A 58,971-nucleotide genomic window follows, 5' to 3' on the forward strand; every position below is an offset into this window, starting at 1 on the left:
ATTGAAAGATGAACATTAAATTGCAGCAAAAATTATATGTACAACTATGAAGAATAAGATGAATAGTACATGGATTCTTAGAACACAACTTAATGGAAGTTGACATGAAGATTGCTCTGCAATAAACTCCACGACATATTATACAGTTATCAACAGTTCAATCTAGGCCTGTAAATTTTGAAATTGCATGTTCACAAATAAAAGATGATATTTCATAAATCATTTTTGGCTACTTTTTCTGGACTGTGCCCTCCCCCCCCCCCACCTTTTGAGAGGCAAAATTAAAATTTGTGATGTTAAAATGTTGTCAAAATAGAAGTGTGCCCTCCACCCCCTTTTGAAAGTGAAGACCTTACATTTTTTTTGCTTTTTTTTTTTTTTTTTAGATCCGCCCCTGGGAACTGTATGAGGAATGTGCTAAGATCGAGTTGACAAAACTCGACATTGCTACATGTACACAATAAACTTCCCACTGTATACATTAACACCCACTGTTTTTATGCAGGGATCAATAAATGGCACTAAAGAATTCATAAGAAAAATTAAAGCTTGGTTAAGATTTCCTTTTCTACGTGGATATTAAAAAATAACCAAGTATCGTCTATCAACCAAATGAAACAACAGAATATGTTTTGGCATGAGTCTATAGGTCTACAGTCTTGGCACCAGTATTTGATTGTCAAATGTGCACCACAATACCAACATTCATATTTGGCGATTTCTAATCAAGAGGCTTTAAACTTAACATAAGTAATAGCATGTTTACAATAATTCCACGACATTTGTTCCAGCGACAATTGCTCCGGCATATTCCTCATAGCGTATGGAATGACCAACTTCAAACGAGATTTAACACTGTACCATATCCGAAACCCATCATAAAACCCTACTGCAATCCTTAAACCTTCATCTTGCCTGAAATAAAGCCTGTTGCCAATGTCGCAGGAGCAAACTCCGTGTCACCGTATCCTAAAGATCAAACGTACATGTACCAGGCCATAAATCATACTGGTTTCAAGAGAAAAGCTCTGGTGACAATTGCTCTAATGGGAAACCTGCATGTTATGCCAAACATACATGTAAAACTTAACCTAAAAAATTAAATAGACCCTAATCCTTTTATATTATTATTATTACTTATTATTTGTACTGCGCTTTTCCCATTATGCCCAAAGCGCTTACAATGAATTAATTAAATGTAATATTAAAAACTACAAAGTACGAAAGAGATGAGTTTTTAATGACTTTTTGAAAATTGCTGTTGGAGACTGTCTAATTATTAGTGGCAGGTCCTTCCAGGATTTTGAAGCCGACACCATAAAAGTTCTGTCACCAACTAATGTACGAGTTAATGAATATGTGAGGCGAAGGTGATCACTGGCCGACCTAAGTGCTCTAGTTGGTGTATACAGATTCAAGCAGTTACTTAAATACTGTGGAGCCTGTTTATTCAGTGTTTTATAGACAATCAAGAGCAATTTGGACGTAATTCTCTGTTTAAAAGGAAGCCAGTGAAGAGAATTAAAGAGTGATTGGGAAAGATGATCTCGGGAAACCTGTAAAATTAATCGTGCTGCCCAATTTTGTAGTCGTTGAATACGGATTAATTGATTAGAGGGAATTGTAGAAGGAAGCCCAATGCAATAATCAATACGAGATAGAACCAATGAACGAACAGCATTGTGACAGGCAGACTGGTCAATGAACCTTCTGATTCTAGAAATATTCCTTAAATAAAAAGTGACTGTGCTACAGATATGAGAGATATGGTACGACATTGATATGCAGGAATCAAATATGACACCAAGGTTTCGTATTTTTTCTGATGGTCTAATGAGTGTACCATCAACATCAACATTTGGAAGATTGTGCAAGTTATAAGTAGAGGCCGCAACAAAAAATTCAGTTTTTTGTCATTTAGTTTTAGCTTATTCACTATCATCCACTGTCTTATATCTGATATACAATTCTGAAGTTTAACCAGAGCATTATTAAGAGCTCCAGGAGTCTTTGGATCAAAAGAAACATATAATTGTATTTCTTTACTTTAATCTGAACCAAAAACTCCATTATGATCCTAATCATAACCCTATGAGATATTAAGACTGGAGCAAATGTCGCAGGAGCATATGTCGTGTCACCATCTTGAATATACATTCAGCTACTTGGTCTTCTTGTCTGTTGATGGCATGATCATTCTTTCCAGGTTTCCAAACGGGAACTCGATTGCTACTGCCATCAAGATAGCAGCCATGTAGCCAAGGGCTATGAAGGCAGCAACCTCAAATGCCTGCAGCAAAATGAACAAAATAATACAGAAAACTTTCAATCAGGTCAGTGGGGATGGTAAGCTATACAGTGAGTCCCAGAAAAAGGAAATTAGGCCCCCATCTTACAAAGAGGTGTGATTGATCCGATCAATCACAACTATGGACGGCCAGCCATGTCAACATCTATTATGCAAGATTGTTCAAAATATTTTCTAACTAGGATGTATATTCCTGGATTCATTGTTTTCTTGAAAGTTCACTGTGTTTCTCTGTTTACAAAGGACATTGTGCAAATTTCTATTAAAAAAAATTATGACATTGATGGATTTCCATAGAGTTACGATTGATTGGATCACGTGTAACTCTTTGAAAGACAGGCCTCAGGATTCCCATGTCTTTTTTTCCTCAAAGGCAAATGAATTATGATATATCATTTACATTAACATATAATTCAATTATACCTCTTTAATTTGATACCTAATATAAGCAGAACACTTTATGCATTAATGATATATCATTTACATAAACACATAATTCAATTATACCTCTTTAATTTGATACCTAATATGTGACGAACACTTTATGCATTAATGAGCAAGACTAGTGTAAAATTTTAATGCCAAAACCAGGTTGCGCAAAAAAATTGGACAAGATTGGTTCGTGATACAACCACCCTGCTTACTCGACGATTGGCTCATTAGCATTTCTTGTGTATTCTATGTTAAGTTTCTCTCACTGATCCCTGAAATGAGAGTGGATTCAGATTCTGCGCAAATCTTTTGTGATATCTCAATATTCATTGTTTATCATCTACCGTTCGTGAACGATTTGCTAAGCTGTTGGATTCAAATCAGTGATGAGATTCCACTCTTGCCATGAGTATCAAATTAATAGTGAAAACATTTATTAATTGTGACATCTATCCCTGAAAAGGGGTTTCCTTTTTTGTGTGACACACTATGGCGAGCTTTCGTCCACTCCTGTGAAGTTTCTCAAGCCAAGTACCATCTTGAGCCAAGTGCCATTACTTGGTTTGAGAAAGTCAGTAGGAGGAGACAAGTTCGCCACAAATAATTGTTCAGGTTGGCAGAAGTTTAACATTATACAATAAAATAAGTGACAATAATAATAATAATAATATAATAGTAATAAATGATTTCCCCAACTCATTGCTCTGTCACCTATCACACAAGCGATGCGACAAAACCTCAAAGTCTACAAAATTCTGTTTAAAAAATATCTTCACATTATCTTTACTAATGCATCGTTCAGTTTATGCTCTCTCCCATACATATTCTGCACAGCTCTATCTCAACATATTACCCATTTAACACCTGGGTGCAGAGTGACAAAGTGTGGAGTGACGTCTTGCCTAAGAATGCTAGGCAGCGGTGAAATTCGAACATGTCACCCTCTGTTTACAAGGTGAGCGTCGGAACCACTACACCAGGACGCTTCCATCATGAGTTTTACTATCACTACCCTAACTATCAATAGTAATAACAATAAAAATAATTATGCAAATAATTATAACGAATTGTCCTCCCCCCGTCTGAGCCTGAGAGATTGTGAGCAAAGAGCTCAATGGGTGTAGTAGCTAAATAGAGCCTTACCAGAGTATAGATGGAGTAGAAGTAGGTGTTGGTCAAGTTGTAGCCGTAGATTATGATGACGATAGGATGAAGAAGATAGGCCGAATATGTCAGGCGACTCATCGGTATCCACAACTCCCAACTCAGAAAGTCGTTGATCCAACCTAGATATTACAATAGTAACAGTATGAACATAAATGTAAAAATAATAATAATAATATGATATAGATATAACATAGATTTATTAGGTGCTGTGTGCAACACAATGTGTTTTTTTGTTTAAGGAAAACACACCATGGCTGGGATTCGAACTCATGTCCCCCTGATTAAAAGACGAGAGGTGTAACAACTAGACCATGACACCCCCACAAGTAGTCACAATTGTGTTTTTCTTGTTGGGTTGGCAATTCCCCGGGACATTTAGGTACCCGCCCAGGTGGAATGTTCTAGGAAAAACCTGTTGATTGCTGAAAAGTACTAAGGACGTACAGGGAGGGGGAAATGCTGGAATATATGCTTGAGGAACACCAAGGCAATACCTGAAATATTCAAGAAGCATGATAAAGTATTGCCCCGTATTTCCAACTACATGTATTTCCCATTTTTCCTCAAAAATTATCGAGGTGGTATTTACCACCAGTACTTCCCACTCCGGCCAATCCTGTTTTCTTATGTCCTCACTGTCTTGAGGACATAAGAAAACAGGAAATCAATTGCTTTTAATAAAAGTTTAAAAAAAATAATGATACGTTTGTGAATTTTGGCTACACACAGAGTTTGCATTGGATTTGTACATGGAATCATGTCTCTGAGCAATTTTGCGTCTGACATGCGCAAGCGAAATGTTGCATAACCTCGAAAAAGGTGTACCCCTGCATTGTGTATTTCATCTTAAAAGTTGCACAAGACTTGAAGAAAAAAGTAAAGAATAGTCGCAGTGTGATATCTTTCGTGTTACAGATTTATTGCGAAAAATTTTAAAGGGGGAACTAAAAGAACTCCCCTGAGTTCTTGAAGAGGGAGCTCCATGTAACATTGCCCTTGCTTTGTTTTAGATAATTATTTATTTAATTCTAAATTTAATATAAAAAACAAGAGTAAATCTGAGTAAACCTCCTCGGTGAATTCGGGCCATGTTGTAAGAAGTACTCAAGGCATTTCCCATTTTGTGATGGGGGTGTTTCTCAAACATTTAACCCTAAAAATATTGGGGGGGGGGGCTGATTCAGCCCCCCCTTGACATTTTTCGCGATAAATCTGTAACGCGAAAAGCTGGCGCCGCGCCGTTCCATGACTTTTTTTTTAAAAGTCTTGCGCAACTTTTGAGACCAAATTTGCGACGCCCGGGTACGTGGTTCCGAAATTACGCAACAAATTGTTCAAAAACGTGAATTTGTGTACAAATCCAATGCAAATTGTGTATTTAGCCAAAATTCATAAATGTATCATTATTTTCAATTTTACTAATCAAACTCAATTAATTTCATCTTGTTTATGGTCAAAATAAAGTAGCGGACGATTTCCATTGAAAAAACAATAAAAAACAAAAAATCAAAAAACAAAGAAATACATAAGAAAGTTTAAAAACAATAAAATACATAAGAAAAGAATTGTGATATTGAATTTTTTTTAAAAGTACAATTGATCAGAATCCTTCAAAGAGTCTGTGAATAAAACATTAGCAGTTTAGAGGCCTTATTTAGTTAATTAGAGCAAATCTTTGATTTTACGCATAAATTAGCATAATTAATGAATTATGAGATTTTTCGGAAAATTTGATCCCACAGTCTTAGAGATTATGCCATGGGTAATGCACGTGCCAATTTTCATCGCGATCGCGCGGTCGACGGCCGAGATCATAGGGGGGGGGGGGCTGAATCAGCCCCCCCAGTCTTCTTAGGCATCAAAATAGCCCAGTCTATTTAGGGTTAAGTGTCACGCGTAGTGCTGACGCACACATGATATAAATCTCACAATCTCAATGATCAATACACAGAAGAGCGCATCCTCTGAGCATGACTCAGCCAATGCAGTGATGATTAATACCACACGCAAACTGGGAATTTAGGTGTGACTCTAAGGGGCTGTTGCAACTTGCAAGAAAATATTTGCAATCAATTGCAAATTTCAGATGCAAAGTCACAAGTGATATATCAAGTTTAACTCAAGCAAATCAATTTGCATTCGTTGATGCAAGAAGCACACCATCAATCAGTTGCAAATGCAGGACTTTTAATTCATTTGGGGACCCGAAATTGACTTGCGATCGATTGCAAGTTCAAAAGTCGCACTTAAATCTTTGTGAAACACCCTCCCCCCCTCCTCCCTTGAATGGCTCGTAACTCACCTCCGTATCCATAGTGACAGGCAAACACAACCCAGGAGAGGCTGACCGCCCAAGCAAACCGACATAGTGCCATGTAGACGGCGTTCTCCGTCGTACTAAGGGGATGACTGTTGTAACCTCCGTACAGCCCGTATACCACCGCCATTCCTACGGCTGTAGCAACACCCCATCCTACCACCACTACAGACTATTTTTTGAAAGAGAAACATAAAACAGTGATATGATTAAATCTTCTAGGACCCAGTGGGTGTTTCAAAGCTGTCTGTAAGTTAAAAGGGACTTTAAGAACGACTGGTGAACCTTTATTATGCTCTCAATAATCACCAATAATCATTTAATGGTTAATATCATTTACCACAAGAAAGGATCACCAGTTGTTCTTAAAGTCGCTCTTAATGTACAACCAGCTTTAAGAAACCGGCCCCCATTTCATAAAACTTGTTGTAATAACAAATATGCAACAACAATTAAAAGCTACTGATATCCTTCTGTCCGATAGTAAATTTATTATAGAAATTCTGCATGTTACTATAACAAGTCTTTGTTGCAGTAAAACACTGATTTCTTGAGAAAGTCTGTTTAACCAAGGTTAGGTATTACTATATCATCGTGGATCTAGATCTGGTACAGTTACATAAACTGAACTTTGTGAAATCATAAAATCTAAGCTGAAAAACGATCACACTGAAGATCGCCAACACAGATACGCACACGTGGGACAGTGTATTATTATTGCTGGAATAAAGACCCGACGGAAGTGACAGAATCCGCGCTGATTTTGCTTATTTCTCAGCAATTACACTATTTCTTCCAGAATCATTTGGCACATATATTTCATTCATACAAACAGACACTTGTGTGGTCATTATATTAGATTCTGTAAAAAGTCATTTTGAGATCGTTACCACAACTGGCATTTATCTTTAATGGGACCCTGATCTGGCGTCATGCCACTCTTTTACATATTCCTTATTGACATCTGATTTTTAAGACTATATCAGATTTTTTACCTATAACCACACCCTGAATGGCTGGCAAAAAAATATCACGTATTTTGAAGCATCACAAACTGATTACCGTACATCATTGGAAAGCATGTTCGCACATTTCGCACATGAAATGCTGAATGCCCTTCATTTGTGCGTGTCGCATAATGATGAAAATGCACAATGTCTTGGGAATATTATGGACTTGGATCAAATGAAAGTCTGAATAAAAAGCTATAAATTTTTTAAAAAAATTATTGTCATTATTTCTTGTAATTATTATTTCATTATTTCATCTGTAAAGCGCACAGATATCCTAATATGTGCTATATAAATACTATATTATTTTCTATTACTATCATTAAAGTAGGCACTTAATACTGGACTAAATTATTAGCGTATGTGATAACATAGGGGTAATCATGTACCCAAAGTCTGCATTGTTTTTGTATCATGGCACAATTGAAACCACGCATTCCTTTGAAACAACAGTTTCTAAAGTTTTTCCATTGTTATATACTACGGGTTGCATTTACATGTAGGTGGTCTCTCGAGGTGCAGTTCACCCTGATAAAGAGTTTTTTTTAAATAGCAGGAAAATTAGAAAAGATATAGAAAAGTCTTCAATTAGATGGGCTGATAGTAAACTTGTTATAGAAATTGTGCATTCGTCATTATTACAAGTCAGGGCTATTTACGTTTATGTGCTTCTTTCACAAATCGATGTGAATGATGACAACACAAAGTGAGAAATTAATTGATCTTACCGGATGCAGTTTGACATTGTCTTTCTTGATTTTATGTAGAAGGTATCCCATCGCCATGCCGACCATATAAGGTGCAATGCGGCAGTAAGGTTTATCGTAGATCACCTCTGTAAAGGATTGGCTTTGATCCGTTGGGGGATTTGGATTTGATGCATCGCTGTGAAGAGAAGAGGACACAGAATGTACAAGTTACACAGAGAGGCCTGTATATAATGGCCATTTATGCGCAGGTGGCCCTTATGTATAAGTTCTTGTAATAAAGTGATCCTGGAAGTAGTGATTTCCCGAAAGAGCCAGTCGATATTTTTATCCACATCAGACATCTAGAGCAAAATATATTTAGATATATTTCTTTCAATAATATGGTTTAACTTTGTCATGTTTATATCAGGGGTCAGGCTCTGCATTTTACCCTTACAACATATTTTAATTATATTAATTATAAGATCGCCTGTATATAAAGGCCATACACGGGAGATGAGAAATGCAGCCTTTATGCGCAGGTGGCCTTTAAATATGTATTAGTTCTTGTAATACAGTGATCCTAGATACAAAAATAATGTAATATCCACTGGCCTTGAGGGGAACGTCAAACATATTGCCCACAAAAGAATCATATTGGCCCGATTCTTGAGACGAGGGCAATATGGTTCTTTTAAGGGTAATATATTTCATGTTTCCCGAAAGAAGAGCCAGTCGATATTTTTATTATCCAAATCAGACATCGAGAGCAAAATCATGAAAATGGGAGATATTTCTTTCAAGAATATGGCTCTACATGTACTTTGTCATAAAGGCTCTGCACTTTACCATTATAACCTACTTTAATTATAAGAACGCGTCCCTGAGGACGCATATCCAGCACCCCGATCCAGTGTTATCTTTATCATGACGTATATTGTTGCTCTTTTGAGAATACGGGCCTTTAAGTCTCTGTCTACTAAAAAATATATGTGAATGTTAAATATCTCATGTTCACTTTGGGTTTAATTTTTTTGTAAAAACAAACCACTATCAACAACTTATTCACTTGTACAATATGCATGCATATTGAGACAGCTTCAAACAAGTCCCTGTAGTCATATTTAATACTCATATTCAAATGCACTTACAGAAAAAGTACTGAGAAATTATGTTTTGCCATGAGTAGACCTGTAGTAACTGAGCTGGCCACACAGATTCCAAAAAGACTAAGCAGTCCAAGCAATGGTCGCCTGAAAGAAAAAATAAATGAGTATACCTGAAAAAAAAAAAATATATATATACATAAAATTTGCACCTGCTCCATTACAAATATACACAACAGATAACAACAGTACTGTTATGTACAAAGATGAATGATGTAGATCATTTAGAGACCATCTTATCAAACAGTGAGTGTCAAATCAAACCACCTGTATTTAGTCATCATACCCAAAATGAATTTGTTGTAAGGAGTACTAGGATTCTTGAAAGAGAGAGAGAGAGAACGGAAAATAAAGATGCATAAAAATGAACTAGAAATAGGGATATCAGTAGGAATAGAAGTGGTAATAGCAGTGGTAATGGCAGTAGTAGTGGTAATATTACTAGTAGTGGTAAAAGTAGAACTACTAGTTTAATTATCATTATTATGATTATTATCAGTAGTAGTAGTAATAGTAATAGTGGTAGAAGTAGAACTAGTAATAGTACATGTAGTAGTAGTAGTAGTAGTAGTAGTAGTAGTAGTAGTAGTAGTAGTAATAGTGGTAGTTGAAGTAGTAGTAGTAGTAGTAGTAGTAGTAGAAGTAGTAGTAGTAGTCGTAGTAATAGTAGTAGAAGTAGTAGTAGTGGAAGTAGCATTGGTAGTAGTAGTTATAGTAGTAGTAGTAACAGTAGTACTATAGTTGTCCTATTGAAAGAAGTATTAGTAGTAGTCACAGTATTAGTGCAAAGTAGTAGTTTTAGTAGTAGTAGTAGTAGTAGCAGAAGAAGAAGTACATGTACAGTGTAGTAGTAGTAGAAATGTGGTACATGTATACCAAACAATAAGCCCCAAAAGTGTATTAGAATACATATAACTCTCACCTGTGTAGCATGATTAGTAGAATAGGACTGATGATAAAGAACTGCATATCATTAGCTAGATACCATACCCAAGCTATACACTGAGAGTGAAGAGAAAACCAACAGAATTATGTGTATTAATGTCCTGTCATATTGCTCTGTACAAGCCTTGCACTTGAGTTGCGGGTGATTCACTTGCAACTCACCCGCAAATTAGAGTAGTTACATGTAGCAATAGTCACCCCTATATCCTGGGGCCAATTTTACAAAGCTTGCTATAATAACAAATGTGTAATAACAGTTTAAAGCTCAGTATTGCAATCCTTCAATTTGATTGGCTGATAGTATACTTGTTATTAGAAATGTGCACGTACATGTATTATCATTAGAAGTCTTCATGAAATGAGAACAAGAAGTTAATTCAAAATGAAGAAAAAAAAACCCAAAAGAAAGGCTTCCCTGTACAAGGTATACATTTGTTTCATGAAGCAAGGGACAGAATAAAAGAAACAGAATTATTAATAATAAACATTGCTCATATAGTGCATATAGTGGTAATATCATCACGTCACTGTGAACTTTAAAAGTAGAAAAGAATGGAGATGAAGGACTAAACCCGTTTACCGAGAAGCACATAATCAATGATAGGTATATGACTTTCTACATGTTATCTAACAAAAAGGAATGTCTACAAAAGGGACTTAAATGATTCTCAAGAATTAGCTTTAATGTTTAACAGTATCAGGTATATGTAAGTTGTTTTAAAGCTCAGCAGAGGACATTTCAAAAGAATGAGCGCCACAGAATTAAATGTTAATTTTTTGAATTACCAGGAGAGATATGTTATCTAATATTACTTTTCTTTGGGTTACATATTGTTCAATGAGTAAGATATACCGCTAAGATATGATACATGTAAGTAATGTAGGATATATCATGAAGTTATTATGCTTACATCATTATGGTAAAAGTTATTGATGTACAGTAGGTTGACCCACCAGTCCCGAGAACAGAACGGGTCCGAGACGTTGGACTGCCAGACCGGTCCCGATCCAAGATAGGGTTTTAAGAAGAGCCAGATCAACGTGGTCATACCCAACGCAGGAGTTAACCTGTTTGGTGAGAGAGAGAACAGAATTAAAACATGCTAGTTGCATGTAGGTCTCCAACCATCGATGCATTCAATTAGTTTACCAACAATCGGCATCCATTAACTAATAGAACGCCGTCTACGTCCTGGCTTCCAATCTGGTACTGGTGTCACTCGTCATGTACCCATCACACACCTAAAAGGATATGGAGACCATGCCTTTTCATCTATTGCTCCACGCCTCTAGACATCCCTCCCTTCTTCACTCCGTGAAATTGACAACATTGAACTTTTCAAATCGTCCCTCAAAACTCACTTATTTCAGCAGATGTGTAATAATTAGCTTTAATTGGATGAGCCCGCGCCTATGAATGTTTTGAACAGAAAAATGGTGCAATATGAATGCTGTTGATCATCGTCATCATCATCCATGAACTAATTTTTACACTAATTGGAATGTTTGCCAGATGTCGATTACTGATTTGAGACATTTGATTATCAAAAGAACATGGCTATAGGAACATATTAAAACATTTTGAGTGGCAGTGTAGTCGTAAAATTTGTTGAGGGTCAATTTGACTCCCACCCCTTGAGTTGAATACGGATTAAAAGGGAGGTATACCATTCCATTTCCATGATTTTTGCTCTAGATCTTCAATTTAAATCATAATAAAACATCAAATACATGCCCTTTCAAAAAGAACCTCACATTACCCTTGTCTACAGACTCATGCCAGTATGATTCTGTTTCGGGCAATATATTTCATGTCACCCTCAAGGCCAGTTTAGAATGAATTGAATTGAAATTGAATTGAAATTGAATTGAAATTGAAATTGAATTGAAATAACAAGCAAATCCTTACCTCCAGTACCGGTGGAAATAAAACCAAAACCAAGGTAGCTTTCCTCCGCTCTTTGCCATCCTGCCCAAAGACATATAGGCAACCAGCAGCCCGCTGAAATTAAAATATCACAATTATAAACATTTGTAACAAAGACATTAAAACCCATTTTCGACGTTTTGCGAACTTGTTTGAAACCGACTACAGAGCTGCCAAGTTGTATTTTGCATTTTCAGTATTCTTATCCCCCCAAATCAGTATTTTGACAAAAAATCAGTATTTTTACCGTGTGAGATAAATATTTTGTATTTTTCCCCAAAAAAGTGTATTTCATAATAAAATGCTTGGCGCACTCGCCCATCACGGCGCTCAAGCTGCATGCAAGCTAAAATGTGCACTGCTCTTGCAGATGAAAAAAACAACAACATTGAAACTTGTGTATATCTCACCCTGGTTTTTACAAAATGATTGAAGTTACCTGAAATTACATTGATCTAATAACCATATTTGTGTACGTTTTATGAAATAGAGACATATAGAGATGATTTTTCTCAATAAATTTCGATTTTGTAAAAAAAAGAAAAAACGTACTGCTGTATTTTGGTTGCAAAAACGTACTAAATACGGAAAAATCGTACTACTTGGCAGCTCTGCGACTAGGACCCACAAGTATACAATAACTACAGATTAAAAGAAGGGAGTCTGAACCACAAGACCACGATGCCCTTGCTCTTCTACCATCATATCTTTCAGGTAAAACTCCTTTTGTAACAGTAACCTAATCATACAGGCACTCTCTTTTCTTTTCATGGGTATGGCTTTATCAAGTAATCTGGGGGCCGTTTCATAAAGCTGTTCGTAAGTTAAGAGCGACTTTAAAAACGACTGGTAATCCTTTCTTACGCGATGAACCATCGCCATAGTGTATACCATTTACCGAAAGAAAGGATCACCAGTCGTTCTTAAAGTTGCTCTTAACTTACGAACAGCTTTATGAAACACCCACCTGGTCCAAAGACATTTTGCCTACGGAAGTATTTCAGTGCCCCGTCTTACAAAGAGTCACAATTGATTCAATCAATCGTAACTCTATGGAATTCCATCGGTGTCATAATTTTTTCTACAGGAAATTTGCAATATGTCCTTTGTAAACAAAGAGAAGCATAGTGAATTTTCAAGAAAACAATGAATACCTGAATATACATCATAGTTAGAAAATATTTTGAAGAAACATGCATAATAGATGTTGACGTTGCTGGCCGTCCATAGTTGTGATTGATCGGATCAATCTTAACTCTTTGTAAGATAGGGCCCAGATCCCCGTTGTACAAAGAGTTACGATTGATCCGATCAATCGTAACTCTATGGAAATCCATCAGTGTCATAATTTTTTCTACAGGAAATTTGCAAAATGTCCTTTGTAATCAAAGAACACTCCAAATTGTCAAAAAATCAATGAATTTATGGATATGGATTCATATCTAGAATTTGTTTTAAACAAGCATGCATTTCATATTTTGACTTTGCTGGCTTTCCATAGTTACGATTGATTGGATCAATCGTGACTGTTTGTAAGATAGGGCCCAGGTCTCCAAATAGGTGATTTTTACACGTACAGGTTTTACTGCAAGAAAATATCACATATTTATTCAATCAACTATCAGTTACTGGAACTGGATGGTCATTGTACAAAGCCTATGGAAATCTACTAACTGAGTATTCAAGAGCTTATAATGAAACTCAATCCAAAATTACCTGAGAAAGAAGAAAGAATCGACTGAGAAATAAGCGTTAACCACTACTTGAATCCCAAACCGGCTGGTGTACTGGAAGGCATACAATGGATTCCCTATAAGAATCAAAATAATGGAAACAAATAGACAAACTTATATGACACCTGTAGATAGATCCTTGTGATTTGATTGGTTGTTTGATATCGTTCATTCAACCCATTGTGCAATGACGTCATCAACCGTGCAATTTGGGATCCATACGATTTTGTCCATTGCATTTGCGCACCGAGACTGCAGCTCATGCACCAGCAGTGAGCATGTTGTAATGACGTAACAATCAACAGACCAAACTCGCACTACATGAGCATGTTTTGCATCGAAATTCGTGAATTTCATCTGAAAAAAAACAACAACATTGTTTAGGTGTCATATAACCCAAATAATGAATGTTTTTCATTCATGCAAGGACAGAATACTTCATTCAGTGAAAGATGAAATAATGATCCATTCAACTCGGCTATGCCTCGTTTAATGGATCATTTCATCTTTCACCTCATGAAGTATTCTGTCCATTGCACTCATAAACATTCATTATTTGTATAGTGAAAAAGAAATAGGGTATCTATGTACTACTCCATCCAGGGGCGGATCCAGGATTTTCCAAAGGGGGGGGGGGGGCACATTTTCCCCCAAGGAAAAATTTGACAATTGTAACAGCATTTTTACGTGACACATTTTAATTGTGCAAGGGGGGCGCAGGCCAGCTTTGCCCCCACACATCACACTGTATAACTTCATTTTATGCCATTCTGTTCATCAACAAGTTTAACAGCCACTTGGTCCAAAAATCACTCTGTCTGATCGACAGTTTATCTATGACCATTTCGTCTCATAATTAGTTGGTCTAATACCCAATTTTTTTCAGTCATTCCGCCCAATTAACACTTAGTCCAATTAGACTAAATGGTATATGAACAAAATGGCTACTGGACCGACTGGTTATTAGACGAAATGGTGAGTGGACGAAATGGCAATTAGACCATGTGGATAGTGGACAAACTTACGGTAGACTACATGATAGCAGAAGAGTTGGTCATTGGACAAATTTACATTAGACCAATTGGAAATAAATATTCTAAAGTGCAGTTTTAACAACTTAGACCATGGTCAAACTCTGTGCTCAACTTATGGGCAGTTGAATATATGAAAATTGTTTGTTAACAATGTCTATTGTGTGTTTGCTGTGCTCTTTCTCCATGCTATAATGGCAAAGAAAAGTAATTCATTTATGAATAATCCTAGTAACAGATGAGCTGAATAATGGAATCTGTACTACTATATATTTGTGTCACGATTGGTTACCTATGGGGCAAACCAGAAATTTAGACAAGAGTTGAATTAAACGTGGCTCAAGAATAGAAGCCACAGAGACCAAAAGTGAAGGCTATGTCATCGGTTCCCTCAGCTCCTGCAAAGTCCATACACGTATGTACATTCTACAAATTTAACACATGGAGAAATCCAACTTACCGACAATTCCGGCCGAAATCATAAAAAGCGGCACATGACCCAAGATGACCCAGGTCATACTGATGACCCGAATGCCGTTGAGGCAGCCTATACCGCCCTCTCCAGTCTTTGACGAGAGCAGCTTCTTGAGGTTGCGATTAACAGCAAAACATAACAGGAACTGCTGCCAGGCCCTGGTGCATGCTACAAAAAATGAAAAAATAGAAGAGTTAATATAAAGGCAGAGGCTAACATTACATTTACAAACATCTTACATTAAAAAAAAATACTAACTTTGATCCATGTTATTTTCAATTTTGTTCACATGGATTAAAAAAACAAATTTTGGGAGACAATTTAAAGATATCTGTGACATAAAAATCATCATTTACTTTAGAAGAGTATAAATGCAACATGTGTTAGTGTATGGGATATAACTAAGATGCTGTTCCCCGTCACTTTATATTTCACTATTTTCAAACACCAAATGATGATTTTGGTCCGATTTTTTAGGGGTATTCATTTTTAGGGATGGGTAGAAGTTTTTAGGTACTAAAATTCATGCTTTTGATGCATTTTATACTTTTGACTGATACTAGACTGGAAGAACTGTCCTTTCTGAAGATTAATTAAATCCATTTCTGACATTCGTCTATCATGTCCATCACAAAAGGTAGGTTTGCTAGTGCGAGTGCTATTTTACTAGGCATTAGTCAGGTCATGGAAATCAGTCACAGAGCCACGCCGATTCTAGAACAAAATTGCAATCTGCAGAAAAAACAACAACCAGAAGTGGAAATGATTTATGGTCAGGATTTCGAAATTCGCAAAACTATGTGGATCCACAGAAAAATCCCATGCCTGCAGACACAAGACACAGGCAAAAAAATATTTTTTTTTATTTTCAGGGGCTACTTTTCACAACCTACTGCTTTATTGGATAAGCTTTAACACTGCAGTAAAGATAGATTTTCGGGGGCTCTTTTTTATTTTTCAGGGCTCTTTTGAGCATTTCGGGGGCGAATTCGCCCCGAGCCCCCCCCTTTTTTTCCCCTCAGACACATGTAGTACACGGTGTACTTGAAGAGCTGTAAGAGCTCACCTGTGGGTGTCTCTTCCAGGTACTGCACCTCCATCTCTTCTGCTTGGGATGTGCCCCTCCCCTCATCCCCTGAGGGGCTCCCAACCCTCTGGTAGGGGTACACGTTGGTTGTCCTGTTGATAACCAGCTGCCGACTGGTGGGCGGGGCCTTGTAGTGGACGGATCGCAAGGTGGTATCCAGGAAAGCCCCAAGCACCATCAGAGTCCCTAGTAAGCCTATGACTGCCCTACGGAGCACAAAGAATGATGCTTTTATTTAAGAGGGGGAGGGGGCAGACTGACCAATGTTTTATGTGGTCTCTCATTGACTGTGTGTTATAAATAATGAGTCTTAAAAATACACATTTTGAGATAATCATCAATAATATAAAGAATGAACTACTAGTAGCCTATAATTTTATCCATACAGAGAAACTAAAATGTTTTGGGGAGAAAAGTACTTGCTTAGCGACTGGGTAACATAATTAGTTTGGTATGAACAAATTGAGTGGTGAATTAGCATGTTATTGTTCTCTTCAGTTCTCTTCTCTCGTGCAGCAATTTTAATAGAAATAAATATATTATATTTTCTGTAGCACTATTGTAGTCAATATTCAAGAAGACTTTCAAACATGTTAAATTATTTACCTACTCATATCATCTGACTGACATATATTTTGCATTCTATCCTTCATTTGTTACCATTTTCTATGAATAAAAAAAGCTGAATATTGTTTAAAAAAAAGCATGTAAATTTTAACTTACATTGTTAAAATAAAACCAACAGCATCGTATGGAGCAGGTGGATCCTGTGCACATAGGACCGAAGAAGCATTCACAGCTGAGATATCAAAGGGAGCTTCGACTAAATCTGTAAAATATCAATGAAAAGAAATCCAAATCCAAATAGAAGTTACGTAACAACCTATAGCTAATAATGGGATGGCGGTAAGATTGAAGATGTATTCATGTAAAATTGCAGTTACAAGAGCAAGCGCAAACGCTATATTCAACAAGTTTTGGAGTCGAAAGTTTCGGCACAGCCCATTTTTAGTGGCCGCTATAGAAGGTCGGATATTCACCGAGGGATGCAAAATGGGTGGCCAGTACATTAGACAGGGTCTACAACACACCAATTTCCTGCAGGAAAATTTGAAGTGGCCACTGTAAGCAGGTGACCACTATACACAGGTGGCCGCTAAGACAGGTTTGACTCTATGCAACAAATTGATACTGCATTGCATTGTAATGAATACTATTAATGTTTTTTAGTAGTACTAATAAATAGACCTACTTACTAAGTAGGTCTTGTAGAGCATAGAGTACATCCGAGTCTGAGCAGGATTCTGGAACACACACTCCCCACATCAACTGTGTTTGCTGAAAATGAGATAATAATAATAATAATAATTGCCATTTAAATAGCACTTTCAGACTGTTCAAAGCGCTTTACAATTATTATTACCCGGTCACTGGATTCATAGCATTCCAAGCAGTCTGTTAGGCGCAAACTTGCTAAAACCAACCACAATGATGGTTGCTTCCTACCGGTACCCAATTAGCACCTGGGTGAGAGTGGCAAAGTGTGGATTAACGCCTTGCCAAAGGGCGCTAGGCCATGGTGGGATTCGAACACACGACCCTCTGATTACAAGGCGAGAGTCAAAACCACTACACCACGGCGCTTCCATGGAAATCGATCATCATCATGAATACATGGTATCAAATTAAAAGCAAATAAAATCTATTCATAATGAATATATTATCAATTGAAAATTCAACCCTTTCCAGGTGGCAAACTAGTCTGCAAGTGCAGACCCAGATTGAAACTTTAAAGAAAGGTCGACCCGCAAAACCAAAAATAAGTTGCCGGGGGGAGATTCTCTGTAAATAGCTCTAAAATAGTAATTTGGTCTTCAAAAAGTAAAAATTTAAAAATTGGCTTAAAAATCTGAAAGAGTAATTCTTCTTCTTACTAATGTACAAATAAGTTGAAAAGGTAACTATTAAAGATGAGATACAACAGTTCGTCTAACACCATTTGTTTCCAGACTACTTGGAAGTTTCAGTGGGATTTGTATATGCAGTGTGCACCTCTCATGCTTGAGTGAATCCCCACCCCGCCCCCCAAGACTTCAAAACTTGTTTTCTCCTTAAATTCTTTCAAACTCTCACTGAATTTCTTATCCATTCAATCAAGTAGTTGTGGGGGATCACATAAATTGTTGATCAATTCTGAAAAGTAATATGTCATTTCAAAGCTTTGGACGTGCTCTTTCAAAAATCCAATAAAAACCTCAAAATCCGATAAAAATATCAAAATCCAACAAAATCTTAAAATCCATTTCGGGCGACTTATCAAAGGTTTTGGGGTGGCTGACCAGTCACAAATGAAACAATTAAGATGACTTTTCATTTTCAATTGAAATCAAATTGAAATGTATTGAGATAGGCCTACTTACGCCAGTAGGACTAGGAACTATAGAGCCGTTTTGGGGGAGCGTCAGCTGAAGATAGGACATGCAGAAGTTGAATCCTGTAATGCTCTTGCATTCATCATAGTGACCCATCCACACCGCATTGCCAACCAGTAGACCAGACTCCGGCTTCCCAAACGAGTCCACCACTGCATTGAAATTCAGGTAAAAAAAAAAAAAAATTAGGGGGCTATTTTTCATAATTATCGATTGCTTCTTTCTGCAACATCAGATAAGCTTATTCAGAGCTGCCAATTGTATGTAGTTTGATTTTATCCAATTAAGTAGGACGTGACACTAAATAGAATCTTCCCATAGAATTAGGATTTTTGAAACTTGTAAGAATTACTATTTTTTGTACATTTTTCAAATTTTGAACAAAAAATGAGATTCTAGGATTAAAAATAGGATGAAAAGAAATGAATAGGTTGTTTTTTTCACAATTATGGTTGGCAGGAATGGCAGCTCAAGTATTAAGTAGCACCAACACAAAACTCTGGGGAGGGGGATTAATGTATCAAAATATATTCCATTATTATTGTATGATGTGGCATATTCGATCAGCTAATGAACCCCAAACTAATTCAGATGTATTCACTGCTATAAAAGTGACAAATGCAGATCATTATCAAATTTGGTATCATGACCAGCTTTAATTGCCAGATCTGGAAACAGCAGCATTGAGAATAACCTTACGTTTTCATTTGATTTGAACAATAAAACATATAAAACAAAAAGAAGTGAATAACCTTAGGTTAAAAATGATATTGTACAATAAAAAATCGGAAGTCTTGTTCATGACTGCAGGGCCCTGGAAACATTTTTTTTTTTACTGGGGGTGCCGAAGTAAATCTGACAAGCAAAAAAAAAAAGGGTTTCACTACAAAAAGGGTCAATTTGGAGAAATATGACAAGCAAACTAATAATAATACATGCAGCACCCTTCCCACAGCCATGCAGGGCTGTAACTTTGATCCTATCATTTGGAATACAACCCAAGTCAACATCCTGCTGGCTCCAACTTACATACAAGGCTATTATAAATCTATCACTTTTACACTAGTCATACCAACAAAGTCGACTCCAAACTGACAGAACTAACTTTCATCAGTCTGGTCCCCGTAACACAAAGGTTAGCGATTCGGTGGATCCACAAAATTGTGTGAAGTCTATCAGTTGCAGCAGAAAGGCCATAATCCGCGATGCCTCATGAGAAAAAGTAGACATCTGCTGTGCGCGCTAGAACTTAAGTGCTTGAATGCATGGCCAACGCGGCTTGACCGGATAAGCAGTTTGGGAGGGTCCAGGAGGTGGGAGAGAAATTTGCCCGCATATTTCTTTGCAAAATTTAGACCGTTTTTGGTGAATTCTTGCCATATGGTTTTCATTTTTGAAGCATCACAGTCGCATTACAGTACACTAGCACTGTGTGCTACAGTCCCCTGTGCGCAACAGGGTTGGCACATTTAAAACGTTTTTTTATCACAACCCTGGTGCGCAATGTCGACCCCGAAGTTAGAAATTTATTTGATTGTAAGCTTGATTTTTACGACTAATTGAACATTATGGTCAGTGCATTCAATCATAAAGAGATTCTTGTATGTACAATGATTGCTAAGCTTTGTGTTAAGGGGCCCTAACATCAGTTTGGTGTGACATGGAAGAGTCTCAACTCACCCTGAAGAAGCTCAGAGGTCTCTGCTGAAATGACGGCAGCCAGTTCCGTCTTGCACCTGCCGGAGACCTCGCCCTGGACATGGGGCACCATCGGAGGGCGCCCTGCTGTGGTTAACTTCAGTATCATGTCAGGGGTCATGAAGGCGGAGGTCGCTTGAATGCATACTGCCGTTACAATGATGAGGGTGGGTATGATCAGTTTAGTGCTGCATGAGGAGAGTGGCTGGAAGAAATGCTTGCTGGAGGATGTAGATATCATGGTGTATATGTGCAATGCTGTCTCTGGCCTGGAGGTCATAAAAACATATCATTATTACCTAGCAGAATTCATGGTGTAAAGTACTAATTCACTGCTACCACCCTGCCTGAGGGCTGTGGGAGTGTGGGGAATCTAATTGTAGATCTATACAACACACATTTTTAAAAATCATTAAAATTCCACATTTGTAACCAAAAATACTAATTTCCATAGAGTTGCAATCTATTTTTCATTTAGTAACATGGGGATCATTTTTGTATTCACCGGAGTGCTCAAAAACATGAATTTGGGGTATATTTTCGTGTAGGCCCTCTATTGGTGGAAAAACTTAATTTAGAAGAAAATATTTGAAAGACTTCAATTTAGTTTAGAACCAAGATATATTATGAATAGCTGTAATGGAAACTGGCAGTGTAAAAAAATCAAGCATTTGTCCCCCAAAACAAGAGAAAATAAGCCAAACATTGCCAACCTTATTTCCCCACACAGGGAATAGTAACAGAGAACAAGGTTATATCATGACATAACCTTGTTCACTGAATGAGTGGTTTGAATGGGGAGCAAACTAAACGACACTTTGCATTGTCTGTCATTGATAAATAACTAGATCGAGTATAAGAAATACACATTTTGAAATAACCAACTACATGTATAATAAAATCATCCCACCTTCGCTGATCCTCGAATACCGGGGGAACAAAGAAGAAGAGAAAAATCTGAAGAGAACGAACCGGAAGCCTCAACAATCTTTTGTTATGGGGGGTGCATATGGAACTCTTTCCAAAAAAACAAAACAAAAAAAAGTTATCAGCAAAAAATTGAAGGGGGACCGTCCCCCCACCTCAAATTTGGGGGGGGGGGGGGACTTCCGCCGCCTATGGCACTGTGCAAGTGCCACTGACCATTGTCATTGATCATGACCTAGTCACCTAGGACTGGTGTGACCTTGGAATGCTGACGAAAAAAGGCAATCACGCCACGCCATCCATTCCTAGACAGCTGGCAGCCGTCTGTTTCGAGGAGTTTTTTAACATTTTTTTTTTTTTCTCCTCGTACACAGATGGCTCGCTATCGTCCAGCCACCATATTATTATAGGGGGTTAAAAATCATGACATTGACAATGCAAATTCCCCCCGACGGGGCTCATCGATTTTTGTCTTCATTTCATGAAAATATATAAAGAACTGTACCAAAATAAAGGTTATTATCCCCTTTTGGCCTGAAATGCACCAAAACATGGAAAAATAAACTTAAAAGGGGAAAAAATAGTGACTTACGACGGTACCGTACTTTGGCTGTCGCACAACTTCACTTCCCTGTTTTATCCAAATTCAATACATAAGTCATAAACATATCATCGAGTCCCTGTACAGATCGAGCTAGAACTTCGGTCTCTGTATTTGGTGAGTGGAGCCAACGGTTTTCAGCGGAACAACCATTATAACAGAGACCGAAGCTTTTGCGTTTTCGTCTATCCATTCCATGGCCTGTCCAATGAATCAGCAATCTCAGTGTGAGTGACTGAGTCTGAGCCGAGACTCAGTCGTCACTGTCACTGATACTAGTGATAGTGACACTGCACTGCACTGGACACTGTCACTGATCACTATCTCAGAGTCAGACTCAGTCTCAGATACTATCTCATCGCATTATAAAAATGATTTAAAAAATATAAACATAGTTCAAATTTCACCTCACATTCTGCAGCAGGCAGAGCGACAGACATTCAGAGATTTGTCTCTATCGTGAACAAAATAAGTTAGCTCCTCCAACGTTAACGTTAAAATCTAGTCATAATGAAGCCGTCGTCGTCGACTTTAGACGATCATAATTATGTACGGTAGATCATGTGACCGACGATCAGGTCACCTGACTCGATGTCGCTAAAAAAAACTGTCGTCGTCTGCAGGACTGGTATTTCAATCAACAATTAAGACAGGGGCGGCGGAATTACGTATTTCGTTTGGGGGAGGGGGGCAAAGAAAAAAGGGGCACTTATATGCAAAAAAAATGGAATAGGTGCAAACGGATAATTTCACCATGAGATTATCATCTGCGTGAGGTACTTAGTTGAGCAAACCCAGAAGGTAAAACCAGTTCCACTGGACCAGTTAGACGTTAGACCAGTAGAATTTTAACTGGTAACTCTGGAAATTGGAACATCGGTTTACTGGTCTAACTGGTCATACTGGTCCAGTTAAAATTTTACTGGTCCAGTTAAAAATTAAACTGGTCTTGAATAACTGGAATTTTATACTGGTGTTGTTACTGGTGGTTGTTACTGGTCTCACTTGTCTTCATACTGGTATCCAATTTAAGCTGGTCTTTACTGGTATTTTCTACTGGTCTGACATGGTCCTTGAACTGGTCTCACTGGTCCTCGTACTGGTCTTACTGGATCAATTTATTACATGCCTTTGCTTTGTTATATACCATGGTCAGTGAAATGTCACGGTGATGGAAAAGATGGTTAGTAAATTAATTTTTCTGCTGTTATTTTAAATGTGATATATGAAATTACACATTTTCATTGTGAACTAGTTCACACACTTATTTAGAAAGTGTTTAAACAACAATGAGTGCCATTGCAAGGATATTCCATGCTAAATTCTGATTTTTCTTTTAAAAACAGGAAATATGCAAATGAGGTAAACCACGTGATCAGCATCATCAGAATTACTGGTATTACTGGTCTTGACCAGTTCAATTTCAAACAATGAATTACTTAAGACCAGTTGACTATATCAGAGGAATTTATCTTGCTCTTAATCATAATTAAAGGAAATAATTGTTTTAATGATAATGTTAATACTCGATAATTATGATAATATTAATAATAATAATTACAATATCAATAACAATGATAACAGTAATAAGAATGATAACAATGATCATAATAATCATGCAAATAATAATTATGATAATTATAAGAAGAATGATGATAACAATCGATAACTTTCTCTGAATTGCAAGATTCATTTTCCATAATTCGTCAAATGATCTGACTTGAAATAAAATCATTATTTATTGGACCAGTAACACCAGTTTGATGAAAAACAATTTAACTGGTATTACTATTTGCTTCAACTAGAATGCAATTGTTTGAACTGGTCTCCAGTTGATTTTTACTGGTCCAGTTAAAAATCAACTGGTCCAGTAAACATATACTGGAAACCAGTAAAAATCTACTGGAAACCATTTATTGGACCAGTAACACCAGTTTGATGAAAAACAATTTAACTGGTATTACTAATTGCTTCAACTGGAATGCAATTGTTGGAACTGGTCTCCAGTTGATTTTTACTGGTCCAGTTAAAAATCAACTGGCCCATTAAAAATATACTGGAAACCAGTAAAATTCAACTGGAAACCAGTAAAAATTCTTACTGGTCTTACTGGTTTTTCCTTCTGGGAAGCCTTAATAAAGGGATGGTCCGGGCTAGCTGAAAGTATTTATAGCTTAAAGAATTCACTGAGCAAAATGCTGAAAATTTTATCAAAATCGGATAACAAAAAATAACAAAGTTATTGAATCTTAAAGTTTAGCAATTAAATATTAATATTGTGAAAACAGTCGTCATGAATATTCATTAGGTGGGCTGATCGATGATGTCACATCCCCACTTGTTCTTTTGTATCTAGTTATATGAAATTAGGTTTATTCAATTTTTTTCCTCCAAGAACTAGAAAAATTGGATTGACAACTGATTAAGTGCATTAGTTATTTATTGCTGCAACTTATTTCATTATAAGGGAGACATATTATTCACACAAGTATGAAATAATAATAAAAATTATGATTTTATGTAATAACATAAGAAACGCAAAGTGGGGAACGTCACACATCATCAGCCCACCTAATGAATATTCATGACGACTGTTTTCACAAAATATTGCTAAACTTAATTGAACTTCAATAACTTTATTAATTGTTATCCGATTTTGATGAGATTTTCGGCATTTTGCTCAGTGAATTCTTCTATATGTATTAAGATATAAATATTTCCAGCGCGGAGAAATCATGATTTTGTACTGTAGGCCTACTATAGATGTAAAAACTACATTTTATATTGTGTTAGGTTAATTTGCTGATTCCTGTTTAACATTGAAATTTTATCATTATTTGTTCACTTACAAAATTATTAAGGGGGGGGGGGAAAGCGATATGCTTGCCACCCCAATATTTTCATTGGTGCTGGGGCGATGCCCCCCCCCCCCAGGATCGACGCCTCTGGCTTTGCGTTTACGAGCAAAAGGTTTCCTGTCGAGTTCCTATGGGAGTTACCATACACAGAAACAGAATAAGAATCTGCAGCAGCTAGGACGCGGCCGCCCCGTAGGGTGGCGGTGTAAAGAGCCCCTTTTTTTGGGGGGGGGGGGGGGACAGGCACGGGCTTTTACTCAATCTATTTTGGGATAAATTTGATTTGTCGTATTATTCAAAAAATAGTATCAAATTTTAACCCTGTAATTTTCATTTCATTTTCTTTTCTCCTTTTTCTTTTTTCGTAATCGTTATTTAATCGTGATTTTTTTTTCGGGGAGGGGGGGGGGGGGCATGACCTCACAAGCCCCACATCCCCTCCATACGACACTGCTGTAGCGCCGCTATATGGTTTTAAGTCGATTTTGATTAGCATGGCAATTTCCAAATAATATAATTTTATTGTAGTTGCCCGGACACGGAAGAGATAGTAATGTTTTGTGAATTTATAAAATCTCACTATATACGGTTAATCGCAAACTTAATTAAGGGTGGTGGACCACTAGAATATCACACGCATTTGTGTTTTTTTAATTTATATAGTTATATAATGAGGGGCCGCGGAAGCGGGGGCTGGGGGCTTTAACCCCCCCCCCCCCACTTTTTTCCAAAACCGTGTACAAAAACGTAAAAATGACCATAGGATTGTGAATTTTTGCATGGTCAGCCCCCCCCCCCCCACTTTTCGCTTAGCCCCCTCCACTTTGAAAACCGTTCCGTGGCCCCTAATAATATATGATATCGATGAAATCGATCTTGGAAATTATCCAATAACCCAGCACTCTCACAAGATTTTTTTAATTTGAATGGCTCCCTCATCGTAAGGGTGCTTATAGTCCTAAAGATCTCAAGGAGACTCCGATGAGAATCTAGTCAGGGGTGGCGACAGATTATTTTGATTATAGGGCTGGGGGGACTACCCTTTTCCCCTTAAATCATTTTTTGATGTTCATGACACTCCTCACTTTCCCCTTTTCTTTCTCCTCTTCTCTTTTTTTTCCTCTTTCTCTTTCACTACCCGGATAATCACTGGGCGGTCGCCCCATGACTCAGGCGATGTCTACCCTGAAATGGGGGGAGGGGTATAATTTCGTTACATCAAGATGCCTCTTTTATGAGACTTTTCTCTCGTTTTCTCCTCCACCTTTCCCTTTTCTATCATATTTCCCTTTTTTGGAATTGACAAAAAAGCCCGTAGCCTCTTTTCGAGGCCTTTGCAGCTAATCTTACATATTAGCTATCTCGCGAGTATGGCCTGAGCGGTCGCTCACCATAGATCCCTCGTTTCGCTCGGTCGGGTTTATAATCGACAAAGAGCACCCGTCAGGGCCTCGAAATGAGACACTAACAAGCCCCAGAATCGACCAATAAATTTAGTATTACCTCATAAAGAGCTGGCAAGTAGAGAGTCAAATCTGCATAAAAGTACTAGTTTTCGATGAATTATGTTGAAGGATGTAATGATTTTTATTGTGATATGCGCTATACAAGAACTGTGTATTATTATTATTATTATCATTTGTGACAATTTTATTTTATTTTTATTCATCTTATTATTATTATCATATTATTTTTTATTTCTTAATTTATTTTTTCTTCATTTATTCATTAATATTCTTTTTTTTTGTAGGGGGGGGGGGGCAGCTTCAGCAACTAAATCTCAACGGCAATGTGCAAACTGTATATTATCATGACATATTGAACACACGCAGCATGACCGTGCACAAGGGTCAAATTGAAAGCGAAATAACAAAGTCAAGGAATTGAAACACATGTTACTACTTTGTAGTTTGTAAACAATCAGCTTTTTGTATCGTGTTAATTGGGCTCTCTACAGTAGTCCAATGATGCAAAGAAGTTATTGTTTTCGAGAATTGTAAGTAGGATGAGGGGTCGGGTGTCTGGACACTTTATATTTTTGAAGCCTTCTTTTTTGTCTTTGGATTACACTAAAAATACGAATTCAATAGTTGTATTCGTCTTCTATTTTGTTCTCTTTAATATTTCCTGACATTTTGTACTAAAAATTGATAAAACTTCCCTTGTAAATTTTTTCAAATGACTTTCTAAAAATTGATCGTCCGGACACACAACCTGTCCGGACAAACAACAATTGGGTATACAAGGTAAGGTTAACATGTATGTCAAGATACTGACTTGTTTGTTGTTTTCAGATACTAATATCAAGTTTTATGGCTTGGTGAAAAAATCGTAGATACTAGACAAAATATATATACTGATATTTTTTTACCAATGACTAGCGTGAAATCATGATATATAGTACATAGTTTGTGGAAAGAAGATTAGAATGGAATGTCAGGGTGTATGTGTGTGTGTGCATATATATAACACATATATACTTTTTATTTTTTTATATTTTTTTTTACAAGTTCACACCTAGTTACCAATAATGCATATATCATTTCCATTTATTTGAAAGCAAGATAAAAGAGCATTGTAGATTAAATGCCTTGCTCACAGGCATAGCTGCCGCGGCCGGGATCGAACCCCAGACTTTTTCATGTATAGCCAGGCGCCTTAGACCACTCGACCACGACACCTCCACACATACACATACGCGCGCACACACACACACACACACACACACATATATATATATATATATATATATATCTACGGTTGTTTTATTCACCTTGTATTTTGCTTTATATTACCACAACCGACGCAGGACCTTCATTTATATATATATATATATATATATATATATAATATGATATACGTACATATTAATAATCTGTAATGAGAAAGTGCTTTAAACAAAAAAATCATAGATACTGGATAGAATTTTTACTTTATCTCTATTCTAAAAATGACAAACGTAAAAATCGTAATAAATACATGGATCATAAATTAAAACATTTCATAATTTTACTTATTCACATTCAAATTCAAGCACACGAACGCGAAATAACACAAGGAAATGAAGCATATTTTATTACTTTGTTCACAATATATCGTGTTTATTGGGCTCGATGCAGTAGTTAAATGATGCAAAGAAGTTATTTCTTTTCTAGAATTGTAAGTGCAAGGTAAGGTTAACAACATGTACATGTATATCATTGTACTGATATTCAGTTTCTGCCCACTCTCAGTATTAATGCCTTGGTGAGTAATTCAGTGAAAAAAATCGTAGATACTAGAGAAAATATATATCTTGTTATTTTTTTTACAAACGACTAGGGTAAAATCATGACATATAGTACATAGTTTGTGAAAAATAGGAATAGAATGGAATGTGAGGGTGTGTATATATATATATATATATATATATATATATATATATATAACGATATTATATATCTCATTATATAGATAACGATATTATATAATATATATATATATATAATGAGATGAGTATCAACTCAAAAGATGAGGGGAAGATGACGCATGCAGGAAACAATGCTTCTTAGCTTTAGCTTTCGTTTTTATTAAGACTTCGTCATCTCATTTTGTTACATAGGCCTACTCCTCACCTCGATACGCAACAATCTGCCAATCCCCCCCTCAAATTTTTTGGCTCATTACGCGGCACCTCCTGTTCATCAATTTTCGACAAAAACCTCACAGCTATTCATTGTCATATGACCGACATTTCTAGTACATTTATTGTTATTTCGAAAATCGTTCTGCACGGCAATGTGAAAACTCGCTAACATCTTTATTCAGATAATGTACGAGGGGCTGTTAAAACCACCAAAATCCCCGAAGTTAAAACAAAGATGAAAGCTCAGACAAATCTCTACTATTTAAGAGTTGTGGTTATGGAAATACTTTATTTGCCCAGAAAGCGCTAGTTCTTTTCAGGAATTCGGAGACCTGTCAGTCAATGTGAGGTTGCCACTATTGCCATAATTCTAAAAAAAAGCTTTTTGTGAGCTGTCCTCAATTTTTGGGATACATACTTGTATACATATACGATGATTAAATAGCCCACCACATCGATGCATGGACCTTTTGAACACACACTGTACATCTCAAAGCTAAAACATTTTTAAATTCTATATAATATTGCATCATTATTTTTCTTTGTTAAAAAACACACATTTTTCATAAGTAAAGCTATTGAACAAGATCCTCTGTGCAGTAAGACCATTACTTTAAAAACAAAATAGGGAATAAATATATATCCCTGTGTATATATTGATTGATTGCATTTATTCTTTTTCATTCCAAAATTCAACAAAAGTTACAATGTATAGCAAAACACAAAAATACAATATACAGAAATGAAAAAAAGGGAACCCACTGGAAAGCAAAGCTTGTTAGTATGGGTTCCCTGCAATAAATAGTTAATTAAAGTATATCTTTGATCAATGAAATTCAAATCGTAAATTAAAAAGGTTTGTACAATGAAAAAGAATACTAGTGGGGTCAAGCTTTTTATGCCTACTATGTTACAATTAACAAAAAATATTATATCATATATACCCCTGCTGTATAAAATATATACATATATATATATACATGTTTTTCTTTTAAAACAACCTGGAATGAAATAGAACAAGATCTTTGATGAATAATTAATAAACTTCATAAATACACACCAATCAACCAACACAAAATATCAATTTATAGTGTAGGCCTAATATGAAAGCAAACTTTCATTGAATAAATATTAAAAGAGAAAGGATCATACATAACATAGTGACCCGCCAATATGATCCTATCCACATACTCATAATAACACGGTCATACTTGAACCATGGACCCATCCCGTTCCCATCTCAAACTTATCCAAACACCAACATCCACAAGCGCACTCAAGCATGCCGAGAGGTCGCAGAGGAGACATTCGAAAATAAAGGGGGAAGGGGGGGGGGGGGGGGAGGATGAGCCGAAAGTGAGGGAGGCGTCGAACCTGCCTATAATCACAATTCAATGGCATTTTTGTACGTTTTTACTGAAAAAGTGGGGGTGGGGTTGATGGCCAAGCCTTCTTTAGCCCCCTCCCCGGTTCCGCGGCTCTATCTTTTCTTTAATGTAAAATAACATTTATTTTGTGTAAAGTCTCTCTAAAATGATCAAAGTATTAGCTCTTTAATGCATGAAACTTCACAATACACAGGCCCCTGCATAAAAAAAATATCTCAAATTTAGAACTGATATAGGCCTATATGTTTCCTCTCATTTTAACCAATTATCAACACTCCCTTGGCATGATGGGACTTCATTTTCCCACCCAATTACACACTCGTAAAAACTTTGGAAACCATTATGAGTCAATATCCTGATATGCGAATTTAAAGATGGAAATTTTGTGATAATAATGTCACGACGAGTGAAATCAAGCCCCCGTCTTACAAATATTTACGATTGATCCAATCAACCTAAAGTATATGGAAATACATCGATGTCATATTTTTTTCTTGAGAAAATTTGTACAGTGTCTTTTGAAAACTAAGAGAAGCATACTGAATAGAAAAACAAAACAGTGAATGTATGATATATACATCATATCTAGAATTTTTTTTGAAGAAACATGTTAGTTAGATGTTGACGATGCTGGCTTTCTATAGTTGTGATTAATTGGATCAATCACCAGTGACACCAGTGGCAAATATCGAATTTTTGTCATATTTATTTGGGTGTTTCAATTTGTTTGAAATTATTGTTATATACTATTATTATTATTATTATCATTATTTGTTTGGCGTCACATGTGCAAGGGAAGCGAAAAGCAAGCTGAATCAATACGAGCCACAGGGCCCCGTATTACAAAGAGTTACGATTGATCCAATCAATCGTAACTCTATGGAAATCCATCAGTGTCATAATTTTTTCAACAGGAAATGTGCAAAATGTTCTTTGTAAACAAAGGAGAACACACCGAACTGTCAAGAAATCAATGAATTTATGGATATACATTCATATCTAGAATTTTTTTTTAGCAAACATGCATTTATATGTTGACTCTGCTGGCTTTCCATAGTTGCGATTGATCGGATCAATCGCAAGTCTTTGTAAGACGGGACCCAGGTCTCCCCTCCCCTTTAAAGCGCCAAGTTATTAAAGGATTGACAATAATTTTCAAAAGAATCGATGTTCAGCTCGCTCGCTTGACCCTCTCGCAAACAGTGCACCAAGATTGTAATATCAGGCCTTATCATCGAGCATCGTAAAAATCCATTAAAGGTATTCAATCTGTTAGAACCTTTTCACCAATTAAACGATGCTAATTCTTGGCCCTTATTCTTTACTTGGTCCAACTTAAACTGTGCGAAAAAGATATCATCCTTTAAGATAAATTATTGAGCGTATTTACTTTACAGCTAGCTAGTATAGGCATAAGGCCCGGGTTAAAATGACCTGAATGGGTTTATTTGCGCCATTTCCCGGTCCTTGTAAACATGGCCGAAGTGTGGTCCGATGTAACCGTTTGCGGATCAGATTTGCGGACCTATATTCATGGACATCTTCTCCCACCCGGAACAGATCGGACACTAGCAGATCCATATCCTGATCTACCTGACCCGGGATTTATTTTAGAGTGTGTTGTTTAGGGCATGACTTCCTCGGGTTACAGCGCAGTATCATGGACAGAATCGCATCCTGGACTCGTTGGAACCATGTAGTCCGAAGGCGCTTCCTTGTTGTGTTCGGCAACAGTGTAGGTGTCATCGTTGACCTCGATGTGGGGCAGCTGCACAGGTTTGTCCATCGCCTTTGGCGTCCAATTCTGGCATGTCTGGACGATCGCCGCGTTGCCGTATGGAATTCCTTCAGCTTCCTTCGGCCCGTCCTGTATGAGATGCAAGTGGGTGGTGTAGATACCTTGGTCAGGGGCACCTACCGTCTTGCCTGCATCCATCTTCATGTAGCCTTCTGGAGTTGGAGGAAACGGTTCTTCGTGGGCGATCTTTAGAGCTGATTGAGTGATGGCTTTTCCCGATGTATTGATATTGGAGTTGTGCTGGTTGTCACTGATTTCCTTACCCTTGATATTCAAGATGGCATCATAGTTCTGCTGAAGAAATAATGCAGAACATCGATTTTCATAGTTTCCAAATCCTTCACGAATAGTAGTAGTAGTAGTATGGTATTTATTCAATAGGAAAACTGGCAAAACAGTCCAAAGACTGAAAAATCCAGTGCACAGTATAAACAAAGGCAAATTACAATATTATAAAGATGAAATAAAAGCAAAAAAATACAACCAACCGATAATCATATTACACAATCATAAAAGATATACCAAAAGAAAAAAAAAGAAACTTTAAAAAGAAACATATTGATCAATGAAGCATGTACAAACGTCAAGAAGTGTGAAAGTGTAATTTGAACAGAACGCAACTAGGGCATTAAATGCTATATTACATGTATAACCAAGTAATACGGGGACAAAAATAAAGGGGGAACAGAGAAAGGAGAGAGATAGTGAGAGGAAACCAATGTTACGGGAATCATAAATATAAAAAGCAAATGAGAAAAGGAAGAGAAAGAAAAAAAAGAGAGGATGGGATAGGATGAATGATGAAAAAAGAGTGACAAGGGAAAAGAATTGGAGGAAAGAAACAGAAAGGAAAGGTAAAGGAGGGGCAGATGAAGGCAAGATATGGAAAAGAAGACCAACAGAAGGGGGAAAAATAGTAGGAAAATATGGACACAAAGCTGGTTAAAACTTTGTAAAAATATAGCAGTAAGTGATGAAAAAAAATGCGAGAATACGTCAATGAAGAGAAAAAAAGGTGAATGTGTGGTCGATGAGATAATGGCAAGAAAGATGGGCATTGGCACGAATTAAAATTGAGTATATACATACATTAGAGTTAACTGTTACATTCATTTGATCTAAAAAATAAAAATTGTGCAAATCACCGGATTGCCGGGGAATAAAAACCAGTTCAGAAAACATTACAATTTCAAATATTAACAAGGTAAAATATGGCAGTAACAAGCTTTCAATATTGCACAAAATCAAAATGACAGTAAGCTCATTTACACGCTTGAGGTAAAGTAAGAGGAAAGTGAAGAAAGAAGGGGGTAAGAAAGGAGAAAAAAGTGGAAAAGAAAGATCAGAAAAGGGAAAAAAAGGAAAGTAAAAATAAAGGAATTGAGCAAGGTTTGTGATAATATAGAAAATACAACAAAATCAATACAATCATTGTGAATTCAATATAGATACAATATGTGGTATCGCGGATTGTTTGTATCTTCGAGTTCTGCAAAATGGTATGTCCAAGCATTCAGAGTTCCGGAGCTGGACATTCGAGCGGGACTGAGATCTTCTGGTAGGGGGGAGCATATCTCGATGACGCTCAGATTTTAGTAACCCAAGTCCAAAACGAAGCAGGAGATCATCTCTACGTTCTTTGAGAGTTTTTAGTCCGTACAACGTAAGCTGATCGAAATAAGGTAGAACATTCGGGAATGCAATGCAGCGTAGAGCTCGCTTTTGAACACGTTCTAGTTCTTCCACCTGGGCCGCAGTAAGACTCGAACTCCAAACTGGTGATCCAAATTCTAAAAGTGGGCGAATGTAGACTTTGAAGATGGTCACCAAATCATCTACACTTGCACCATGCTTCTTAAGAACATTGAGAATATAAAAACGCCGCGCTGTACGAGAGATCATGAGCTCAACCTGACGATCAAACTTAAGATTCGACTGGATCGTGATTCCAAGTAGCACCAAGGATTCCACCCATTCCAGACGGCAATCATTGATATGAAGAGGCTCTTTAGGAGGGGGAGATTTCATGAAGCTGAACTGCGTAGCCTTACATTTCTCAGGTTTCAATCTCATATCGTTTTCAACACACCAATCGCTCAGGGCATCAATATGGCTCTGCATGACACCAATTTGGTTCTTCCGAACAACTTCAAGAACTCACGTCATCCACGTATTTCCAACGATTATTAGTGGTCAAAGCGGCATCGTTGATCATGGCAAGAAAAATGACAGGACCCAACTTTGTCCCTTGGGGGACTCCGCAAGTGAGGTCCAGAGCACTTGAAGTCTTTCCTTGATAACGCACTGTTTGAGAGCGATGAGTCAGGAAGCTGCAGACCGTTGGAAGAATAGAGGTATCCACATCAGAACCAATCAGCTTCTGGATAGCTAATGTGTGATTTATGAGATCGAAGGCCTTCATAAAACCAACAGCACATAGATTTGCATAGTGCCCTTGCTTATCAAGATTGCGCTGGATGACATCTAACAAGCTCACAAGGTAATGATTGATGGAACTACCTTTCAAGTTGCCAAACTGTGAACAATCCATGCGATGTCCAAGGTCTGAAGTAAGCCATTCAGCCAGGAAACTTTCAAAGATCCTTGCAAAAGCTGGCGTTACAGAGATCGGTCTTAGTTGAGAGAAATCACTCACATTGGGAACTTTCGGGACGGGACAAACTGAAGCATTCTTCCAAATCAAGGGAAAATAACCAGAACGTAGACAATCGTTGTAGATTTTGGTGAGGGGTGAAGAAAGTTCCAATGCAAATTCCTTAATCAGTCTAATAGGGATGTCATTAGGGTGCGTTGCCTTTGAAGCATTGAGGCGTTTGAGACGAGCATAAACTTCATGCACCTTTATTAAAGGTGGGGGGAAAAACGCGGGAAGATATGCAGGTAATTTTGACAAGTCCAATGGGGGTAATTGGGTGCAAATACTAGCGAAGAAGGAGTTCAAATCATTTGCCATTTGTAGAGGATTTTTATCACTAGAGATTTTCAAGGGTCGTTTGGAAGCACCAGTTAGAGAGCGAATCTGTTTATGCCACTTACCAGGCTCACTCTTTTTCAGGCATTCGATTTTGTCACGGTAAAACTTATTAAAACGAATTCGAAAGACAGTCGGTTTCCGTTCAATATAGCCAAGTTGTGAGCAAGGCGATTAATACAAATAGACTTTTTAACATGTTTAATACAAAAAATCTAATTTTGTGATAGATCTTGACATATTAAAAAAATAATATTATATTTAACCCCCCCTTCTTGGTCGTGGATTTTTTTTTGGGAGTCCACGTCCCCCATCCCTACCCCCCATCTGTAGGCAAGTGACTCTGATCATCGAATGTACATTCTATGAAACAACTATAGATCTACCAACAACTTGACTTAATGTTTCAATCAACCCCTAGCATTATTCCTCCTCTTCAGCAAGACTAAATAGTAAATTGTGTGTTATAATTTTGTTATTCTAAATTAATAAATTTCAAATAATGACTAAAATCTTGAAATGAAATATGTCATATAAATGAGAGTAATGAATGAGAGTTAAAACAATATTCTGTCTGTTAGAACTTTTTCACCAAGTAAGGGATACTTACAAGTTCTGAGTCCTCATTTTTGAACGAATTGGGGCCGATTCCAATCGCCAGGGCACAGGCCGGTGGTAAGGGAAGGGCTCTTTGAATCGTTGACATGCCATCAAAATCCGTAGAATTCCCTGCTTACAGGCAAATATACAAACAAAAACATTAAAGGAGAACTATACCCCAACCATGCCAACAGAATGTCTATATTGATAAGAAGAGGACAATCAAGCAAGAAAAAAGCTGAAATACAGTATCAATCGAATCTGGGTGCAAAATAAGACAGTTATGACATTTAAGATTTCGCTCATTTTCACCAAACAGAATTACACCATTGAGAAAGTCGATGATGTCACTTAATAACTATTTATTTCCCCCCTGTCTGTTGTATTTTATTGCTTGAATTATTCATTTTTTGCAGGTTTGACCATAAGGAGACTCTTTCTCAAACGCATTAGGTTCAAGTCGACATGTTAAGGGAGGAAATCAAAATGCGTGTCACATTATTGCATTTTGTGAAATATAATAAAAGAAATAGTGAATGGGTGACTTCATCGGTTCCCTTATTTGCATACCGAGAGGCAAATCAAAGGGCATCGAACTGTTTTGTGAAATAAAGCGAAACTTTGAAATATCATAGATTTTCTTATTTTACATATGATTTCGATGACATTATCAGGGCTAAGCGTTCTCTTTTTATTCTAATCTTAGGGGATGAACTTGCCCTTTAACCGCAGCCCTGGAGGGTCAAACTTTTATTATATTAATATTATTAATATAAATTAAACGCATTTTTTAAAACCTGGCTACTATGTAGATTTACGGTTGCTCTTCAAGAAATTAAAGTGGGTTCAAACAAATGTTTCTCAAATATTCAATTGACTACGTTCAATTTTTAATCACTAACTAACAAATATTCAATTGATTACGTTCAATTTTTAATCACTAACTATTAGAAAATTAAAATTTTGTTTGAAAAAGTCTAAAACAATACTTGATCAGAACATATCCTAAACCAGGTTGCAAAAAGCATTTTACTTACAGTAAAAGTTATACCTCGGCCACATTTGCTTTACGGCGAGTCGTAAACAGCCGTTTTATTTATTTTTTTCAAACCACCTATAATGTAGCTGGTGCGAAAAATGTAAAAAACTGCTGTTTTCGACTTGTCGTACGGCCTCCGTAGAGCAAAAGAGAAAACAAGAGAGGAGAAGGAAAATCAAAGAGCTGTAAGTATCCTAACATTGCAATCATATACATTGGTGCTTAAAGTTGGTAAACCCCACAAAAAATGAACATATCTTAATGTGTTCAAGGTCTGTCATGATATTTAATAGTGAAGAAAGGTGATAAAATAATACTGTCGTTAATTTTTTTTCTCTGGGCCCGCAGAACATTGTCGTGCTGTTGTCTACATTCAACAACCAGCATGAAGGAGCGCATTTTCATTTCATTTCATTTATTGGTTTCTGCAACACTTTTTCATAAATACATGAAAAAAGAAAATACAATAATAATATACGTATAACTGACAAGCAAAACATTGAACATAATTGCATTTTCTCTTAATACATATCGATTTTTAAAAGGTTACAGGGGTTGCCACTATAAGCTAAGCTTGACTGCGTGGCAACCCCAGAAAACAATAATTATTATTCATCCAACATATCTTAACGTAAGGGTGCAGGTGCGAAATGACGGGGAGGGGGGGGGGGGCGCTTGGTCCTCACAATGTATTTTTTATTTTGATTCTTGGTTGTTTTTTACTTTCTTGTTTTGGAAATTATGTGTTTCATTAGATAAAGAGAAAGAGCAATTTTAAGATTAACTCTGTGAATATTTATTCAATAATAATGTTTTAATATCTTTTTTAAAGAGAGAAATGGATCTTAACTGTTTGAGTGAATCTGGCAATGTATTCCATATGTCAGCCCCATGATGTCTAAGTGTTTAATGTGCTAATAGTGTTCTAGGATTATCTAAGTGAATATTCTGACATGTCCTTGTTGGGTAGGAATGTAAGTTGCTATTATATGAAAAGAAATCGGTAAACACAGGAGGAAGCAGTTTGTAATGATATTTATACATAAAAAAAGTTATTTGTATAGCATTTATATCATATATCTTATACGTTTTTAGACGATAAAAAAGTGGATCAGTGTGTGAAAGATATGTTGATTTTGTGCAGATCCTAACACTTTTCTTTTGTAATAAAAGTAAATGTTCAAGGTTAGTTTTACTACAGTTTCCCCAAATAATGTTACAATAATTAATATATGGTAGTACCAATGCATTGTATATCATTAAAAGGGAATGCTCTGGCAAAAAATACTTTAATTTGTATAATATTTCAGTTCCTTTAGCCATTGATGAGGATATATTACTTACGTGTTGGTTCCATGATAAATGTTTGTCTATTGTAATACCAATAAATAATAAATAAATAATCTTTCTTATCTATGGGCTCATTATCAATTATAATGTCTTGGGGAAAATCGTCATTCTTATGAGTAGTTTGAAAATGAACAAAATGAGTTTTACTTATGTTCAACGATAACTTGTTACATTTAAACCAGGAAGAAACATTTTTTAATTCCAAATTCATTATATAAATCAATTCATCTAAATTTCTGTGAGATAATAAGATGTTGGTATCGTCAGCATATAAAATAAACGAAAGAATTTGAGAAGAATTTACTATATCATTGATATATATTAAAAACAGAAGTGGTCCCAAAATCGAACCTTTTGTGATGGGGTACACTAACTTTTCAGCACAATTGTATATAAAGCAGTGGTTCTGATTTTAATGAGCCACGTTTTTTTATGCAGAAGGCGTTACAGAATTATTGAGGGAAATTGATTAATGTAATAGTTTACAAACAAGGACATTTCTTACATCTTCTTTCTTTTGTTACGCGACACAGCCAGTAGAAAAGAATAACTAACACAGTTACTCCGAGACAACATCCCAGTGAAACGACCAAGATGAAGAGCAGGCCTGGAACAGAAATAATCAGAAATTGTAAAAAGTTTTGACGAGAAAACATCATTTTGTAAGAATATACCCCCCCCCGCCCCTGACATCAAACTGAGCTGACAGTGATCATGGTAATGACTTAAATTTCTGCAATGCATATAAGGCACTATCGATGATGGATGAAGGAAACCTATCACAGATCCCTTCTAATCACAGCGTTCATAAACAGTGTGATCAAAGTATGTTGTACGTCGTGGACTGTGTGACTAAGCGATTCACACTGTGTGTGTGTGGGAGAGGGTGATCAAACTATCACAGACAAGGGTGGGGGAGGCAAGGGGTGACGTAGGTACCCTATGATTTTTCAAGTCGGTAAAATTTAAGGGAGAGAAAAGGGAAGACACCGGGGAAGACAGGAGGAAGAAAAGTACGTTAAAACACAGAGGTCTCTGGGTAGTAACGCAATAATACTTCCAGAATTAAATTGAGAGGGGGGAAATGACATCACATTAGCAAAATAGTCCTGATCCCTGTAGTCTGCAAACACAGACTCATACTTGACACTTTAATAACCAATCTAGAGTGAAGACTAGACGCGAAAAACCCCGTCTTTGGTAAAGGCAGCTAGAGTAGGCTAGTGAATCTAGTCTCACTCCAGACTCCTCATTATGCCCTATGAGATTGCGAAGAAACAATGAAAGATCTGTGTCTGCAGACTATGATCCCTGTGTGTCTCCCATACACCCCCACCATGTAGGCCTATATACTCTAATTCTTTCATCATATCATCTTTAAAACTTTCACAATAACAGATTTTACTACACTGCAAAAACTCCGGTGTTGATCTAACACCAGCCCGGAATCTGGGTTATTAATGGGCTACAAAGCCCCCCAAACCCTGCCACACTAATATACCTACGTGAAGATGGAAGTGTGGCGCTTCAAGGTAAGGTATGTTTAAGGTATATATGTCCAGACCAGAGAAGTATTGAAACAACACCAGTTTGGAGTCAAACCAATGTTGTTTTAATACTAACTGGTGTTGTATAAACACCTATCTGGTGTTAGACTAAAACCAAACTGGTGTTGTTTCACACTTTTCTGGTGTGGACATATATAGATTCCGGGCTGGTGTTAAATCAACAACGGAGTTTTTGCAGAGTAATTGCATGACAAATAACGTACTCCATCTTCCATCGCTGCCATCCAGGTACTCCACACGTGTCGAGGCACTGCAAACGCCACGGCCACACACGACCAGCCACAGCTGATGCTCTCTGGCGCCATTCGTGATGTACACCGTCCGACCCGGAAGTAAACATGTTTCATTCATTTTCCGCAATCCGCCGACGTGAAACTCAGCATGGATGCAGAGGTCACTTGTGTCACTCTCTGTTGAGGAGATGTCAAGCCTCCCTGTTTTCATTTCATATGTTGCACGTATGCCTGTGAACATAGAATGTGCGAATATCATGTACATAATTACCATGTACACAAACCATAATTGCTACATTTATCTTATTTCCTGCTCCTCGATATCCCTCCTTGCGCAGTGGCATACCGTGGGTCACGGCATTGGGGTGGGGGGGGGGGCACCAACAACAATTTGTGTCACTTAGTAGGCGCGCGAAGCGCGTTCAATTGCCAGGTGTACTGACCTAATAGAGACATTTTAAGTACTGTGCCATTAAACGGATATGTATCTCAGTGATCAAATAATGCGATTGTGAATCGCGAGCTGAACATTTATTATTTTTCAGACCTAAAAAGGACATTATAAGCAAAGATTTGTAATCATTATACGTACCTGTCTCACTAAAGAAACAATGCGAGCGCGAAGCGCGAGCTGAATTTTGTGTATATATTGTCCCAAAACAAGGACATTGGACTAGTTTTTAGGAATTCATGAAGAGCGTACATATCTCACCATAGTCATCTAATGCTGATTTCGTTAGAATTACACCAAAACACATGAAGCATTTTTTGTAGTCATTGTAATCGTGAATATGATACGTATCTCACGAATCAAAAGTGCGAGCGCGAAGCGCGAGCTGAAAATTTTGGAAATTCAGACCTAAAGAGGTATGTTTGTAGGAATTCACTAAGGCCATAGGTATTTTACTAACCAAATGATGCGAGCACGAAGCGAGATCTAAAATTTTTTGATATTCAGACAAGAAAAAGAAAAATTTTAAGGCCTTTTTTTTAGGAATTCATGATAAGCAAACATATCTCACCAATCCACTAATGCGAGCGTATATAGGCACGGAATGGAAATGTTTTATATTCAGACTTTAAAAGGGGGCAATCACTTTTAGTAGTCATGAAAAAGAAGCAAATGTAACTTTATATAAAAATAATAACTCGAAGTGCGAGGTAATATATTTTGTGTATGGATTACTTAAAAACGGAATTTCTATTACAACAGGATTATATAACTCATTAAACAGACAATTTGAGCACCAGGAATGATGAACACAAATGCCCTAAGTGAATAATTTTTCCTAAAGTTACGAAAAAGGCATTTCTGAAGTATAATGTAACAAAATTTAATATGATACACAATAATTTCTTCTTCCACCACTACGTTTCTCTTTCTTTGTTCTTCTTTTTTCCTCATTTTCCCCGGGTTTTTTTTGCCAGCCGATTGGGGAGGGGGGGGGGGGGGCAGGTCCCACCCCCATAGTTACTTTACTGTCCACGCGAACCTCATTGTTTTTCGGCCTACTGAATTGTTTTTAATCCTTACACTCACGTATTACTATCATCTTTTGTTAGTTCAAGTGAAATAGAAAGTCGCCAATTCTGCTAGTTTATAATCCACTTGAACTTGAAAACACTTTCTATTATACCATATGTAATTTGATTTTCCTCCTCAACTTGGAGAGAAAAGTGTTATTAGTTTCATATCAGTTGGGTTTACTGCGTTGTCATCATCACTCGGCAAAATACTGAAACTTGATTTACCAACAATACGACACCAGATACCACGTACTGTAAGAAGTGCTACCACAACAATGACAGACTAAATATACGATAGTGATAAATCATGTACACAGTGCATAGGCCTATATAAATATTCCACTTACCCAATTCATCTACAGTACCCGCTGTCTTGCAAAAAAAATGAAGGAAAACAAAGAAGAAAATTGGTTAAATCTGCTGGATATCCGCTAGAGTTGTTCCTTCCTTGTTACTCACACTTGCATTGTTTTAAATTTGTACTGAGGTGTAAATAAATTTTGACAGGCAAGTATTTTCTTAGTAATTTTCTTTATTTTCAGGTTTACACAATATGTATTAACCGAGTCGAGCTGTAAGTGATGAAATTTACTAAAGATTAAAAAATGTAAGCATCCTTACTGTTATAGCCTGCAATTGCTGCAACTCAACTGAATATCCTGGCTGCACTTTAAACAACTTCTGCCGTTCTTGTATAGGTTCTTTCCGTATAAGCTAATTTATTTTTCTGATGCAAAAAGCTGTATGATTATCATTGATATAAACATTTTCCAATACTGCCCCCGACAGTGTGTTCACAGATTTAGCATATTGTTAATTTTGCGTATTTTAACGATTCCATGACATTTGCTCCGGTGACAAATGTTCCGCTGCAAAATACGCATACTATTGGAATGACCAACTTCAACCGTGGGCTTGGCGTTATACCCTATTCTAAGCCTAACCCTAAAACCTAACATTAACCCCTAACCCTTACCCTATATCTTAGACGAATAAAACCCGGATCAAATGTCGTGTCACTTTGTTACATCCTTATAGTTCATTCCGTGTACACACTGTGTGGCACTGTGCTCTTTCTAGCCTGGCATTATCATCATCGTAAATATCATCACTATAAATATTTTCATAATAAACATTTACATTACTATCATACTGGATGAAGGCCGATCGACTTACGAGCAGTCGACGCAAAGATGTCAACGCCATCACTGCTCCCGACTTCGTTTTCTGCTCGTACAGTTATTCTGTACTGAGTATAGGTCCTTAGCCCGTCAAGAATGAACTGCCAATCCGTTATACCCTGTTCTTTGCGGCACCTTTCTTCCTGGGTGACGTTGACGCAGTATGAGACTGCGAATGTCATCGGCTTGCCACCATCTTGACCGGGTGTCCACGAGAAAGTGAGGGACGTCTTCGAGGAGCTGATAACCTGGAGGTCCTGAGGGGGATCCGGGAAGCCTTTATAGAATCGTATGGAAGGAAGTTATTATGGTGTCGGTGGTGATTTGTAAGTAATTGCTAAGAAAGCACGAATGCTTGTAAACAACTAGAGGACAGATGGCACAGTGTCCTATCGGGACATGCCTGATGACCTGGTTATAAGGATAAATACATCGCCAAAAGGTAACAGCTCATCATGTAAGAAAATAACTCCGGTCACCAAAATGCGAGACCACTGCTCTTATCGTTTCGCAGGTGCAGTTTTTTTAACTTTAGCAATATTAAAATGGCTATGCAAAACAGAAAAGTCAGACTTAGAGTGAAGGAATAACCGGGGGTGGATCTCTAAATTTTCCCTATAGCCTTAAAAACAGACAATCAAATACCTTTGAAGTAGGTTACGATCAAGGAACTATGATCTTACAGTATCCGGTGAGCTGAATAACGAACGAATCTGCTCCGAGTGTATTGATGGCGGTGCAAGTATAGTTCCCAAAGACATATCTGTGGACATTCTCTGCGACCTGTAATCTGCTCTCTAGTTTAGTTTTTGAGAGTCTTCTGAAGGTGCTAGTAGTGACCTGTGATTGGTTAGGTGTTGACCACGTGATCATCGATGACGTTGAAGGATTGGCATCAACAAGACACGAAAGGGTGGCTATGGTCCCCTCATTGGCGCGAATAATGGGCACCCGTCGATCAATATCAGGGGGATCTGTTTATTGAAGATTGGATGGATATTCCAATTAAATAATCTTGTTTGTGTGTTTGTGTTTATATTATAAAATATTTGCAACGTTACATTGTCGGCCCACACTATATCCACTGATAAATAAAACACAAAAAATTGTTCCATACGGCTTTAGTATACAATTTCTGTGTTTACTGTTGCCTACCTGCCAGATTTCTTGTAATCGATCCATGACAGAGGTCAAACACTCAAGTCATCAAAATTATTAAATCTTTCCATTCTTTGCCATATCTGACGTTAAAATCTACAAAAATAGCAGAAGAGGGATTTTTTCTCGCCTGCATAGCATAGCGGCACTATAGGCGCCGCTTTTCCGACGGCGGCGATGTCATCAAATCTTAGCAAAAGGTTAAGTTTTTGAAATGTCATCATAACTTTAAGAATTTATGGATCTGGTTCATAATAGTTGGACATAAGAGCACATCAAGCATCAGTGAACATTCTGCCTGAGTTTCAGGTCACATGACAAAGGACAATTGACTTTCCACCACCCAGAAAAACTAGTTCATGAAACGTGGACATAATTATGGGTAATTAAGTACCAATGATCGTCTTGCACAAGTCTTCGGTCATACGATCAAGGTCAAACGTAGTTTAGGGTCACTGAGCATAGTATCTTATCATTATTATGAATGGTGTTTTTTGTTAATGATTATACAAACACGATCGCTTCCGTATTTAGAACTCACAGTGCACAGAGATGGTTGTTGTTCTTTGCGCCGCCAAATCGGCTTCACATCGGTAATCTCCAGAATGATTGCGATGCACCTCTGCAATGAGCAACCAGGATGACCCTGTTCCGTTAGCCAAGAAAAGTGAGGTGTCCTCTTGAACCTTCCTCCAGGAGACACGGGGTGGAGGAAAGCCATTTGATCTGCAACCCAAGGAGGCATTCCGCCATCCTTCCCGCCAAGGTCCCGATGGGGATCTGGTCAAGACGAGGTCAGAAGGTGGATCTACAGATAGTAATGATGTAAGAATAGATTTGACCGTTATAGCAGAGTAAAATCTATGGAATTTTAGAGCATTATCATACATGCAGGGGGGGGGGTGTCAATTTACCCTGTACATGTAGTGCTATGTGACCAGTTTTAATCCTTTTTATAATGGACATTGGATTAAAGACAAATATCCACGCATATACTCATTAGTACCAAGACCTTCAGACGGGAAGACTAAATAAAATTAAAGCTTTCAATTTGGTTTAAAAAATGCTATGATACAAATAATCCTTTCTATATTTTAGTTCAAGCAACTACCCACCAGGTTCCAATGACAACTCAATTGCGGCATAAGGGTACAGTAAAAAGCATATACCAGCTCCCAGTATAACATTTATCATTACAGCATAAGTCTCCAGTATCAAAATATATAACATATATAATTCTCGTAACCTGTAACCATTATGAACTACATGGCCTAGATGAAGATGCAGAGGGGATCATATACCAAAGCCCATATGCCCCTAACAAGCAACCCCATTACGATATAAGGATACGGTGAGCATGGTAGCATCATATATGGACAGCTAGTCCTTTATCAAATGGTGTCAGCTTACTGTGAAAATAAGTGCCAGGATTTCAACGTTCCATTGCAATATGAAAAGAGGACAAAGTCTCCTCACCGTTTCTCTCATAGTCATATCATGCCTATACTTACAAAACACATCGGTGGAGCAGACATCAGAGCATACGTTCTGTCCATCAGGGGGTCTACATGCCAAAGACGACTGCGTCCTACAGCACTGTGAAGTCAGTCGCAGGTCTGCCGCTACCTCGGTGGCATTTGGAATGCTATCTCGGGTAACGTTCACGTGAATCTCAAACCCGGGCAAGCTTGATGTATATACGGGTCTCAAGGAAGGTGAGAGGAATATTTTGGCGATCCGCGTGAACTCTCCCAAAGTCTGGTCCGGGGTAAGATATGAACACGTGAGATCCATAAATGAGTTGAGGTTAATTCTGTCGTCGCAATCTACCGTCGGTCGGTGGACAGTACATTCTGTAATTAACAAGATTATTCACATGATAAATAAATCAATATATATAGGCCTGATATCATGACTTACATTTCGATTAGGGGAACATTTATTTTCAGCTTGGATGTTTGGAATTACACAAATTGGATGTTCAGAGTACACTACGGAAGCCATTTGCTTTGTCCTGATTGTTCCGTTCGTTGATATAATTTTGTGGCTTTTGTTTTAGTTTAAATTGACAAGTACACCCCGACAAAAAAGTTGAATTGTTTAAAAAGAAAAAAAAAACAATGAGCATGCACAGAAAATTTCATCAAAATCGGAATGTAAAGGCCCTGTCACATCGTTCCGTGCAAGCCTTGCGGGCGACTTGCGGGTAACTATTTTTGCTACCCGCAGGTCGCCCGCATTGACAGTATCTCGCACGCATCTCACACGCAGAATTTGTGAAAGTTCTTGTTTGCCCGCAGAAATTCTGTTGCGTGCTGGAAAATAGTTACCCGCAAGTCGCCCGCAAGGCTTGCACGGAACGATGTGACAGGGCCTTAAAATAAGAAGGTTATTACATTTTAAAAGTTTTGCTTCAGTTCACAAAATAGTTATTTGATGGGACTGATGGCATCATCCACTCAGTGTCTCTTTTGTATTTCAGTATATGAAATATGGAATATTTTAATTTTCTCCTCATTGTTATGCAAAGTTTTATTCCTCCCGGAACATGTGGGATTACCATTATTTTAACACTTTGTGGTTCAGTAAAGTCGTTCATTATTGTAAAATTTGTCAAAAAAGGAGAAATATTGTATTATTCAAACAATAAAAGAAACAGTGATTGAGGGACATTATCGACTCACTCGTATTCATATCACCGAGTTGTACATATAACTGTGAAAAATAAGTGGAACTTAATGAGTGCCATAACTTTTTTATTTTACATCCAACTTTGTTGAATTTTCAGCGCTATGCTAATTGTTTGATTGAGTTCTCGATTTATTTAAATCAACACTCTCTCGGTGGAATTAACATTTAAAGTCATGGGCGGAAATCCCAGGGGGGACAGGGGGGACGTGTCCCCCCTACTCAAAATAGTAGGGGGGACACAATATCAAATGTCCCCCCTACTATTTTTGTCCTTTATGATGGTAAGAAATATATCATTCTAAATCGAAATAAAACATATATTTTGGGACGAGATGACCGTACTTTTGGGACGATAACCTTTTTTTTTCCTTGTCAAAATTTCCCGCCCCTTGTCCCCATAGGCGGATCCAGGGGGCCGAGCCCCCCCCCCCCTATTGGCGGAGCAAAAAAAAGACAAAAAAGGGAAAGAAAGAAGGAAAAATGAAAAAAGAAAAAAGGAGGGAAAAGAGAGGAGAAAAAGAAGAGAAGGACGACGAGTTCATAAAATAAGATGAGGGGAAGACTTGGAAAATAAAAAGAATCTAATTTCGTGCCACTATATAAAATTTTCGCTCGCGCTTTGCGCTCGCATTGCCTGTTAGGTGATTTACATATCTTGTTCAATATGGAGCTCAAATATCAAGTTTGGAAGTCAATATACAAAACATATTTCACCTCGGAAATCGAACTTTCATTATTTTGTGTGATTTACAAATTGATTTTTAAAAAGTGCTCTGTAAAAGAGTCAGTTTTATGGTCTGAATAATTTCATCAACATTTGCTGCTTGCGCTGCGTGCTCGCAAATTTTGATTTATCAGGTACCTTTTATTTTCGTGTATTCCAAAAAGTTTTCAAAACATCCCTTTACAGGTCTGATTGTCAAGACCTATCAGCTAGCGCTGCACGCTGGCATTTTGATTGGCGAGTTATGTATGTTTAAATATTGTTTATACAACAAACTACTTAAAATCCCCTTTTCATGACAGTTTATCAAAAATGTTAGCTCGCGATTTGCGCTCGCATTAATGGTTAAAAATATATTAACTGATAAATCCTATTCAGTAGCGGACCGTGACCCGGAGGAGACAAAGCATTGGGGGGGGGGGGGGCACTGTATTGTTTGTGAACAATGCTGTGCCCCCAATGCTTTGTCTCCTCCGGGTCACGGTCCGCCACTGATCCTATTCATAATTACAAAAGTGAAATGTCCAGTTTTTATGCCATAATTTCATCAGATTTCGCGCCCTCATTAGGCATTAATAAATATGATATTAAAATTAAATTGTCCCTTTAGTTTCATCTCGCGCTTAGCAAGAGGAATAGGAAGATAGTCATCATTTTCATGACATGTCGTAAGGATGTCCCGGTCCTATGTCAAAGTGGCAAACTTTGACATAGGACAAATGTCCCCCCTACTATTTTTGTCCTTTATGATGGTAAGAAATATATCATTCTAATTCGAAATAAAACATATATTTTGGGACGAGATGACCGTACTTTTGGGACGATAACCTTTTTTTTTTCTTGTCAAAATTTCCCGCCCCTTGTCCCCATAGGCGGATCCAGGGGGCCGAGCCCCCCCCCCCCTATTGGCGGAGCAAAAAAAAGACAGAAAAGGGAAAGAAAGAAGGAAAAATGAAAAAAGAAAAAAGGAGGGAAAAGAGAGGAGAAAAAGAAGAGAAGGACGACGAGTTCATAAAATAAGATGAGGGGAAGACTTGGAAAATAAAAAGAATCTAATTTCGTGCCACTATATAAAATTTTCGCTCGCGCTTTGCGCTCGCTTGCCTGTTAGGTGATTTACATATCTTGTTCAATATGGAGCTCAAATATCCAGTTTGGAAGTCAATATACAAAACACATTTCACCTCGGAAATCGAACTTTCATTATTTTGTGTGATTTACAAATTGATTTTTAAAAAGTGCTCTGTAAAAAAGTCAGTTTTATGGTCTGAATAATTTCATCAACATTTGCTGCTTGCGCTGCGTGCTCGCAAATTTTGATTTATCAGGTACCTTTTATTTTCGTGTATTCCAAAAAAGTTTTCAAAACATCCCTTTTCAGGTCTGATTGTCAAGACCTATCAGCTAGCGCTGCACGCTGGCATTTTGATTGGCGAGTTATGTATGTTTAAATATTGTTTATACAACAAACTACTTAAAATCCCCTTTTCATGACAGTTTATCAAAAATGTTAGCTCGCGATTTGCGCTCGCATTAATGGTTAAAAATATATTAACTGATACATCCTATTCAGTAGCGGACCGTGACCCGGAGGAGACAAAGCATTGGGGGGGGGGGCACTGTATTGCTTTGTCTCCTCCGGGTCACGGTCCGCCACTGATCCTATTCATAATTACAACTTAAGTGAAATGTCCAGTTTTTATGCCATAATTTAAAATTAAAATTAAATTGTCCCTTTAGTTTCATCTCGCGCTTAGCAAGAGGAATAGGAAGATAGTCATCATTTTCATGACATGTCGTAAGGATGTCCCGGTCCTATGTCAAAACTCAAAGTAATAATAATTGAATTTTAGCTCTTTTTTTAAGTGCGATCCATATCCATCTTACAATTTTCCTACAAAGAGCTTGAAATATAAAGCTGTAATTGACTCTTTTTTTCAGATCGGAATATCAAAGTTTCATGATTTGCATGATTAAAGATGTATTTAGAATGCCTAGATTCTAGGTCTAAATATGAAACACGCGCGCGCATGTTTATTCAAATTACTCAACTTGTTCTCTATTTAAATCATTATCCAGTTTCAGATCACAATATCAAAATTTTTCTGCTCGCGCTTTGTGCTCGCATTATTAATGTAGGAAGACCCCCTACTATACTCATCCTTTTCATGATTTACAAAACATTGATTTTGATTGATTTATTTTATTAAAACACGGTAAAAAGCCCTCGATCAGCCTATGGCTGTTTACAAAACATGAACAGAGCGGCCCATTTTTAGGTCTAAATCTCGATTTTTTTTTTCTGCTCGCGTTTCGCGCTCGCATCAATTGTTGAATAATATAGCTATCCTGTTCACGATTACAAAAGTTGATTAAAATTTTCCATTCTTTCTTTAGAAATTTTCAAAAATTTTCAGCTCGCGCTTCGCGCTCGCATTTTTTGATTGTTGAAATATGTAACGCCTTCATGGCTAATTTCAAGTAGTCCTTAAAAGGTACATTTTCAACAGGTACCAGTTAAAAACGTATATAAAAATTTCTGCTCGCGCTTTACGCTCGCATTATTAATACTCATCCTTTTCATGATTTACAAAACATGAATAGAGTGTCTCGTTCAGTAAATATTATAGGACTAAATATCGAAATTACCTATTCTGCTTGAGTTACAAAAAGTGCTTAGAATTTCCATTCTTTAGGTGAAAATGTAAAAAAAAATCAGCTCGCGCTTCGCGCTCGCATTATTTGATTGTTAAAAGCTAACTGCACGCAGTCTTTAACAGGTATCTTTTCCATCAGTTCATTTCTACTCGCGCTTTGCGTTCGTAGTAATTATTAAGTTGCATACACATTTTTTTCAGAATAAAAAACATTGCCGAGAATGTTCAAATTTTAGGAAAAAATACATAAAATTTCCAAAAAATTAGCTCGCGCTTCGCGCTCGCATCATATAAATAAGGATTATGATATTATATATGAATTTATAAGAATAAAGCTAAGAAGTGACTAATGAGGACTACCCCTTTAAAGAAACAAACACAAATCATCATCGAGCTGCCGATCAGGGAAAAAATGGCTGAAACAAATTTCCGCCCCCCTCCCTATTGGCGAAGGCTGGATCCGCCCCTGTGTCCCCCCCTACCTTTTGAGAGAGATTTCCGCCCCTGTTTAAAGTAATTAGTAAAATAGTTTACTTTAAAAAAATGAAACGATCTATGCAATTACCTAATGATCAGGTAATATATGGGTATCTTTAATCATGCCCAACCTTGGTCGTGGTCGTAAAATTCAATTCTTGCTTTCGGTCACTCGGTACTGGGATATCGAACGTATATAGGCCTATATTAAACAAATTTTCTACATAACAAAAACTACCAAATTAATCGAAGTGAGATTCGGCCTCTGTCACGAAGTATATCATGACCACTTGGCCATTTTGATTTAAAATTATTTTGTACAGAAACAAGGAGGGAGAGCTATAGGGGGAGGGGGATGCTAGATAGATATATGGGCTAGCACCAATCGATTACGAACTGAAATGAAACTTGAAATGATTTCATGTAGGCCCTACTTCATTTGTTTTTATTCAAGAACATTCGGTGTTATATTACGAACATTAGGTAATAGTTTAATATATCGACCCAAGACCTATTATGAAAGTGAAACATAACGTCTTACTAGAGCTTACAAAGGAAAGTGAGAGGGGAAGAGATGGGGGGGGGGGCGAGAGTGAGAACATATGAAAAGCTACGAAACGACTTTGGTTGAAAGAAGAAAGACAGGTCGAGATCGATTATTGGCTTTTGCCACGCGCAGAAAATGTAATAAAAGCGAAGTTTTTTGTTTTTTGTTTTTGTTTTTTTGTTAACAAGTGCACACCTAGCTACCAATAATGCATATAGCATTTCCATTTATTTGAAAGCAGGATAAAAGAGCATTGTATATTAAATGCCTTGCTCACGGGCATAGGTGCCGCGGCCGGGGATCGAACCCCGGACTTTCCATGTATAGCTAGGCGCCTTAGACCACTCACTCGGCCACGGCACCTACAGTCTCGATCAATTCCGATTAACATGGTTTAGAAGTATAACAAGAGAGGCCATCTGATAAGATCCGTTGAAACAAGCTAAAACTGTTTATTTTTTATTTTTACTAAAACAGAATGTGTGACAATGTGTGAGCCACATGGTTACGAATATACATGTAGCTTGCTTTGATCACTGATTTCTGTGGGGGGGGGGGGGGTCATCAAACATTCCAGTGGCGGATCTAGGTAGGGGCACATCCGGTCTGTGTCCTCCCCCACCGCTTGAGAGCCATGAAAATAAATTTAGTTTAAATTATCGTGCATAAGCAAGTGAAAGCATTTTTATATGTTTTCATTTATTTACTTTTGGTGTTTGCTTCACAAATATTTCATGACATAAATAACTGTCGACCCGCACTTTTTTTTGTTTGCATTTTTTTCTGAAAAAAAGATCGATCGAGGTTCACCGCTGATTAAAATAAGCATTTACCCGTAACGTTCAGATTCACCACGGCTGATTGCGCATCATGGTTGTTCAATACCAAACAGGTGTAATTCCCAGCATCCGACAGAACCGTATCCAAAATGATGATCTTCATCCTCCCCGTTCCGTTTTCATCAGATATGACGGATTGATGTCGCGTTGAATCGCAATCTTCGCCGTCACATAATCGCATCTGCTCGCTGAATCCATTTCTGCCGTCGAGAGACCAAGCGAATGAGGATCCCGGGGAGCTGGATGGGGAGAAGGAGCACGTCAACTCAGTCCGGTCGCCGACAAAGGAGGTAACCGGGCTGCTACTCCTAACGACCAACTTTGAAGCAACGGATCCTGAAAAGGAAGGGAATTGATTATTAACCACGTCACCCTGAAGGGTGCGAGCTTCCCCCAGTTTTTTGTAAAAAAAAAAACAATCATACAATTTTCAACAGAATTTAACCCTACACTCTAAAAAAATATTGGGTAAAAAGGCTCCTTGAGGGTAATTATGGATCCGATATTGGGCATTTATCTTTGGCATTTTTATTTATCCAGTGTGATGAAAATTTTGCCCATTGGTAAGTAATTGCTTCCTATAGTTTAACCTTAATGGACAATTTGCTTCCCGCATTTGGTAAATACTGCCCTAAAATTGTTGGACACATAATTACCATCGTGGTGGTAAAACTTTTACCCAATATGTTTTCATAGTGTGTGGGGACGGGCTGGGTTAGGGTGATTTAGTCCCCCTCGACATTTTCGCGATAAATCTGTATGCGCTTTGCCGTGACGTTTTCTTTCAAGTCTGCGTAACTTTAGTAGGACACCAATTTCACGACCCAGGATAGACGAATTATAAAATTACATAACAATTCGTAAGTGAATGTCAGATCCATAGTTGCTCTGAAACTTGAATTTAAGTGCAAATTCAATGCAAATTATGTATTTAGCAAGAAATCATAATGTATTGATCATAATTTCAACTTTGACATAATAAAATAATGTAGCAGTGTGGGGCCGTATTTAATTAACAGCTATGATCAGACGCATAAATTAACATACTTAGAAGTAAAATACTTCAAAGAATGTAAGAGTTTTGTAGATTATAATACAAAGAGTAACGTGCAAGCCAATTTTCGTAGCGATTGCGCGGTCGACATGGTCGACAGCCGAAGTCGATCATGGGGGGGGGGGGGGGGGTGGTGGTGCAGTTTTCTTAGGCGTCATAATAGCCCAGTCTTCTTAGGGTTAAACCAAAGATCAGTCAGCCTGATGAGACAACATTTCGGAAATAAGCTGAAATCAGGGAAGGCCTGGCGAGCAAAACTAGCGTCTTCAATTTTTCAAAATGAGTTATCAAGTTTGACAATGAATTCCCGAGAGTTCCTATGTACCCTGAGATAATTGTTCTTTGTTATACGATTCGTTGATATAAATGAAGACTTCCATGCGAGTTGACATAATGGCAACACTTATTGTAGGCTTTATCAGCAATCGTGCCTCGTTCCCATCGTCGCAACGCAACGATTGACCTTTCTTATGTGATCGCTGAAATTTTCGGACCATTCAAAAATTTTCTACGATCAATACGATTGCCATGACGGATCTGGGCCCCGTCTTACAAAGAGTTACGATCGATCCAGTCAATTGCAACTATGGACGACCAGCGACGTCAACATCTATTATTGATGTTTGTTCAAAATATTTTCTAGCTGTGATGTATATTTATGCATTCATTGTTTTCTTGAACATTCACTAAGCTTCTCTTTGCATACAAAAAAACATTGTGCAAATTTTTCGTAGATAAAAATTATGACACCGATGGATTTCCATAGATTTACGATTGATCGGTTCAATCGTAACTCTTTGTAAGACGGGGCCCTGATATGAACTGATCACTACGATAATGCCACGATAAACAGGACAGTACTGATCGTGGGGCGAATCGTGAAAGCGGGATGGCTACAATTGTCGAAACATTCAAACATTTTCTACGATCAATGCGATTGCCACGACTGATCTGATACGATCACTACGATCAAGAGCACAGTTTTAATCGTGAAAGTTGGAACCATAGGTATTAACACTCAATCATCAAACGACATCTAGCAAGCGTGAATAACATTATCCCTCAAAAACTTTATGATCATTAATAACGTTAATTTTTGGGATTTTTTTCTTCTTATTTTAAATAATCTTCACGGATGCCCACTCTCAAAGAATGTAAAACTGATGTATATTCCACACTTACCTGTTACGAGGAAACACATCAACAATCGAAGCAGGTAATCCATTATGACCACAACCTTCTTCGTTGCATGTCCATCGGTATGTAATGAGAGTGATATATGAGGCTTGTATTCCAAACTTGCTCGTTAACATTGAAAGTAGAAGCTCTTTGATGACAGTGCGAAACCAGTTTCGAGGGATTGAGGTCGTGTAAGGGAGGGGTTGTGAGAGTTTTGTGTGTGCGACTGTGCGTGTTTGTGCCTAAAGTCGGGCCGGGAGAGGGTTGGGAGTGTAATTATGAATAAAAACCAAGCGACACACATAATTATGTCCCATAGAAAGCATATCGTGCAAAACATGTTGGGCGATATTGGTAGATCATAGATCAGTTTCGAGGGACAAAGGTCTTGTAAGTGAAGTGTGGGCGAGGGTTTCTGTGTGTGATTTTGCCTAGTGGGTGAGGAGGAGGGGGGGGGGGGGTTGGGGTGACGAGATGCTATTATTACTGACACTGAACTTTTCTCATAAACACGAACACACCTACACACACGTTCCCATCTTTGCACACACACGCACACACACACACGTCCAAGCTCGCACATTCTACCAACCCCAATCTAAAACACACACTCGTCTGACCATCCAAGTGTCTCTAAATTCCCCTGAACATGGTCATATGCAGATATATATATATTTTTTTGGGGGGGGGGTGCATAAAAAAGTAGAAACTCGATAGCATAAAAGGAAGCTCTTGGACTTTTGAAAATGAAATTAAAGGATTTACGTGCACACATTTGGTGAAATTAGTGATAATCTACCTAACAAAATTAAGGGGAGGGGGGGGGGGGGATATACCGTGGAGCATTCAGTAGTTGCATATATTATGGGAGAGTGTTCCTTTTAGGGATATTTTGATTTTTTTTATTCAAGAAAAGCTCAATTAACTATGCTCTTCAAGAGATTCCCATTCATTCCGCTATATGAGGTTGTCCTATAGCCCTGTATAGTTCAGATTTGTAATTTTATTTGAAAATTTGAAGTGAAATCAATTTTTGTTGATCAACCTATCCATCGATCAATCTATCAATCAAACAATTAATCAACCGATCAGTCAATCAATCAGTCAGTCAATCACATGCATATTTATTATCTTTAGGATACATATTTTCATGATGTTGTAATATACACCATCCTCGTTAAAAAACCCCGAACAATCAGACGCACTCAAGCTGTGTGTATATAGTCCTACATAATATTGAAATGGCTCGTTATTGTGTACGGAAATAGGAGACTGTAACGAATTTGTTATCTCAATATAAGGTTTAAAGAATACTGCCCTCTAAAATGAACAAAGACAATGACGATGCTCCTATTCATATTCTTTAATTCAATTTTTACAGATACGACTGTTAAAAACAATGGGCCACCCAAAACGCTTTATTCTAATATACACTGCAGAAACTCCGGTGTTGATTTAACACCAGCCCGGAATCTATATATGTCCACACCAGAGAAGTATTGAAACAACACCAGTTTAGTATCAAACCGATGCTGTTTCAATACTAATTGGTGTTGTATAAACACCTATCTGATGTTAGACTAATACCAAAACCGGTGTTGTTTAACACTTCTCTGGTGTGGACATATATAGATTCCGGGCTGGTGCTAAATCAACACCGGAGTTTTTGCAGTGTACAAGCCTCCGGAAAAACAGATTGTCTGGTCTCTATGGTAATGGAAACCGTATGGACGGATTCTACAACATAGACAATCTATTGTCAAAAACCCTTCACAACAAAGCAATCTTTGTCGAATATCGGTGAATCAAAACAGCAGTTTCGTCCCGGACTTTTGGCAAACGACACATTTCCATCTTTTTTCGTCAGCTCAAAATTTTACGACGATCACGGTTCATCAGTTTTCGACTAAAAACATCTCCGCTGTTTATTGTGATTTGACGCGCACTTACAAGACTTTATGGCCCGTATTCTGAAGTCAGGTTTAACTTAGACCACGGTCTAACTCTGTGCTAAAATTATGGGAAGCCAAAAGTGTCAAAATTTGTATTAAGTTGTATGCTTCTTATGTAATACTGTGCTCTCTCCTGATTCATCGATGGTGAAGACAATCATCTATTTATACTTCCTAGACAATTCTGAATGATTTGAGAGACAATTAAGCTGAAATATGATCACTCTACTGGTAGTGATTTATGTAACAATTGGCTATCCATACTTAAACCACAATTTTAAACCTCTGTTTAAGTTAAACCCGACTTCAGAATACGGGCCTCTAGGTTTTATAATTCGTTCCTGTCGTATTGCGATAACTCTGAAAATTAGGCTTTGGATGCAAGAGAGAGCAGCGAATCATGTTAAATATTGAAAGGTGTATTGATCTCGTCTACTTATGATCGTAGGTAAATTTTGTTTTAAATGTGCATTAATCCCCAAAATGACTATCAAGGTCATCGTTGCATGCTGATTTTTTTTCACAGAAGACTGACTGGGAACCAATCAGAAGTGTTATTCCAGATTAGCGATTGAGTTGACTAGCCATTTTAGTAAACATATTTTGGAAGGATTTTTATAGGCATTTCTGATTTCCACTTTGTGCAATACAGTAATAAAAATGACTGAAAACATCTGAAAAGCTAAAGTTTCGGAAAGGTTATTTTTCAGTGGTGAAGAAGAATGTATATGCTTTATATTGATTATAATATCAATGTGACGCAAGTGTGATTTCTAAGTGAAAAAAAAAAGTTTATTCCCATATATTTCTTGAAAAAAAATTCTAAGCTAAATATTGGTTACCAAAAAAAGTTTAATGTGCATTTTATTTTACTGTTCAGAAAATTCAAATTTTTATTCATATAATAAGACCAATCTTGTGAGGAATGAGCAATTCTAGGAGCAAAAAACGCTGACTGGAAAGATCGTCTTCAATGGGCTGCTGTCAGCTCAGCTGACTGCTCACTGCTCTTGGTGTGACGTCACTCAGCTGGAGCTCGCCGGAGCCCGATGATGGCAGAAATATGCCATGAAAATAAACAATTTTTAAGAGCTAATTTCTGGAAACTCTAAACACTATTTTGAAAAGTGAAGTTATATATATATATATGATTAGTAATACTTCGCCGTTACAATGATGACCACAAAAAGTAATTAAAAATACTTTTTATTCTTCGGGTGTGTACTTTAAACATTCAGTGTCACCGATAATCGGAACCATGAATTTTAGATGGTAATGGAATTCTAAAGCCTCTTAAAATCCTGTAAATAAAGTCTGACCATTTTTATGACTCGACCCCGCTGTAATGAAATATGCTATCCATTTTGTTTTATATCACATCAGGTATTTTAGCATCTAGTTTTGAACGTATGTTTCACATTATTATTATATAGTGAACCTACCAAACTTTGTATCTGATTCTGCAACATGTTCGTCTATTATAAGTTTCTAGTCTTATAGTTTTGCTCTCTTTCACTTTGTATTTTAAAGAGCTCAAGCGAAAACCAGAGTTTGTGTTGATTGGCCTACCCCTTTTAGGTACGTGAAATAAATAAATGAATAAATGAATAAATACATGAATAAATGAATAAATGAATAAATGAATAAATGAATAAATGAATAAATGAATAAATGAATAAATAAATGAATGAATGCCGGTCTTCAAGGGGCAGAATCCGCACCTTCCTGTCATTTTCTCCTACCACATTCAAATAATGAACTCGCAGTTATTTACTTTGAGTCTGAAGGCTGCTGGAGTTCGAATCACTTTCGAAAGGATATAAAAGCCTAAGTGTAATTGGTAACGTTTCCTGTTCGGAAAAAAAATATGTTGATTTCATTTCCAATGATAAAGCAATTAACTTAACAATCTATAAGCATGTCTTATTGTAAATGAATAGAATCGGTACTTACAGATGTCAAGACTTCCCCTAATCACCCCATAACACATTTGTTTTGATCCAAGCGGAAATGACTTGTACAGTATATCCATGTACATAAGGACCTTAACACAAGATAAATGTATATGAAAACTAAGCCCGATGCTAACAAGGAACAAAAAGCCCTATTATCGCTTGTATAAAAAAAAAAAGTAGAAGGCGCTACGGAATCTCGATTTTTTTTACGGTCACAACTAATACACATAATGAATTTTGAATAAAATTATTTAGGAACGTATTGTATTCATTCCCTTTCCCCCTCTCTTTCACTCCATGTCTTCCTTTTAAAGCTAGAATTTAAAGGTCAAGTCCACCTCAGAAAAATGTTAATTTGAATCAATAGAGAAAAATCAGACAAGCACAATGCTGAAAATCTCATCAAAATCGGATGTAAAATAAGAAAGTTATGACATCTCAAAGTTTCGCTTATTTTTCAAAAAAAGAGTTATATGAACGAATCAGTTACATCCAAATGAGGCAGTCAATGATGTCACTCACTCACTATTTCTTTTGTTTTTTATTGTTTCAATGTTTCAATTTTTTACGAATTTGACAATTAGGGCCTCCTTGCCTGAACCACAAAATGTTAAGATAATGGAATTCCACGGGTTCAGGGAGAAATGAAACTTCATTTCACATGACAATATTTTATATAATAAAATACAAAAGAAATAGTGAGTGATGTCATCAGTTCCCTCATTTGTATACCGACCTAGATGTGCATATAACTGTTTTGTGAAATGAAGCGAAAGTGTCATAACTTTCTTATTTTACATCTGATTTTGATGAAATATTCAGTGCTATGCTTGTTGGATTTTTCTCTTTTTATTCAAATCAAGTTTTTGTTGGGGTGGACTTGTCCTTTAAATATTTATTTTTATTCTTTCATTTTTTACTTTACCGTCACTTTTAATAATCCCTCATACCAATCGCCAGATTTTAACTAATCATTTGTCAATATATCGCTCTATTACACTCTATTACAATTTGTAACAGTTTGAAAGGTGAACCGTTAATGCATATATACTTATGAAGATTTTTTTTTATTGACGATCACAAGCAAAACAAATTATAACAAGTATACAGAGGAAAATTCCTGGTCCCCAAACATATATAAATGTAATTATTACAAATTCTGAATCACATTAACATGATTTCACTCATCTAACAGCTAGGTAAACCTGTGCTATAAACAACTTTTTCATTATTTAATATATTTAGGTCGAAGATAAAAAGGGTTCATTTATGAAGAAAAAATGGGGGGGGGGGGGGACTAGTGAAAGACACGTGAGTAAAAAAAGAAAATACGGCAAAGGGTCGTGGCGTTATGCCCCCTTTTTACAAGTAATAAACATGATAGGAAGGCTCTTGGCTCTTAAAAGGGAAAGCTCTTCCTGACAAAAAGTTTGGGCAAAAATACCAGAAACATAATTAAAAAATATTGGTGAAGGTTTCAGGAAATCCATCAAAGAATGTTATTAATGGAATTTTAAGTTTCTGATTTGTGACGTCATATGTGAGCAGCTGCCTAATAATTTCCAATTCAAAATGGTTCATGACTACGAAATTTCTTTATTCAGGAGCGTGACTGTGTAAAAAAATTCAAATGT

At 37.2% G+C, this 58,971-nt stretch overlaps 2 protein-coding genes across 5 annotated transcripts; both read right to left on the reverse strand.

Annotated features, from left to right (window-relative positions):
* Positions 1–384: 384 nt before the first annotated feature.
* On the reverse strand, positions 385–22,511 carry LOC129258761 (nose resistant to fluoxetine protein 6-like). 4 transcript variants are annotated; one of them, XM_064098750.1, is made up of 16 exons: positions 22,353–22,511; positions 20,400–20,686; positions 18,708–18,871; positions 17,544–17,625; positions 17,011–17,116; positions 16,267–16,493; positions 15,186–15,368; positions 13,678–13,771; positions 11,944–12,036; positions 10,946–11,102; positions 10,012–10,091; positions 9,075–9,176; positions 7,963–8,119; positions 6,210–6,396; positions 3,884–4,026; positions 385–2,290 (listed from the first exon to the last, which is right to left on the reverse strand). In XM_064098750.1, exons 2-16 carry the CDS (start codon positions 20,656–20,658, stop codon positions 2,162–2,164), a joined length of 2,163 nt encoding a protein of 720 aa, XP_063954820.1. In that variant the 5' UTR covers positions 20,659–20,686; positions 22,353–22,511; the 3' UTR covers positions 385–2,161. The 4 variants fall into 4 exon arrangements, with proteins under 4 accessions (XP_063954820.1, XP_063954821.1, XP_063954822.1 ...); XM_064098751.1 differs by having other exon boundaries at positions 21,937–22,511; XM_064098752.1 differs by lacking the exon at positions 10,012–10,091 and having other exon boundaries at positions 9,075–9,202; positions 22,353–22,510.
* A 7,230-nt stretch (positions 22,512–29,741) lies between these two features.
* LOC129258760 (uncharacterized) lies at positions 29,742–53,476 on the reverse strand. Its single transcript, XM_054896990.2, has 11 exons — positions 53,434–53,476; positions 51,192–51,533; positions 44,774–45,115; positions 43,804–44,070; positions 42,788–43,078; positions 42,100–42,381; positions 41,271–41,291; positions 39,367–39,627; positions 38,101–38,202; positions 35,217–35,335; positions 29,742–31,908 (listed from the first exon to the last, which is right to left on the reverse strand). The coding sequence occupies exons 1-11, from the start codon at positions 53,474–53,476 to the stop codon at positions 31,462–31,464; spliced, it is 2,517 nt and encodes an 838-aa protein (XP_054752965.2). The 3' UTR covers positions 29,742–31,461.
* Between the last annotated feature and the right edge of the window lie 5,495 nt (positions 53,477–58,971).

This window comes from Lytechinus pictus, chromosome 4 (assembly GCF_037042905.1).
Source record: "Lytechinus pictus isolate F3 Inbred chromosome 4, Lp3.0, whole genome shotgun sequence".
Lineage (NCBI taxonomy): Eukaryota > Metazoa > Echinodermata > Echinoidea > Temnopleuroida > Toxopneustidae > Lytechinus > Lytechinus pictus.

Coding starts and splice junctions, on each gene's coding strand:
- LOC129258761 (XM_064098750.1), bottom strand. CDS start 20,658: ATGATATCTACATCCTCCAGCAAGCATTTCTTCCAGCCACTCTCCTCA. Junction 15,369..16,266: donor CCTGGAAGAGACACCCACAG/GTGAGCTCTTAC, acceptor CATTTTTTGTAG/CATGCACCAGGGCCTGGCAG. Junction 6,397..7,962: donor ACAATGTCAAACTGCATCCG/GTAAGATCAATT, acceptor TTCAAAAAATAG/TCTGTAGTGGTGGTAGGATG.
- LOC129258760 (XM_054896990.2), bottom strand. CDS start 53,476: ATGGATTACCTGCTTCGATTGTTGATGTGTTTCCTCGTAACAG. Junction 51,534..53,433: donor GATGTGTTTCCTCGTAACAG/GTAAGTGTGGAA, acceptor CTTCCTTTTCAG/GATCCGTTGCTTCAAAGTTG. Junction 31,909..35,216: donor AAAATGAGGACTCAGAACTT/GTAAGTATCCCT, acceptor TTATTTCTTCAG/CAGAACTATGATGCCATCTT.